A 68,469-nucleotide genomic window follows, 5' to 3' on the forward strand; every position below is an offset into this window, starting at 1 on the left:
GCCGTTAAGATAGCATTGGCATGTACACCAGAGACAGCCGTTAGGCGGCCAATGATAAGTGATGTTATCGGTGAACTGAGAGGATGTGTAGAGCTTGAGTCATCGTGTCGCAGGAGAACTTCAAGAATAGAATACCACACATCAAGCCCCAGAACTACTTCAATGAATATGGAGAAGGAACCAGGATTTGATCCTTCACCAAGGTAGTCAGCTTCAACAGTTTTCGCATGCATGTCGGAAGCCATTATAGGACAGTCAAGATTTGCCAAGGTTCTCAAATCAATTAGATACTTGAGCAAGCCTTTTATTTCATTCTTAAATTTTATGTACTTCTGCTCACTCAACATTGAATGTGGCCCGTGATTCTCTTATGCCTTCGGTCTACTCTTCTTTGGTTTTATGAGGTAGACTAGCCTGTAATTCTCCATTATTGGGTGTAATTCTGCAACTTGATGCTATTTATTTTCCTGTTTTCTTTTAAACCAGTTTGATAAAATGCTCCATCTAGATAGCTACTATAAGGGAGGGCATTGTTGTGGTGGATATAGTTGTGGCTGTAGTTTTGAGGGATGAGGACAGCCTTTTATTGACAATCAAACAGCCCATAGAATTTGAATATTTCCCAATTATAATTCAAACAAATCAATCAAACACCCCCATACAGCAAACGTCAATTCCTGAAATTACAATTAGGAAAAATCAATTAAAAAATTTCCAATTTTTTCTATCTAGCAAAGCCTTAATTTTGCTCTCAAATCCACATGAAAGGGTGAGGAATTAAATACAATTTATTAAATAAAATTTTTTTAAGACCCTTTTATTGAGAAATTTTTTAAAGTCTAATTGTTTAGATTACCCACTATATTTTTGGATATTATCTACCAACAAAATTTGGGTTTTTTTTTTTTTTTTCTTATGGATAATATTTACTCTCTCTTTCTAGAAATTGATGCAAACTTTTGGAAAATGGCGCCAAAATTCTATAAATAATTACCCCATCAATAACCAAGATAAATATGCAATTTTAACTCTAACGAACCTATAGTCTTATATTAAATGGGACTTGCAATTAGGTTTGAACCCCTTACTCATATATAAGTTTGGCTCTCTTTGATTTTCATTCTCATCAGAACTTTTGAGGGGAGATAGCTAGAGGTCCCCTGGTTTCTTAATATATATTCCTTCTTAATTCATTCAAGAGATGGCTTTTCAATCATTCACTGCTATTCTTAACATTCAAAATAAAAAAGTTTGGTTGCTTAATTGAGTTTTCGATCTTTTAAAAACACCCAGGGGAAAAACATCATTTATCAACTTTTTCTTATTATTTTTTTGGTTTTCTTTCTTTCATTTTGGCCATTTTGATCGTTCACCTTGTTTTAGTGATTCTTAATTATTTAGAGTTTTTTATTTAATTTATACCATGCTTTAAAGTCTCTTTCCACAACTCTTTCTTGTCTCTTTCGGGTCATGTATTAAGAAGGTCAGATTTCTATTTCCTTGTGTTATTTAGTTTAATTATTTGATTTTCCTCTTTTTACACATATTTACTCAGAAAAAGGAGTACATTAGTCATGTTCATTGTTTTGCTAATTCTTAGTTCTTATGTTTTCTCCTCTTTTCTGTTTTTTTTTTTTTTTTGTGATTATTTAGTTTTCATGTAAGTTTTTTCTTTTTTGACTGCTCTCTCTATTCTCTAAGAGCTTCACTAGAATGACCATCCATCCTCAAAGATGGATGGTGGAGATGAACCATAGTTTCAATTGAACTTCATCTAATCACTAATGCAATGGTTGATCTACACCATTTTTTTTTTGACCAATGTTAATACTTTTATTAATACTATGAAAACAAAATTACATCATCAGAGATGAAAAGAGAAAAAAAAGGCACCCCCCTTAGCCAAGCTGTCCGCCACCGAGTTTGCTTCGCACTAAACATGAGTGAAGGAGACCGTAATAATTGAAGACAAATCCATAATCCTTAGCCAGAGCGGTCTTAACTGCCAAAGAATGGGTTCCTTATTATACGACTTCACAATCCCCTTCCATCCAATATGTATGGCTATAATTTCTCTCTCTAAAAATTTTCAATCCTTGATAAAGCGCACTTAATTCAGCAAAATTTGTCGTTGCACACCCTATCAGCTCAATATAGAAAAAAGAGTATTATCATTACAGTCTCTCAATATGAGTAGTATCTCTCCTCCTACCTCCCCCAAGCCATACTTCCGATCTAACTCATATTTAGCAAAGAGGACTTGGAACCATAACTTTTAAGTGAAGACTCCTCCACCAACATTTACACAAATGAGCTTGATCAACCATTCTAATGCTTCTAATATCCAGACCCCTTCCTTCATGGGTGTACACACCCTATCTCATCTCAAAAAATTGAACTTCCGCTGATTATTTTTGGAGCCACACAGGAAGTCCCTCATCATTTTCTCAATCTTTTTGGCAACCGAGGCAAGCATATTAATAAGCAACATCTGATAGACCAGAAGATTTGCCAAGCAAGATCTTAGAAGCGTCATCCTTCCCCCAAGAAATAAATACTTGGGTTTCCACATATCGAATTTACATTGAATTCTCTTAATCACATTATGCCAAAAATCTTGTAATAATCCTAAAATTAAAAAAAAAAAGAGAGAAAATAAACTTTTAATAAGAGATGGTCCACATGAGCATGATGGTCCTTAGGGACCATCACTATTTTCAAAAGCTTTTGGTTTAAGCTTTTCCTCATCTTTACCACGTCCTTTAGTTGATGTGGGGTTTAACATTTCAGGAGTAATATAATTGTTACACCTCATGTATGAGGTGTAACTTAATAAAATAATATAATAAATTGTTTTAAGAATTTAAATAGAAGAGGTGAGGACTCCCACCCTAAAAAATTTTGAGATCTTCCTCTCTCTAGTCGAAACGCAGTGAGCTCTTTCTGTCTCTAGCCGAATTTTTATCAGAAGCTCTCTCTCAAATATTTTAGGTAAGTGGCCTCATTGTCTCAAAAAATAATCCATTCTTTTTAAAAATAAAATGAAATAATTACTTCTGCTTATTATCATGAATTTTAGGCGCGATAAATTTTATGCGCAAGCAACCTCATTATTTCCAAGAATAATCTTTTTAGTAAAAATGGTGACATTTTATCTATTGTAAAATATTTTAAATGCTGTAAATTCTTAGAAATAATTTTTTTTTTTTTTCTTGTCCATTGTTAGAAAATTTTAGATACTGTAAAATTATTAAAAAAAAATATGATATTTATGCTTTTAGTAAAATTGTGAGATTTCTTTCTACTGTTTTCGAATATTTAGACATTGTAAATTTCATGTGCAAATGACTGCCTTATTATTTGAAAACTGATATTTTTGCATTTGATTATAGCATTGTCTGTGAAATGTTCATTTGCGAATTGACATCCCATAAATTGTGATAATTATGTATTCGTGAATTTCTATAAGAGTTTTTCTATCTATATTAGATTGGCAATTATGCTAGAACGTCTTTACGAACTGCTACCTTTTTTCATTTGAGCCCAAAATATTTGACTGGTTATTTTAGAAATGTTATTGAAAGTGATTGTTATTAATGATTTCAGTAAAATTCATATTAATAATTTCAGTGATATGTTGAGTACATGATATTGCTGCTTTCGAATGTTTAAAGAGATTTAGAAATACTTTAAGTATGCAAGTGAACTCATCCGGTTCGCTGGTGAGGTATAAGTGGACCTATCTGGGACGTCGGTAGACATTAAGGGGACTCATCCGGTACGCCGATGAGGTATAAGTGGATCTGCAGAGATTAAGTGAACCTATCTGGGACGTCGATAGGGATTAAGTGGGCCCATCAGGACACTGATGGGGTATATAGGTGATGTACTTGGGACACCAGTAGGGTAATTTGTGAAATCCTTTGAATTATGCATTGTCGTTAAAATGTTATACACATTTCAATTATTCGAATTGTACTTAATTATGCATTTTTTTTTAAAGTGAAATTGTTAATGCATTTATGTTAATAGATCTCCTTTTTGAAAATATTGATATCTTTCAATCATGATTATTTTTAGGATTATGATAATCACTTACTGAGTAGCCAAACTCATCAAATTATGGTAAACATTTTTTCAGGATAACTGCGGTTTCGTTTTGAGTGCTCGTCAGAATCAACTTTGGAAGATATAGTTGTTGTGCTTAAACTTTCTTTTGTTACTTTGTAAGAATTCGCCACTGTAAATTTGTCCTATCCATGAGATGTATATATGTTTTGACTGTCACATCTCAAGAATATCAGTATTGCCAATTCTTGGGGCGTGACAATTATGGTATCAGAGCAATAGGTTTAAGATTCTTAGAAAATTTAAAAAGAATGTATTTAAAATCATATTTATTGCGTGTACAGATCGGGACGAAGTCAAGATCCAGAATAGCTGAAGCTAATATGGAAGGAATTCACAAAGCTTTGGAAAATATAGTTGCTCTAATGCAACATCAAATGGAAAACAACAATCCACCCAAGTAGTCAGTTAAGGGAAATGGTGAGAGTAATATCAAACAATTTAAGAAATTGAACCCACCTTCTTTTAAGGGTGTTGTAAACCCACTGGAAGGCGAGGGATGGATTATGCAATTGGAGAAAATATTCAAGGTAATGGAATGTCCTGCTGATAGGAAGGTGGCCTTGACAGTTTTTATGTTAGAAGGTGAAGCACAACATTGGTGGCAAATGGCAAAAGGAGTATTGGTCAAAGAAAATAAACCATTGACTTGAGAAGTATTTATAGAGGCATTTAATGAAAAGTATTTCCCAGATTTTGTTCGAGACCAAAAAAAAATGGAATTTCTAGATTTAATCCAAGGAAACCGGACAGTAGCATAATACGAGGCCAAGTTTATTGAATTGGCCAGGTTTGCACCACAAATGATTAACAATGAGGCAAGAAAGGTGAATAAATTTGAAAGGGGTCTCAGACCAGCTATTAGAAGCAGAATATCAATCTTAAAATTGAGAACTTATGCTGAAATAGTGGATCGAGCCCAAATTGTCGAAAAAGATTTTGAAGATTACCAAAAGACGAAAAATCAGAAAAGTCAGGTTAGACTCACACCATCTAATCGACATCGGTTTGAAAGGACAAACAAGCCACGGCTCTTGCCACTTCAAAACCCAATAGAACCATGTAAAAAATGTGGGAAAAACCATGGATCGAGCCCTTATTATTGGAATACCGGAGCCTATTTTAAATGTAAAAAATTGGGGCACCAGATTAGATAATGTTCTAGCTTACAGATGCAACAGCTTCCAAAGCAGGGAGAGATAGCTCCAAAGCCTCAGATGAAGGGAAGAGTATTTGCTATCACCCAGCAAGATGCCCAGGCCTCAAAATTAGTGATCCAAGGTACTATTATTATCTTCCAAAAAGTAGCTCGTGTTTTGATTGATCTTGGATCTACTCATTCATTTGTGTCACCATACTTTGCATGCCACTTAAAGGTAGAACCAGAACAATTAGAATACATACTAGAGGTAACCACACCGATGGGAAATTCAAGTGACACCAATAAAGTGTACAAATCTTGTGTAATAAAGATAGAAGAAAAGGAACTGTTGGTTGATTTAATACTCCTAGAAATTCAAGATTTTGATGTAATCTTAGGCATGGATTGGCTTTCTGCATATCATGCAAGTATTGATTATTACAAGAAAATGGTTACCTTTAGTATTTCGAATCAACCAGTATTTTACTTCAATGGTATCAAAGAAGACTCCCCATCATATTTAATCTCCTGTATTTGAGCTAATCGCCTCCTTCGAAAAGGGTGTCAAGGCCTTCTTACCGATGTCAAAGAAGATAGGAACGAAGAAATAAATTTGGGTACCACTCCGGTTATCCGAGAATTTCCCGACGTTTTCCCAGAAGAATTGCCAGGATTACCGCCTGATAGGGAAATTGAATTCTCTATTGAATTATTGCTAGGGGTAGCCCCAATTTCTAATGCACTTTACAGAATGGCACTTGCAGAACTTAAAGAACTTAAACAACAATTGGAATAATTATTAGATAAAGGTTTTATCAGGCCCAATATGTCACCTTGGGGTACTCCGGTATTATTTGTTAAAAAGAAAGAAGAGACCAAGAGATTGTGTATCGATTATAGACAGTTGAACCAAGTGACAGTGAAAAATAAGTATCCATTACCTAGAATTGATGATTTATTTGATCAATTACAAGGATTACAAGTGTTTTCAAAACTTGATCCTAGATTTGGATACCATCAGCTTAAGATTAAAAGTGAAGATGTTCCCAAGACAGCTTTCAAAACAAGGTATGGCCATTATGAATTTTTAGTCATGCCTTTTGGATTAACCAATGCAACGGCTGCATTTATGGATTTGATGAATCGGGTCTTTAAGCCTTTTTTGGATAAATTTATTGTGGTATCCATCGATGATATTTTAATTTATTCCAATAATCAGAAGGAACATGAGCAGCATGTAAGAATGGTACTGCAAATATTAAGAGAAAAGAAATTGTATGCCAAACTTAGTAAATATGAATTTTGGCTTGAACAACTGACATTTTTTGGACACGTCATATCAAAAGAAGGTCTATCAATTGATCCTTCAAACGTTGAAGCCTTTGTTAATTGAAAACAACCAAGTAATGTGACTGAAGTTCGAAGTTTTTTGGGATTGGCAGGATATTATAGAAAATTTGTAGAAGGATTTTCTCGAATCGCAACCCCATTGACTCGATTGACACAGAAAAATGTCAAATTTGAGTAGACAAGTGAATGTGAGGAGAGTTTTCAATTACTAAAAGTTCAATTAATTTCAGCACCTATTTTAACTATTTTTGAGGGGAGTGGGGGATTTGTGATTTATAGTGATGCTTCACATAAAGGCTTGGACAGTGTATTAATGCAATATGGAAAGGTAGTGTCATATGCATCCAGACAGTTGAAAGAATATGACAAAAAATATATAATTCATGACTTGGAACTGGCTGCAATAGTATTCACTTTGAAAATGTGGAGGCATTATCTATATGGTGAGCAATTCGCAATATACACAGATCATAAGAGCTTGAAATACCTCTTCTCTCAGAAGGATTTAAATACGCGGCAGATAAGATGGATGAATTTCTTAAAAGATTATGATTGTACAATCCATTATCATTCAGGAAAAGCTAACATTGTGACCGACGCTCTAAGTAGAAAATCTGTAGGAGTCTTAGCTCATCTAATGATTCAAGAAATGAGATTGTTAGAGGAAATAGTGGATTGGCATCCGGCTCCGTCCATTAATGGTGTGGTAAGTATGATTGCCAACATTAAGGCAGAACCCCAATTAATCCAACAGATTCGATTGGCACAAAAGAAAGACCCTCAGCTTATAACAATTGTAGAAGAGGTGAAGTTGGGAAAAAGAGACGACTTCTCTATATGTAGTGAGGATTTGCTAAGATTCAAAGGTCGGATTTCTGTCCCGAATGATGAAAGTGTGAAGAAATTATACGATACATCCCGGAAGTATTAAAACGTATCAGGACCTGAAGAAAACCTTTTGGTGGAATAATATGAAAAAAGAGGTAGCACTATTTGTGTCTAAGTGCCTAACATGCCAGCAAGTAAAAGCTGAGCATCAAAGGCCCGCTGGGTTATTGCAGCCTTTACCCGTGCTAGAGTGGAAGTGGGAGCGCATCTCTATGGATTTTGTCTCTGGTTTGCCTAGAAGAAATTCAGGACATGATAGCATTTGGGTCATTGTGGACAGGCTGACCAAAGCTGCCCACTTTCTGCCGATTTGCACGACGTACACTTTGGATCGACTGGCCCAGTTGTACATTAAGGAAATACTGCGGTTGCATGGAGTTCCGGTCAATATTATATCGGACAGGGATACTCGGTTTACTTCTAAATTTTGGGCTAGGCTACAGTCAGCCATGGGGTCGAGACTCACCTTTAGCACTGCCTTTCATCCCCAAACTAATGGACAATCGGAGAGGACCATCCAAACTTTGCCGGATATGCTGAGGGCCTGTGTCATTGACTTTACAGGAAGCTAGGATGACCATTTACCCCTGATTGAGTTTGCTTATAATAATAGTTTCCAAGCCAATATCCAGATGGCACCATATGAAGCCCTGTATGGAAGGAAATGCAGGTCACCCATCTGTTGGGACGAGGTTGGTGAAAAAAAGCATTTGGGGCCAGAAATTGTTCAAGTAACCACAGATAAGATAGCATTAATTCAAGAAAGGCTCAGGACAACTCAGAGTCGGCAAAAGAGTTATGCCGATAACCGAATGAGAGATCTTGAATTTAAGGAAGGTGATCGAGTTTTCCTAAAAATCTCACCAATAAAAGGCATTATGAGATTCAGCAATAAAGGAAAGCTGAGCCCACGTTACATCGGACCATTTGAAATCCTGGAAAGAATCGGAGGTGTCGCTTATAGACTTGCCTTACCACCCGAATTGGCAAACGTCCATAATGTCTTCCATGTATCATCACTACAAAAATATCAGCCCAACCCATCCTATATCTTGAAATATGAACCTTTACCGATCAAGAATGACCTATCCTTCATTGAGCAGCCAATTTTGATACTAGATAAAAGGGTACAAGTGTTGCGCAACAAGGAGATTCATTTGGTCCGTATATTATGGCAGTACCATTCAAAAGAGGAGTCGACTTGGGAACGAGAAGTCGATATCAGAGAAAAATATCCCTATCTTTTTTAGTAATCAGGTACACAAATTTAGAGGACTAAATTACTTCAAAAGGGGAAGAATGTAATAATCCTAAAATTTCCAAAAAAAAAAAAAAAAAAAAAAAAAAAAAAAAAAGAGAGAAAATAAACTTTTAATAAGAGATGGTCCACATGAGCATGATGGTCCTTAGGGACCATCACTATTTTCAAAAGCTTTTGGTTTAAGTTTTTCCTTACCTTTACCACGTCGTTTAGTTGACGTGGGGTTTTTAACAATTCAGGAGTAATATAATTATTATACCTCATGTATGAGGTGTAACTTAATAAAATAATATAATAAGGTGTTCTAAGAATTTAAATAGGAGAGGTGAGAACTCCTACCCTAGAAAATTTTGACATCTCTCTCTCTAGTCGAAACGCAGTGAGCTCTTTCTCTCTCTAGCCGAATTTTTATCGGAAGCTCCCTCTCAAATATTTTAGGTAAGTAGCCTCCTTGTCTCGAAAAATAATCCATTCTTTTTAAAAACAAAATGAAATAATTACTTCTGCTTATTATCATGAATTTTAGGCACGAAAAATTTTATACGCAAGCAACCTCATTATTTCCAAGAATAATCTTTTTAGTAAAAATCGTGGCATTTTATCCATTGTAAAATATTTTAAATGCTTTAAATTCTTAGAAATAAATTTATTTATTTTTCTTGTCCATTGTTAGAAAATTTTAGATATTGTAAAATTATTAAAAATAAATGTGATATTTCTGCTTTTAGTAAAATTGTGAGATTTCTTTCTACTGTTTTTTAATATTTAGACATTGTAAATTTCATGTGCAAATGGCTGCCTTATTTTTTGAAAACTGATATTTTTGCATTTGATTATAGCATTGTCTGTGAAATGTTCATTTGCGAATTGACATCCCATAAATTGTGATAATTCTGTATTTGTGAATTTCTATAAGAGTTTTTCTATCCATAGTAGATTGGCAATTATGCTAGAATATCTTTACGTACTGCTACCTTCTTCATTTGAGCCCAAAATATTTGACTGGTTATTTTAGAAATGTTATTGAAAGTGATTGTTATTAATGGTTTCAGTGAAATTCATATTAATAATTTCAGTGATATGTTGAGTACATGATATTGATGCTTTCGAATGTTTAAAGAGATTTAGAAAAACTTTAAGTATGCAAGTGGACTCATTCGGTTCGTCAATGAGGTATAAGTGGACCTATCTGGGACACCGGTAGGGATTAAGTGGACTCATCCGGTATGCCGGTGAGGTATAAGTGGACCTGCAGGGATTAAGTAGACCTATCTGGGACGTCGATTGGGATTAAGTGGACCCATCAGGACGCTGATGGGGTATATAGGAGACCTACTTGGGACGCCAGTAGGGTAATTTGTGAAATCCTTTGAATCATGCATTGCCGTTAAAATGTTATACGCATTTCAATTATTCGAATTATACTTAATTATGTATTTTTTTAAAAAGTGAAAATGTTAATGCATTTCTGTTAATAGATCGCCTTTTTAAAATATTGATATCTTTCAATCATGATTATTTTTAGGATTATGATGATCACTTACTGAGTAGCCAAACTCATCAAATTATGGTACACATTTTTTCAGGATAACTGCGGTTTCATTTTGAGTGCTCGTCAGGATCAACTTTGGAAGATACTGTAGTTGTGCTTAAACTTTCTTTTGTTACTTTCTAAGAATTTGCCACTGGAAAGAGCCCACTTTACAACCCATCATACTTGCCAAAGTCGCAGGCAATGCCTGAGGGCAATTAATACCAACAAGGGAGGATTTATGGAAGTCCACTTTAAAGCCAATTGTAACTTCACAGATTTCCAAAAATAAAGCAATATTCTTAATGTGTAGGGGATCCGCATCACAAAAAATAATAGTGTCATCAGCATATTGTAAATGAGAGACAACCATACTTGAATTTGCAATAGAAAACCCTGAAAAATGTTCCACCCTTTCCACTGTCCTCAACATCAAACTGAAACACTTAGCATAAATGGTAAAGAGGAAAGGCGAGAGGGTATCCCCTTTGCACAAGCCTCTATAAGCCTGAAAGAAGCCAATCGGGCAACCCTTGAAAATCACTGGAAAATGGCCAGACGAAAGGCAACCAAACATTTACTTCCTCCATCTATCACCAAACCCCATACACTTCATAATTTCTAGCAAAATCCCCTATTCCACACGATCATAGGCTTTTTTCATGTCCAGTTTAAGCAAAATACCAGCCTTCTTATTCAGGACCCTCGAGTGAATACACTGTTGTGCAATGAGAACACTGTCCGTAATTTGACGATCCTTAATAAAGTTAGATTGGGTGATCGAGATCAGAGCAGGTAGTATACTCTTCAAACGTTCTGCCTACACGTTTGTAATATTTTTGTAAAGGCTGGTTAAAGTAGACTGATAGGGTGAATATCTAACAAATTAGAAATCAAATATTTCTTTGGAATTAGGGCTAGAAAGGTCGAGTTTACCCCTTTGAAAATCTCACCTCGAACCAAGAAAGCCTTAACAATTTCCAGCAACTTACCATTCACCAAATCCCAAAATTTATGAAAGAAACAAAGAGGGAAACCATCCGGACCTGGAGCTTTATCCCTTGGCATAGTGAAAATTGTCTTTTGCAATTCTTCCATAGAAATATCTCTTTCCAAGAAATTTTTTACTTCATCCGAGAGAACTTTGAAAGGCACTCTATTAAAGGATGGTGAAAGAGTGTCCTCTTTGGAGAAAGTCTTCTTAAAGTGGTCAATAACGACCCCTTGCATAGCAACCGTATCATCAGAGGTAATATCAGGAATAGACAGACCCGAAATGTCATTTTGTCTTTTTTTAGCACTGGCAATAGCATGGAAAAACTCGGTATTAAGATCTCCCTCCTTAAGCCACTTCAATCTAGACCTTTGTCTCCAATATATTTCCTTTGATCTCCTCAGATCCTCCAAATCTTTAATCTTGACACCCCTCTCTAGTACCAATTGCTCTGATAAAACACCATTAGTTTAAACATTAGAATCTAGCAATTGAATCGCAGCAAGTACACCATCTATTTTTGCCTTAATATCGAACTTATGCACTCTCTTTCAGTCAATCAACTTATGTTTAACATTCAAAAGTATTTTGTGTAACGAAAAATCCATGGTACCCTCCACTATAGTATTGGTCCACGTTCCTTTAATCAACTCGACAATATATTTCTCCATTAGCCACCTAACATCCAACCTAAAAGGTCTTGGCCCACCATTTAAGCAACCAGTAGTCAATAATAAAGGGTAATAGTCCGAGGATACCCTGGGAAGAGCTTTGACCCAGGCAATGGGGAACACTTCCAACCATTTCGACGCAACAAAAAATCTATCTAATTTAGACATAGCTAAATTAGTTATGCTATTATTGGATCAAGTAAATTTGGAGCCAATGATAGGGAGATCAACCAAAAAATTATATTCAATAAACCTATTGAACATCCGCATCGAAGATTTGATAGGAGTACTAGCAAGACATTCATCAGGCCATCGGATCCAATTGAAGTCCCCACCAATAACTACAGGATAAGAACATAATTGAATTACCGAATGTAAATCATTTAGGAAAATTTCTTTTCAGACCGGCACACAAGGCCCATAAAAATTCAAAAGACCCCAAGAAAAACCACTGTTCGGGCCAGTAAAACCCAAAAGCAAAAAGTTGTTATCGACAACAACTTCAAAATTAATAGGAACCAAAGGATCCCATAGGACCCATAAGTCCCCTGAACTACCAGTAGTATCAATATCATAAAAAGCGATTGCACCATAACCCCACACCTCCTGAGCCCCAGAGACAGTGGGGCTTGGAAGCTTAGTTTCTTGCAACAATAAAACAATCGGATTAAATTTAGAAACCAAAAACCTGACATCCCTTTTTCTATTCGGATGTCCCAACCCCCTAACATCCCAAGCAGCACATCATCATTGAAAACCTCCTCTTTTGACAATAATGAAGAAGAATCCATCATCTTGTCATTCTGCTCACCAAACACCACCGCGTGTCCTTGTGAACCTAGCACTGTTACTTTTCCCCATGCGTGAAGCCTAGCAAAGGATTGCACCCCTTTCCTCGTCTCGCTGACTTTTTTCCGTCTCTAATAGGCGTGTCCAAAACATTGGGAACATCCCAAAAATCTTTAGGAAGCCTTCCACTGATCATATCTCTCGTAACCGCTCTTCGTGTTTTCCGACGCTCCTTAATCTCTTTCATTACCTCACAAAGAGGCACATTTTCCATTCCCATATCCTTTACTAGCTTACAAACCATAGAGGGCTCAGCCTCTGCCTCTCTTCTACCTTGGCACCATCTACCGACTTGCAAGGAGTAGTTGACAATGAAGGATGGCAACCAACCCTTCCACCTTCTTGAACTTCAGATGAGACGAACTTCATCATCCCCTTAGAACTTTCAACATGAGCAAATTTCGGCGGCCAGAGAGAAAACCATCCGGAGGGCAGATAACATCTAACACTACCATAAGAAGTGGCACAGGAGTGTCTACTTCTTCATCACCAGCTAGCCCAAGTGCTGTCAGCATGGGAACCTGTGGAGCTTCAATGGTAGGAGAAACTGTTGGTCCTTCAACATAATCAAGAATCATGATCTCGCAAGGGTCAATCATCAGCGAATCAAACCTGGACTTAGAAGCACTGAACTCTTTCAATGATGCCCTACGAGCCGGAAGAGGATACATACTCCTTCTCAGCCAAAAGAGTAGCAAACCACACGAAAAGCGTTGGATCTGAGAACCAACAGCAGCCGTTTGTAATAGACGAAGATATTATAAAACCACAAGGTACCACCACGATGTAGAATCCTTCCTATTTTGAATCAAGAAAGAAGAGATGGACATGGAAGGTTTCCACACGGTCTGGTCAATCAAATGTAGGGATGCCACATTTACTGAGAGATCATTCTGGAAGATTCGGGTACTCAGCGGGTCTTCCTTGGGACACGGAGCCGCCATCTCTCCCTTTTTAACATCTTCCTTGGAAAACGGTAACACTAACTCACCCAAATTTTCACTGTACCTGGGGGTATTGGGTGCACCCGCTAGACTACTAACTCTACCGATAACGTAGGGAGAAGTTTTATCCGCATGGGGAGAGATAAGTTCATCCATGACAATTGCCGAAGAAGATGGCACTCGTGCAAGGAATTTGCTGAAAAAACCTGTCGTCGAATTAAGGTACGCCCAATCGGGATCCACCGCTTGGTGATCTTGGGAAGTTTAGAATTTTTTAAATTTCTGGCATTACGCTTAACTTTTCTTTGTTGATCTACACCATTAGTCACTAAGGATCAACGGAGGAGAACCCACCCATACGAGTAATACCATACGCACCCCATGTTGATAGAGATGGGAAAAAAAACTCAAAGAGAATAATATTTCATAATCATATATGGCAAATATGAAAATACTTTTTTGTGTTATCAAGAAAGAAGAACTTACCAAAAAAAAAAACCACGAAAAAGAAGAATTAGTAAAACCTTTATATATACTAGTTCATTGGCATTACGCCTAACTTTTCTCTGTTGATCTACACCATTAGTCATTAAAGATCAATGGAGGAGAACCCACCCGTACGAGTAATACCATAAGCACCCCATGTTGATAGAGAGCGGAAAAAAAACACAAAGAGAATAATATTTCATAAATTATATAGGCAAAATATGCAAATACTTTTTTGTGTTATCAAGAAAGAAGAACTTACCAAAAAAAAAACACAAAAAAGAAGCATTAGTAAAACCTTTATAAAGACAAGAGATATTAAGGGGATGTTCCATGTTTTGAAGCTTTCATATTTTTTTGGATTAGGGTAGAGCTAGACTAAGATTCAAATTTCACTATACAAAGTGTATCAAGAGACAACGATAAACAAAAAAAAAAGAAGTGTATCAACTATCAAGAATATGATCCATATATTTATAATCGTCGGATTAGAAATAAGAACAATTCGATGTAGGAAAAATCGAACTGGAACATTTAACTGGATATGGGGCTGGAAGTGGTTCAACCGGCCTAACCAGACAAGTCCCTGATAGTGTTCGCAAAATCAAACCGGAACGGTTTACGGACATGGGCCCGGAAGGGGTTTAACAAGCCTAACCTGTAAACCAGCCGATTCAACCGTTCTAATCAGTCAAGTGTCGAGTGGTCAAAAAAATTTTGAATAAATAAAAAAAGTCTAATAAAATAGAGAAGCATATAAAGAATGATTAAAACAACACAAATTCAAATGAAGTTGAAAATTAACAAAAAAAATGGAATTTAATGAATTGATTTGTACCTAGGGGTATTTTTTAAATTTTTTGAAAAAGATAAGAAAATATAAAAGTGAGTATTAATGACCAAAAAAAATTTTAATCGTTACCATAATGTAAAGAATATTAAAAAATTTATTACAAACCAAATTTCTTATTTTTGGGAATTTGTATATTTTTTTATTTTTAAATACCGGTTGATCACCAAAACTGCCCAAAACTAAAACCGGCCAGTGGCCGGTTCCGATCTAACGGGTGGTTAGCACTTAGATCAACCGGTTTTTCCAACAGTGATCCCAAGCGATCAAAAAAGTATTAAGAAAATAAAAACAATACAAAAAGTTAATAAAATGTGAAAAATATATTTAAAGCATGACTGAAAAAAGCACATCCAAATGAAGTTGAAAATTAATGGGAAAAAATGGATTTTAAAGAACTTATGTGCCCAATGATATTTTTGAAAGTTTTAAAAAATATGGGAAATTGTGAAAATTAAGTGGCCAAAACGATTTCCAATCTTAGCCAAAAAGATGAAAAATATTAAAAAATGTATTACAAATGAAATTACTTATTTTTAGGACTTTATATAATTTTTTAAAACAAATTTACAAACAAAATTTCTTATTTTTAGGATTTTATATAATTTTTTTAAAATACCTGGTTAGTTTACCAAAACCGATCGAAACCAGAACCGGTCGTGCGATCTAACCAGGCGGTTACGATTTTGAGCGGCTTGATTTTTCCTACACTAAAACAATCTGAATAGGACGAGAAAAGCAGTATGTATAAAGAAGTATTCATTTTAAATCATTGCCTATTCTTAGTTAGGGATCCTATTTCTTTTTCATTCCAAGTAATGATTTCGTTGATTGGGGAGTTCATTGCTTTCCTTTCTTGTCTGGTATTGCATTTTGTTTTCCATTCGTGTAATGCCACCACAAATAATGTTTCTTTGACACATGCCAGGTGTACTGTTATAGCCCTGTGAATTAAGAGAATCCTTTCATGCCCCTTTCAAGCTTTAGACTCATTGAGAGTAGTAGCATTTCCCCCAACAAAATATGGGCAATATAAGTAAGGAAAAAGCTTATAAAATGTTGCAACCTTCAAATGTGGAATTAAAGGTGCACCTCCAAAATCTTTTGGAAAAGGTTATTTAATGTTAAAAAACTCTCTAATTGATCATCTCTATATCAAGATGTATGAATATGAAGACACAAAAAAGATTTTGAGTCCTAAAAATAGTGCATCTAGCAATACATTATCTAGACCGTCCATTTTCAATGTTTATAAATCTACTTGATTTTAATCATTTTTTGGAGTTTAAAATTTTATAATTAAGAATGAAAAATAGATTTATAGAAAATCTTAATAATTTTTTACACCAAAATTACACGTTGTGACAAAATTTGGAAGGTTTCTGCCGTATACAAACCACGCCTAGTAAGTAATTTACTGGACTTCAGCAGCAAATTGGTGATGCACTCTGACGGTTGATTTTGCATCCATCAAATCATGAGAAGATAGGGACAATTATTTTACGTGATTTCAATCAGGTTATGGATAAGTAACTATATACTTAACTCTTGTTATCTCTTTATCCCTAACCTTACTAAGCATTACACTTTTCGACTCATCTGTTTATATTCTCTCTTTATAGGGAGCAACACGAAGGTGTTGGAATTGAATTCATTGTGCTGGAATTGAATGATCTTATACTTTCTTTCTCTAGGGCTAGAGAGTAACATTAAGGTGTTCACATTCACCCTCATCTCAGCCCAGCTGCTTCAACTTTAACCATCAGAACTTTCTTTAGGATTTATATTTCCTCTCTAATTACATGAAGGTGTTTGAATTAACACTCATCTCAGCCCTAGGAATGTGTTTGAATTGGCCCTCATCTCAGCCGTAGGGGAGTAAGATGAAGGTGTTTGAATTGACACTCATCTCAACCCTAGGAAAGTGTTTGAATTGACCTTCATCTCAGCCCTAGGGAGTGAGATGAAGGTGTTTGAACTTTCTTTAGGAGTTATACTTTCTCTATGGGAAGAAGAACATTGGTTGAACTTTCTTTAGGATTTATACTTTGTGTTTGAATTGACCATCATCATGCCCAGTTGCTTCAAATTCAACCATCAGAGCTGCATTGGTTGAACTTGGGATTTATACTTTCTCTATTTATACTTTGAACTTTCTTTAGGATTTATACTTTCTCTAGGGAATAACATGAAGGTGTTTGAATTATGTTGGGCTCACCTAATTAGAGCTATCTCCCAGATGCGCACAACGGAATGGCAATATATGGGACACAATAATATGCCAAAATTGATGTGTGTGTGTATGAGTGGAAAAAACATTCAAATAAAGCAAATAAATTACTAGCACCGAGATTTTATATGGTTCACCTTTTCAGGCCACGTTCATGGGAGAAATAGACGAATTCACTATTAATTCAACAGTTAAAATAGTCTTCCAAGAAATAAATTTTCTTGGGCTCACTACTTTCTTCTAGAGACTTCTATCTCTAAGTTTTCTTCTCTGAGGTTCTTTTCTCTCTCAAATGCTTTGTTTCTTCTAGAAACTTTCTTTGTCTTTAAAAGAAAACGTTCTCTCTTTTTCTCTTTTTCTTCTCCTCTCTCTTTTCTCTCTCAACAAAGAAAATGTTTAAGAAGATGATCACTGGCCCTCTTCATTTTCTTCCTCTCTAAGAAAAAAGGTAACTCCGTCTTTTCTTCTTCTCTCTCTCTCTCTGAGAATGATAAATTTCTCTCTCCTCTTCTTCTTCTCTAAGAGAATGATAACTCTCTCGATTCGAGAAGGATAATTTTTTCTCTCTTCTTCTTCTTCTCTGTAAAAAAAGTTTCATGTATCTCTGAAACACCAAGAAGAGTTTGCTCAAAGAAATGACCCAAGAGAGGTGCGCCCCAAATAAATGGGCCAAGAGAAGTGGCTTTGGTAAAAATCCCAAGAGCAAACACAACCCACCCACGTGAGGGCATTTTATGGTATACCATCTCTTTTTAAAATAAATAGAGATAGAATCTTTGACCACCTTATTTATCATTATCTTTTCTCATGTAGCGACCGCATAAGGATATCACTTTAGAGACAAGCCTTCAACCTCTTGTTGGGTGTACTTTAGTCTTATACAAAGACTAGATATATCCCAATGAACACCTGATAAAGATTGGAATACGAATGATCACTAGATAAATTATCAATATACTCTACTTTTAGATAAATTATCAATATACTCTACTTTGAAAGTATATTGCTTAGTCCCCATATAAAACTAAGTACGTTCTAAACAAACGTTTGATTTAGGACATATCATGAAGACGGTAAAGAACAGATGGTTAGAAATAAGCACGACTCTTAATGGCGTCGCTCAAACGTACCCTTGACGATATTTGTGATGGCTTAAGCTATCACCATATCAATCGGCAGTCTCAAGCTGCCCAAGGACGGCTTAACCCATCACCATCAATTGACAGTATCAAACTGCCAAGGGATGGCTTAAGCCATCACCATATCAATCGGCAGTCTCAAGCTACCCAAGGACGGCTTAACCCATCACCATCTCGGCAGTATCAAACTGCCAAGGGATGGCTTAACCCATCACTATATCAATCGGCAGTCTCAGGTTGTCCAAGGATAGCATAACCCATCACCATATCAATCAGCAGTCTCAAGCTACCCGAGGATGGCTTAACAGATTACCATATCAATCAGCAGTCTCAAGTTGCTCAGGAATGGTTTAACCCGTCACCATATCAATCGGCAGTCTCACGCTTCCCGGGGATGGTTTACCCATCATCATGTCAATCGACAGTCTCAAGCTGCCTAGGGATGGCTTAACTCATCACCATATCAATCAGTAGTCTCAAGCTGCCTAGGGATGACTTAACCTATCACCATATCAATTGGCAACCTAATGCTGTCAAGATATGACTTAACCCATTATCATCATCGCCCGACAATTAAGGCCTTAAAAGCCTTACACATTGTGCAACATTTGGCTATCGAAGGAAATTGCTTCCTCACTACAAGGAGTTCTCTCATCAAATTAGCACTATTGGATTCATGACTCATTGCTTTATCACCTTTAAAAAGTGCAATATGGAGTAAGTTGAACAACAGAAGGGGTTGCAACCTACAGTCAACATTGACGAATCCCTGATTTCACTCCCGCGAGATCATGAGATTTGAATGTTCAAGACTAGCACCAGCGATTATATCTGCGCGAACGACCCAACAATGAGATTAACATCATGAAAAGATAAGCAAAAGAGGTAAACATCATTATGAAGATGAGGATTACACCCTGCAGATTATGTGATTCAAGTGAAAGGATAGATCCAAGATGGAGATGAAGGGTGAAGAGTGAAAGATGGGAAATGCGTGGTTGTCCATTGAAAAAGCATAACTTAACATTATAAAAAGTGGAACGCTCAATTATAGAGGGATCGCATATTTTTGATAGACACAATTCAATAGAGATAAGTGTTGTTGCGGGGTTTTACCTCAAGAAGAAGTAAGAGTGGAAAAGAGAGTGAGATATTCAAGACACAAAGAGAGAGATAATTGTCTCCCACGATTCACTTGCCATTCTCTTAAGAAAACCAGACCCCGAAGGATAATATCACTGTGTACATCCCTATGTATATGGGTCAATATTCCCTTGAAGTTATCTTTTCTATTTTGATATGTGCCCTTGATGTAATCTTTTCTATTTTGATGTCTGTGTATTTTCTTCCTTAGAAACAAATGTATAGGTTTTAAGGCCATAATTAGAAGTTTTCGGCTTATTTTTTCCTTTCTTCAGTCGATATAAATTGTAACAAGGGATTAAACTACTAGAATTGTTTAGTGTCCGATATAATATAAAGTCTTTGTTTCTGATATGAAGTGCAGGGGTGAATTTACCTCGAATGTGATATCCTCTGGTTTTTTATTTGGAGTATGTTTGTTCAAAACATTCCCATTTAAGCATCCACATTTCGAAACGTCCACCTCCTCATATTTTTACCTTTGCTTGGGCCAATGGGATAAGACCATTATGGAAAGAATATTTCATAACCTCCTAAAACATGGCTCATCTCTATCCCATTTTTAAGTTGAAGATAAGAGGAAATACTACTCAAATTACGTGTGACTTCCAATATTTCATGGGATTATGACTTAGTCAACAAGTCATATTTTTCTCTTTCCAAAATTACCTTTCTATCAAAGACAATTTCCATTGGTGTCCCTCCCTCATGGGATGGGATGCTCAATAATCTCCCCTCCAATCTCAGGAAGAAGGTTTTCCTTCGCAAATCAACCAGATGCTCAAATGGTACACATGCTAGGTAAGCTTCTACACGACTCTTGCTTATCTTTGACTAAGGTCTCCGTCATCATATCTGACATACTCTTGTCGGTATGGACTTTCCTTGGTTACAACAATTTCTCATTTTTCTGCAGCTTGAACTGTCATACAACAACTCTCCTTGCAAAAGTAATCAAGTACCTCGAGATTGACTTGTTAGACTCTAGTTCTCCAGCGATGTCTTTATTTGTGCACCTATGTAACATAGATTTTCCTCCCCCAAAGCACAAATGCGCTTTGGATGTTCCTTTGAGATACCTGAATATCCAATTGCTTGTTGTCTTGTGTTTCTTGCCAAGATTAGCAATGAATATTCTCACCATGCTTCTGTTGTGTGTGCTTCCTACGACCAACCCATAGGGATCTTTCTGTATGTCTTCCTTCTTCCTCTTGGTTGAAGGGACCTACCTGGCACTTAACTCTAGTAACTTCTTGCCATTTGAAAACTTTACCAAGTCATAGGTGTGCTTCTTATGCAAGGATTTGTCTCATCTTGCATAGCTTTAACCCACACCCCTTTGTGTTTGTCAGTCTGAACTTTCTGGTAGATTTCTGGTCTATCCCTCTCAATATATAAGACAAACTCTAGTGCAGGGTAATTGGTAGAGGGTTTATGTTCCCTAGATGACTTTCTCAGTTCAACTATTGGGGACATTTGGACCTATCCTCTTATTTCACTTCTCCTCCGTCTTTATTTACCACAGTGGGAGGAACAATGACCGGTTATGAATCATTGAAGATTCGTGGCTTTGCTGACTTCTTCACATATTCAATAGTAACATGTTCATGAAAGACCACATCCATACCCTTGATCGCCTTTCTGTACTCAGGATCCCACAACGTACAACTGAACTCTTCATCTGGGTACCCTAAAATGATGTATGGCTTCTCATTCAACTTGGATCTTTGTTCTTTAGGTACGTGCACCAATACCTTGAATACCATCAAGTGTGAATAAGAAATAGTCTTTTCGATCCAAAAACTCTCTAGGATCTGACCATCCACAGAAACAACGATGATCGATTTATTAGATAGCGTGTTGTGAGAACTACTTTACCTCAATACGGTTTGGTGGTAGATAACAAGTTCCTAACTCTGAGATATTTTAGCAGCTTGGTATGTCCATTTCCACCTTAGGGTGGAAATCTTGAAAGATCTAAAATATTTGATCTTTCGATTTTACCCATACTTTTTATGAAACATCATCGATGAAGGTGACGAGTTATGACGCGCCACCAAACGACTTGACCTCCATGGGACCACACACATCTGAATCCATCAGATCCATGATTTCCTTAGAGCCCTTATCATAGAAAGAGACTCTATGTTGTTTGTTTAGTAAACAGTAGTCACATGGGGTTAAAGATGCATACATCTCCCTTACCCACAATCTTTGAGGAACTGTTGTTTTCTATCTTTACAGAGCTAAAATCTTCCACTCTGTAAGAAGCAAAATAATGCCTTTATGGAGTAACATGAAACAATGCTCTGGTATCCAATACTCAGTCCGAGATGTATGATGCAATATTAATGCACCCTTCACCATAATTTTCGACCATACCAACATTTGTAGCCACTGCAGTGGTTCCCTGCCAACATTCCTAGTATTATCCTCATTTTAGTCATTCTTAAGCTTTCGACAATCTTTCTTGATGTGCCTTCCTTGCCACAATGAAAGCATGTTATCCTTTTTTCGTCTTCGAATGGTTTTGGTCCACATTCATGGACCTTCATCGATTTGTGACAAGCGCTTGCGAGTTCGTCGACACATGGTGGAGCACATTTTCTTCCAACCATTGTCGGATAGTTCCGAGAGCCTTTCGGTTCAGTCTCTTCCACTCATTGTTTGTCATACCTTCGAGAGCTTGTGTTCTACCCCTTCAATGGATGTGTACAAGTTCCTACAGTATAGTAGATCTTCTATCTTTGCCTTCCAAATGATCCAGTTATTCTCGTTGAGCGATACCATCCTACTCTCGGTACTGGAATCCATCTTAAATTCACATACACTATCTTTCAAACCCCAAGCTATCCATCGTCACTATCTCCCGTCAGTTAAGCTATCCCCCATCAATTAAGCTATCCCCGTCGGTTTAGCTATCCTTTATCGGTTAAGGAAGTTTTTCGATGATGTTGTACTCATAAATAGTAGTTTGACATAAACCACCTCTTTCGATATTTTAACAGTTTCAATTTGGACACGATCTCATACAAATCAGACTTTTAGTCCGCTCTGTATCAGAATCGCATGTAAACACTTATTCGTCTCTTAGCATAAACATTGGATGTAAATGAAAAAGTTGCTTACGAGCACTTGGAGTTTTCCTTAACCTATATTTTAATAAAAAGTTGTTGATTTGTATCCGATTTTGAGTGTATTTGTTGCCTGATAGGGTGCTCTCTAGTTTTGCTTGATTGGAGTTATATCTTTCTTTCAAAATTTTCTAAATATTTATTTAGCTAAAATATGTGCATGTACACTATTCCATGCATGACAGAGCATCAACCACCGGGCAGTGTTTCATGGATCCGACACAAGTCTTGGTATCTACAAATATCAAAGGTGTCTAAGACTTTGTTTTGGGAAATTAATACTACTAGACACATATGTATAATTATTGTATAAATAAATTATTTGTTTACCTATATATAATATGATATTCCTTTTTATGTTACAAATGCATGGTGAGGTGGTAGAGCAAAGGGCTAAGCTGACTTGCATTTGAACCTTGTAATGACCAAAGGGTAGGGGCTCATGGTGAGGTCTCTGACTCTACTCTCACGGAAGGGTAGGGACCCAAATCCCCACTGACTTTACCATTTTTGACTTCGTTCGAACCTTGCAATGACCCCTTTCACACATTTTACTAATTTTCTATAAAATTATGTGTTTTCCAATATCAACATATGATGACATGCAGTACCAACCAAAAGACAATGTCTCGATAACCCTACAATAGGCTTTTCTTTGCAATGTGATTGTATGTCTTTGGGGTTTGTCAATTTAATGCTAAAAACTTAATGGTTTTCATGAAGGAAATCGAATCGGATGGTATCCGCTAAGCATGAACATGAATGCTAAATTGATGGCTAACTCTTTTTTTTTTGTACAAAAAGCATCTTCCGGTAGTAGATTTCATACTTACTCCCAGGGCAAAATCCCTTGTGAGAGGAATTTTTTAGAAGGATGTTGTTTCTATGAGTCCATGTAGAAAATAGTTACCTCTAAAATATCTATTTTTTAAATGGTATTTTGGACCTAATTTTTAAAGACATGCAATCTCTAACATGGAGATAATGAATATGAAAAAATAAATAAATTTTGAAAATTAAAAATAATAATTCTATTAAAAAAACATTTAGACTGATTAGTTTCAATTGTTTTTAGATGGACCACCTGTTTGCATCCATCTTTAAGATGGATGCTTTAGACCTTGGGGACCGCAAATGTAGAAATACAGTCCCCGCCGTGTGAAACAATTTTCCATTTTAAAAGTAAGATATTCGTAAAAAAAAAAAAAAGCAAAGAGAGAGTTTTGAGTTCCAAAAAAATCTATGTGATGGACTTCCTGTACTGTAGGGACCGGGTTTTTTCTGAATAATTTTATGGTGCAAATTCAACTTCATCTTTTTTCATTAAAGAAAAGTATCCCATACTTGAGATCTTGTATGGCTGAAAATTAGTCTCATATTTTATATTTTATTTAAAGAAGATACTTATCTAATTACGCTTCAATCTAAACCATTGATTTAGGCGTCCACATCATGTGGACGTAATACCAACCCTTCACTAATAGCTTGAATGAGTAGATAGCTTCTTCATAATTACGGGTCCAAAACTGTTTGCATACTTGAGCAAATTATACATTTTGCTCTCATAAAAGCTAGTGTTGGTAATCAGGTCGGGTCGACCCGTGGACTCTGCACGACAACCCTACTTGCAAGCGGATATGAATTGAGCTTCTGGATGCAACGGTTCAAGTCTAGGTCCAAAAGCGTGGACCCAAAACTTAGGCTTGGCCCAACCCGGCCTACTATATTCTATACTTAATAATATATAAAAAATGAAATTTTATATTTCATCTAGCTTTTTATTTTTGATATTTTCATCCATTTTTTATGAAATTAGAGAGAGACAAAAAAATGAGGGGGCAGAATAAGAGGTGAGGTCGGCGGGTCAATACGTAACCCGGCAAGTCCAAGTCAGCCAACTAAAAAAGGCTTTGGGGAAAATAGGACAGTGACCCTAAGCTTTCAAAACCAAACCCCAACCAGCGGTCCCACATCAATGACAATTTGAGTAAAATAGGAAAGTGCCCTCATGACAATATTTATTCCAAGAGTGCCATTGGTCAATTAAAATGTATAGACAAACTGCCATCCATCGATTTTATTACACCTTTTTTTTTTTTTTAGGACCAATTTATATGAGTCCATGTAGAAATGAGGTGCCTCTTAAAAATCTATTTTTGAGATGGATGTTTTTACTTAATTTTTAAGGACATGTAATCTCTAACATGGAGATCATGAATATGAAAAAATAAATAAATTTTGAAAATTAAAAACAATAATTCTATTAAGAAAATATTTGGACTGTTAGTTTCAATTATTTTTAGATGGACCACCTATTTGCATCCATCTTTAAGATGGATGCTTTATACCTTTGAACCGCATATGTAGAAATGCGATCCAGCCGCATGAAACAATTTTTTTTGTTTCTTTTGGAACTTTGTGTTTATTAAATGACACTTAAAATCACACATTTTGAAATTTAAGAGACAAGAATAATTGTGACTTCTACATACAAAAGATAAATGGTCTCTTTGTAAATAATCTCTAGATTTAAAAGAAAAAATTAGGCGATCTGATGGGACCAAATTGGATATCTGGTCCCATAAATCAGACACCAAATTTTGGGGTTTTCTTCGTCTCTAAAGCTCTTGAATAAATGCCTCAAATTAAAGTAACTTCTAAGGCTGAATTTAGACCGGTAATTTGATGTCAAATCTGGGGAGTCGTGTGCCAGCACTTATTTTATTTAGATCACAAAATTTTGATGTCAATTTGAAAATTTTGGCATCATGAAAATTCCCCAACATACTGTGGCTATCGGACCACATGCCACAAGTGGAGATGGGAAAAAGACTCAGTTTAGCTCTCAATATCTAGAGAAACTAGGTGCGATTGATAAAAAATATAAAGGAAAAACCTCATATAAGGCATCCACCTTATACTATAAAAGTGAGGCATACCTCAAGAAAATACTAAAAAAGATTGTTCTAATGTTGAAAAGGCGTTAAATTGATCATTTCTACTTCAAGATTTATGAACAAAAAGCAATAAAAAAGTAGTGCATCTTGGATCATATTATATTTGTCATATCGGTGTTCCGAAATTACCCCCAATAGGCTATTTTCATCGTTAAGAGTATTTTTTAGTCATTGTGAAAGGCACTTTAAAATGGGGCACTATAAGCTATTTTGGAGAGTGCTTGTGAAGGATAGCTCTTGATGAGGTTGAGATTGGGGGTTTCGTACCCTATTTTGGGTGGTTTCATTGTGATTTTCTATTATAGATAGAGCCCTAAAGTTAAGGGAAGTTTTGGTGGTTCTTTTGTGTAGTCAAAAGAAAAATTTATGGTGTTTTACTAATTGCAAGGTAACCATTGTATTTACCCCATTTTGTAATTCTTTTATAATAATAAAATCATTTATTCCCGGTTGTCCATAGATGTAGCCCAAATAGGCTAAATCACGCATGTTTGTATGTTGATAGTGTTTAGATTATGATTTGTAATTTGTTGTGGTTTTGAGTTTTTTCGATTTCGCATCTTTTGGTTTCATATTATTTTTCTTGAAAATTTATTGTAACAAATATATTCTGAGGTTTGTTGGAGTATTAAAATTGATTTAAAAGTGCTAAGTGAGTGAGTTGGATGTGGGGATTAGTTGTAGTGAGGGATTCACGCAAACAGGGGCAATCGAGAAAGTCAACTTCCAACGCTCAAAGCTCAGAGGAAGTGTGTAATAACTTGAGAAAATAACTAGTTACTAATTTGAAGTAGAGAAGTTTGATGGAAAGATAATTTTAAATTTTAAAAAATAAAAATTTAAGATATATTGATGCAACAAGGTCAATATAAAGCGTCAAAAGGAAAGTCAAAGAAAGTGAATAATATAAAGGAAGATGATTGTGAAGAATTTGATAGGAAGATGATTGTGAAGAATTTGATAGGAAGACGCTTGCCAATATTTTCTTGTGTTTATCAAATAAAATACTATTTAATATAGTGGGAGAAATGACGGTAGAGGACACATGACCAATGTTAGGAAACTTGTTCTAAACCATATCCCCACAAGTAGAATTTTTTTTAAAAAAAAAATTGTATTCCTTGAGGATGAAAAACAAGATGAAAGGGTCGAAGTGCTTAAATGAATTCAACAACATAAATTTGTAAACTCAAGTATATTGGGGTGAAGATAAATAAAAAAGATAAGGCGGTCATATTGATTTAATCATTACCGGAGTCTTATGATAATTATTTTATTGCCTTGAATTGTAAGAATGAGGGATCCCTCAAAATAGATTCATTTTGTAATGCTTTCTTTGCTGGTGAACTTCGAAGACGGATAGTTTGATGGTTCAAGAAGGGATGTGCTTGTAGGAAGAGGTCCGTCAAATAAAAAGGGTGGTTTACCAAGAAGTTCCTCAAGTGGTACGGCTAATCTCCGATCAAAGTCAAGATCTTACGACAAAAAGTGATTGTTGATTTTGTGGCAAGCCCAACCACATAAATAAATATTATTTGGAGAAAAGGGTAAATTCCTCAAAGGGTTTAGGTTTGGGAATGAAATGGCAAGGTGAAGCCAAGAATAAGGTTCACTTGGTAAAAGAATGAACATTCAGCTATTAAAGATGAGGTGTTGATGGTAGGATGCAATCTTACGTACTAACACAGTTGGATTCGTAATACTGGTGTCTGCCCAAATAGATAAAGGTTTGATGCATATAAGCCATGTGAGAGGGTATGTTAGAATTAATGGGAAACAACTTAATGAGTAACACAATTGGACTAGGTTGGATCTGCATAAGGATGCATGCTGGAGTGGTTTAAACTTTTGAAAATGTGAAGCATGTGTCATGATTAAAAAATACCTTTGTTCGCTTTCTTCTCTAAATATGGAAGGTTACAAGTTTACTAGGAAAGCTGGAACACTCAAAGTTTGAAAAGAGGTTTTAGTTATGATGAAGTGTGTTTGGGAAGGAAATGTGTAAATTGTTAGGAAATACAATTGCCAAAGTAAATTTGGTTGAAGAGAAAGATAAAACTCAAAATAGGGAATGTGATTTGACAATGAAATATCTTAACGGTGAAAGCAAGGTCTTGGCAAGGAAGTCGATGAAGAGGTTGCATCCGCAAAATTTAGAGCCCTAAAGTTAATCTTAGATGGGATTTTACCCTAAGAAGTAAATAGGCACTATACTCCTGCAGGAGTACAATATCTTTAAGCTTTGTTTTGTAGATGAGGATTTTTTTGACAAATCATGGTGGGCTTTTAAGAGGAATGGCAACATCGTAATTTATCTTCATCTTTGGGTAGTTTTGTCTCCAAGGCCTTTGGTATATTCTATAAACCAAACCAAATGAAGTTTCATGCAGATGGGTAGCAGAGCTGTGATGGCGCAAAAGTGAGAGGAGTTTTAGAAATCATGGAAAACTGATGAAGAAATCATAGTGCAGGAAACAGATCTCGCCGATCAACCAAGTGAGTGAACTCAATATCCTCATGTTTTTAATTTTATATATATTTGCAATTTATACCTCTCTCTATCTTTTATTTATTTATATATATATATATATATATATATATATATATATATATAACCCACGAACATCCATCTTAAAGATGGACATTCTGTAATGTCCACCAGATATAAAGAACATCTGGATGGAGTAAAAAATTCCAAAAAATTACATTTTCAATTCCAAAAAACCTTGTTTTATTTTTCATATTCATGACCACCTTGACTTAGATCATGAATTCTAAAAAATTTAGATAAAAAAATCCATCTTTGAGATGGGTTTTAGAGAGGGGAACATGTGTAATACAAGACGGCTGACTCATAGGAACCCCATTCAAATTTTGAGTCCTCTATGGATTTTTGTTCTTTTCCGGAGCGGAATTTTATTTTTTAAAAATAACTGCAAAACCCATTATTTTATATCTCATCCCTAAAATCACTTTCTTATTCTTGATATTATCTTCTTTTTCTTCTTCTTCTTCTTCTTCTTCTTCTTTAACGATCTAAAGTTTCTCAACTCAATTTTTTTCCTAGTGATATATGAGAGTGAAACTATGCAGTTTAGCACCTTACTAGTTTTAGAAATAAAAAGATATAGCTGGGCAGTAGCTGATAATTGCCTTGCAATAACTGGGTGTAATTTGTTTTCTAATTATGGGAATAGTTTATAAAGAACCTAGGCTCTAAACAATCAAATTACAGCCTACCTCAAAACTTTCACTAGAAGTGGTGGTTTTGATGTCCAAGTATCATAAAAAGTGATCATCTAGACATCAAGATGTATGGACATGAGAAAAATATGGTTTTCAAGTTTTGGAAATAAATATCATAAAAATTGATCAACTGGACATCAAGATGCATGAACATGAGAAAACTATGGATTTCAAGTTTTGGAAATAGTACATCTTGTAATGCATTTTTGGACCTTCAGTTTTCAAGACTTTCATAGATATGCTCGATCTATACTATTTCTGAAGCTTTAAATTTTATAACTAAATATGAGAATATGATTTAAGGCTATCGCAAAACTTTACAGTATTGAAACCATATTTCTCGACACCATTTGAAGGTAGGCTCTAATTTGATTGTTTAGAGCATCGGCTCTATACAAACCGCACCCTATTATTGCTCTTCCGTAAAGAGGTTGTAGGTAGGCACATAAGCAATTTATTGAACTCGAGAAATTTTTATGGGTGCGGTTTGTATAGAGCCAAGGATTTAACAATCAAAGTGAAGCTCACCTTCAAATAGTATCGAGAAATTTTATATGGGTATGGTTAGTACTTATTTTTTTACATCTAAATTCTGCAACTGGAATATTATCCAAGTATTATTTACCTTTGAATGAGGGTAAGTCATAGAGATTCTTTTTATTTTTATTTTTTTATTATTTGCTTTTGTATTTTTTAGGTATTCTATTGAAGGTAAGTCATTGTTTTATTTATTTTTTGCATTACCTATATATTTTTTTAGGTGTTCTTTCCGATTTTTTATGTGTCATTCATGATGCTTGTATAGTATTTTTAAATTTTAATCAAATATTACTGATGTATTTATTAGTAAAATAATAAATATTATATAAATTTGCATATAATTGCCTTTTTGAATTATTGTAATGCCTTATTTTGTGTCTTATATTTATATTTTGTTAGGTGTTCTCCTCGATTTCTATGTATGTTCATCTTTTTTAAGTGTCATGATTATTGTATAGTATTTTTAAATTTTAAACAAATATTACTAATGTAATTAATAGTAATATAATAAATTTTACATAAATTTGGTTATAATTGCCTTTTTGAATTATTGTAATGCCTTATTTTGTGTCTAATGTTTTATATCTATGACAGTATACTGATATTGATATAGTTTTTATTGAATTTTTTATTGATTAAGAAAGCAATTGATTTTGTGTGCTTAATTGTGTGATATGTTAAATTGTTTGATCCTCGGATCTCAAATGCCTTGCGTGGTACTTACTTTTATAAATCTCTGTGAGAAAATAATATCTAAATTTTGCAATTGCAATATTATTCAGGTATTAGGTATTATTTACCTTTGAATGTAGGTGAACAACCTTCATATTGAAGATAAGTCATAGTGATTCCTTTTATTTTTATTTTTCCATTATTTCTGTTTGTATATTTTAGGTATTCATATTAAAAGTAAATCGTAGTAAGGTTTTTTTATTTACTTTTTGCATTACCTCTATATTTGTTTTAGGTGTTCTTCCTGATTTTTTATGTAGGTTAATATTTTTTAAGTGTTATTCATGATGATTGTATATTATTTTTAACTTTTAATCAAATATTAGTAATGTATTTAATAGTAAAATAATAAACATTATATAAATTTACATACAATTTTCCTTTTGAATTATTGTAATGCCTTATTTTGTTTATAGTAATATTTAGCATTCCTAATTATTACAACAAAATAAAATCATAGATTATAAAACTTAAAAATTAAGTTATTTAATTATTTCATATTTAAGCCTTGAATATTTAATAAGAATTTTATTTTTGATGCCAAAGCTGTTATGACTTATTAATATCTTAAATACCACAAAAATAATTGTAGTCATATTTTTATGTTTATGTGACATATTATGGAAACTAAAATTCTTTCTATTTTCTTTATTTTTAATTTTTTTTATTTTCTTTATTTTCTTTATTTTTTATTTTTTATATTTTTAAATTTTTCAAATACTATATTGATAAGTAAATAATGTATTTACTAATATAAGTAAAAATATATTCAATTATATTATGAAATAATCTCATTGGAAATGCAGAACATGCGATTTTCTATATTTAATATCATGTGCAATGCACGTGCATAACACTAGTCAATCAAACTTGGTGAGAATCACCAAGTTCTATTAGGGACCTTGATCATCTTGTGAGTAGAATCCAGTATAGGAAAAATCGGGTGGTTCAAATCCTAACCGTTCGGTTAGAACTGGCCGGTTCCATTTCCGGCCAGTTTTGGGGAACCAGCCAAGTGTTTTAAAAAAAAAAATCAAAACAAACTTATATATAAACCCAAAAAATAAGGGATTATGTTTGTAATGTATTTTTTTAATATTTTTCATCATTTTGACAAAGATTGGAAATTGTTTTTGTCATTAATATTTACTTGACATTTTCCCATTTTTTTAAAAAAATTTCACAAATACCCCTAAACACAAATTAGATTCTTTAAAATCCATTTTTTTCATTAATTTTAAACTTCATTTGGATGTGTTTTGTTTAATCATGCTTTAAATATAATTTTCATATTTTATTAGATTTTTTCTTTTCTTTTTTTACGATCTAAGACTTACCCGGTTAGACTGGTTGAACCGACCAATTTACCAGTTAGTATTGAATAACTGCTTCCGGCCCTATCAAAGAAACCATTATCCCACACGGATGACCTAAACTCCTCCCTTTAGAGGTCTTTTATTGCGTAAATGCCTCTCCCTTAGAAGTCTTTTACTGGGTAAATGCCTATCACTGAAAGTCACTTGCCCTACATCCTTATTCGAGATAGGGTCTACCACTTAACTGTAGCTTAATAATATAGGAAGTGGTTTCTATAAGGTTGCAAGTTGCAACTTTAAACAATCCAATCAAGGCGCACCTCCAAATTTTGTCATAATTTTTTTTTAAGATTATCTGAAAATCTATTTTTTAATCTAATCATAAAATTTTAAAGTTCAAAAATGGTCAAAATCAAATAGGTCTATAAATATGTGAAAATATTGAAAAAGACAGTCTAGATAATATGCTGCAAGATACACTATTTTGGAACTCAAAATCTTTTTTATTTTCATATTCATACACATTGAGGTTGAGATGAACAATTGGAGGGTTTTTCAACATAAAACAACAATCACTTTGAGTTAAAAAGATTTGATGCTTTACATAAGGATTTCCTCAGGTAAATCACGATATAAGAGTATTTTTAGGACTCAAATTTTAGAAATGTATTATTTTCAACCTAGCAACCAACTTCAAAAATTAAAAAGTTTAGCCTGAAAAAATAACATCACAAAATTGATAGTAGATCTCCAAAATTTGGGACAGCTAGATCTGAGTTTAAAAAATTCCAAATCCAATTCATTAGGTGGATCCCGAACTTTGCAATCCAAAAAATCTTCTTAGTTTTTCACGTGAGGGAGTAAGTGGATGGTATATGCAACTACAAGCCTTGTATAAACCGCACTCAAATACACAATTAAATTATTTTACCATAAAGAATTGTGTATATTCAATTTTCCAACAAGCTCCAAAATATAATAAAACATAATGGATTGGGCTGGTGGCCAGTACCTTTCCTTTTTTAAAAAAAATAACGGGTTTAAACTACAGTATAACCAAATAATGGGGGAAATAGAGTTTAAATTGGAAAATAAAATTTAAGAAAGGGGAAATAAATGAAAATGTAAATAATAAAAAATATATAATTTTTTAAAAAACAAAAGAATGTTTAAATAGTAATTTTTGTATCTTTTAGAATACTGGTGTTATTCTTATTTGTATAAATATCTTTTCAGTTTCCCTTAAGAATAAATTGCGAAGAGTTTGATTTAATACTCTTGATGCACTCCCTTCTCGTAATTTAAAAATGACTGAGTGCAACTTAAGAGAGTTTGATTTTCACTAAGGGGCTGTTTGGATACCTAAAAATCTATTATGATGTGGCGGATTTTTAAAAATGCATCGTTTGAGTACTCAGGGCGTAGGAAATGGAATTTTTTTGGCCCTTTACCCAAATTTTTCATTAATAAGAAAAAGAAGAAGACATTACTTTACAGCCCTATAATAGGGCAATTGCACCAAATCATGTCATAATCAAAGAGAAAAAAAGTCTTACAGACGACGGCACCAAATTGTTGCACCTGCAAAAGCCGATACTTTCTTAGCTAGAGCATAAGCTACCTAATTACTAATTACCATCGAAAATAATGGATTACCATAGCAATAATAATAGTTCTCTACCTAATTACTTATCTTATCATTTCTTTACCACTTGAATATAGAAAATTATCTTTATAAATGAATGGAGTTTATGCGAGATGACCCTCAATCTCTGCCAAAGATCCAGTCTGAGTGTCTACAACTATAGCACATACGGCACGAGTAATTTTGCTATTTCAAAGTTGCCATAAGTGGGCCAAAATAATAAACCAGAACTTCCCATTTTTGTGTTTTTCTAAAGCTAAATATTCTTTAGGAAATATGACAGGACCACCTCTTACCTTAGGCCTCATTTTCAAAGTCCTTTCTTTCAATAAAAACAATTGCAAAATCACTAGTATACTATATACCAAATATATGCTTGACACATGATATATAAAACTGTGCAGGTCTTTCAATACTACTTTCAAGAAGAGATGGAGAGGCCAACGCTTATTTTGTCTATGCATCTCCTGGGATTGCTATGCTTCACATATGTAGTTTGCGGCCATCATGGTAAGTATAGTAGAAGCACCATTTTCTGAAGTCAATCTCTAATATGGATGCCTAATGCATGAGGAGATGTACATGTTTTGGTGAGTCGGCTGACTCACAAAAACTGTGTCCAGAAATAAAAACACTAGAAAATAATTAAAAAAATTAACATCATATTCTAAATCAACTTTAATGTTAGGGTGACGTAAAATATCAACTACTACTCCTATGTTCTAGATAGTTAGGTCTAAGAATAAGAGTTTAGAAACATTAGGAAGGGAAACAAAATTGATATGATTTTTCAAAACATTAAATTCTGTCAATAAAAAATAAAAATAAGTCATTAAATATTTTTGCACTGTGAAACTTTTAAGTGAAATTGGCCATCTTTATTAACAATGATTGAAGAGATAGCATATGGTACTCTATTTCCTATTTTGGTAAAAGGAACTATCTAAAATTCTTGAGAATTTAATAGTTCATTATAAGAAATTTGATAATTTCCAATTCATTATATGAAATTTGAAAATTTGTCTGCCATTGTATTCAATACGATATGATTACAGTCTAGCTTCAACTACACAAATGTTTGCTGGCCAGAAACCTGGAATTAGCACATTGGCCATTTCTTCCTCTGCTATCTCAACCTTAAGCTTTGAAAGCTTCTTTATTTCATATCAGTAATCACTATCCATCTTACCTGCAGCCAGTTTAGATCCTCCATTTTATGCTTTACTCAGATTTCAGTTCTTGCTCTGCATGTGCTCTGAGGATTTAGACCAGAGCATAAAATAAGCCCTGGGGTTTGTAATAGCAGAGGAAGATGCATTTCCTATACAAAGATGGCTAAGAAATGAAATAACTTTCGAGTGCTTTGAATCTTAGGAGATTACTCCTCTATTTTAATGGTCATGGAGCTGAACTTTCCATATTAAGCTTTGCAATTCAGTATGAATCTCAAGTTCTGCTAGGATTAAGTTAGGGGTGAATAAAGAAGAAACAAAGATTTGCATTGTCTTTTTTAAGAGAGGCAATTTGGTCCCTTGGCCCTCCAAAATAATGATGTGAGTCTCCATCTACACAAGCATGTGGGGAACAAGTTTTAAATGAAGGGAGGTCTTACACTGACTTTTGCTGATTTGAGTACTATAAAAAGACAGGTGGAGACTGCATGTAAAAACACATTTTTGTGTTTGTTTACTATTATGACTTAACAACTATAACAATTAGGGATATGAACTATAGGGGCAGAAATATTCTTGATGTCAGTACCATACTCCTTAAAATAACACAGTACCAAGTAGGTGGACTCTTTTATATCACTCCAAGGAACTATTTCAGTCTGTCCTCACTTTACACACCTAAAAGCTGCCATATCTCCATGAACAACGATTAAATCGTAAGTAAAATTTCTACCAATGCATGTAACTCTTCTTTCATAGCCTGTGGTCCGCACTGTACACCTACTACTTCTTATAAGACTTTCACCTCATGAAAAGAATGATCCAATTCAAGAAAAACTACTTCAACCACCTGGTTTTGCATAACTAGCAAAATGAACTATAGGAGCTATAACATGGGATAGAATATTTCAAAAAAAAAAAAAACACTATAACGTGGGGTATGTATCATGAAAATAGGTGGAAGATGATCCCCATTCGCATTGTAGAAAGCCTATGATATAGTTGTGTGAAAAGGAAATATATTACTGAAAAAGTGTACCATCAGTATTAAATATAAAAGATAAATTATGTAGCGAGGAGGCATCAACCATATGTGAATCATCACAAGTCATACGTATCGATGCATTAGTGCTAATCACCCTGCCTATAAAATCAACACTATCTTGCACTAGAAGACAGAGATTAGGGGGTAAACCTCATTACAAGATGCAGGTGCAATGTAAGAGAAATGTTTTTCGACTTGTTTAGCAAAGAACTCAAAACTTTCTTAGCTATGACTAAACTGCTCTCTTGAGCTATATAGCAACGGTTTAAAGATGCAACATCTTTTAAAGATGTGACGTTTTAACATGTCATTGACACCTTATTCTAAATGTCACACATTGTTTTTCAACCATGTGAATCATAGATATTCAACATATATGGCTGGATTTGTGGGCCACGTGCATGCTTGTGCGCTATTGTGGTAGAATTATTCCACTAGTTTATATTATAGAGAAACAGAAAACTATTCCGTATGGAGATGTTAATAACTAGGCTGAAAGTATTTGACAAGATGATGAATTTGGTTCAGAATCCATATATCTAGATTGTGGGTATCTGGGAGATGAGTATCAGGATCCAAGCACAACCATCCATTATACTTCTGATGCGAAGTACATCGATACCGGTGAACCTATGACCGTCGATAACCCTTCCTCGTCAACTCAGTATCAGTCACTTCGAGCATTTAAACAAGGAAAAAGGAACTGTTACAACGTAACTGATTTGTCACCTAACAGTACATATTTGATCCGAGCATGGTTTATGCATGGAAACTATGATTCCAGCTTCCGGCTTCCAAAATTTGATCTTTACTTAGGGGTGGATCGTTGGTTCACTGTGACCCTCCAAACTTTCCAAGATCAAGTATGGACAGAGACAATGAGCACAATCGTGACAGACTATGTGGCAGTATGTCTCGTTAATACAGATCTTGGAACGCCATTCATATCTGCATTGGACCTTCGCCCATTGGCAAGCTCCATGTACCCTGTTGTCAATGCATCGCGTTCTTTAACCACCTTGGTGAGGAAGGATATAGGGAGCTTATCTCACACAGCCCTCAGGTTAGTAGTGACTTTCTTGAACCTTGCATTTCCCTTCTACTTTTTTGCTCTCTAGTTCTTGTAACCCACAAACACCAAATTTCTCTCTCTCTCTCTCTCTCTCTCTCTCTCTCTCTCAACACAACACACACAAATGGGCCAGATTTCATATAAAATTCAGTGATAATTTCATTGCAAGTTGATAATTATGTGTTGTTTCTTTGATAAATGATTTAATGTGATCCAGAGTTCTTTTCTGGCAAATCAAAGGAAGTAAATTCTAACATAAAATGCCGATCTCCATTTTCAATGCCTATTGTATAGGTACAAGTTGGACCCATACGACCGAGTATGGGAGCCCTACACCTCCATAGACTGGGTCGCTGTCAACTTTTCTTCATTCCTTGTTGACTCCAACGATGAGTACCAACCACCAGCAGTTGTCATGGAGACAGCAGCACGGCCCTCAGATCCAAATGGCAGCATCAGCATTAGCTGGGACCCGCCGACATGGGACCCTGACTCTCCCTTCTTCTTTTGCTTCTACTTTTTTGAAAGCGCTCCTGGCTTGCGAATTGTGGTTGTGAAACTCAATGGAAAAGAGTGGGACACAGTGAACACAACAATTAAGAAGAGGCTGTGCACGAAGGAGCCTGAGAGGCGGTTTAGCCAATATCAGGTCACTTTCAGCGCACCAAGTGCATCAAGCTTCCCTCCCATTCTCAATGGGTATGAGGTATACGTGGCCAATGAACGCTCTCAATTAGCAACTGATGCTGGAGATGGTATGTAGCCATGCCCAGGCCATAATGCACAAGAGAGAGAGAGAGAGAGAGCTCTTTTCTTATTCATTTGTTTTCAATTGTAAATACTTGATGGTCGAGAGGAGAGTAGAGTTACATTAGAGCTACTGAGTCAAATTCCCTCAAAAATTTGGTATGAAATTCAAACCAAATTCCATCCATTAAACAAGGTTTAACAGCCAGCATGTCAGTTTACATTTTGGCAATCCACCTCATTTTGAAAGTCCTAAAATGTGAAGCATAGCCAACTCTTTACCCCATTCTTTCAATTCTACTGCCTTTCAGTTGCAGCACTTATGGATATCAAAGATAAACTCAGACTGACGAACAGGAGTTGGGCTGGAGACCCATGCCTTCCAGGAGACTACCCATGGGATGCCTTGACCTGCAATGAAGCACCAAACCGTCGAATTATTACACTGTATGTAGCCAAATAGCCATGTTTATCACCATATGCTTTCCTTGATTTCCACATTGGCACTTGCCAAAAAGACAATGAAAAGAAACTCAAATTTGCAAAAGGAAAATAAAAGCATGAAACTAAAGGGTTTTGTTTGTAGGGATATCTCGGGCAGCGGATTGAATGGAGAAATACCGGCTTCTATAGCCAACCTCAATGAGCTCACGTCACTGTAAGTACTTCATATAGTCACATAGATGCACCTCAACATGCACACAAGTACTATTCTCTCACTTCTTTCCTTTTCGAAGGAAGCCAGTCTAAGCACCTTCACAATAGATCAGCTCACATTGTTTTTGGGTAGTTTAAACTCAAAACCATCAAGGTTGAGAGGACAACCAACTTCCATGGAGAAATGGGCCTGAATCCAACATAAAGCCACAAGATCATAATATATTAGAAAGAACATACAAGCTTTACGGCCTAGAGAAAACAAGCATCCTCACTCCTCCATCTAAAGCACTAAAATTTCACTCCAGTCAATTGTGGAGAACTGAACTCAAACATGGGGAAGTTATATATTCGAGCTGGCAAATAAAATTTTCAACATTTTCCCTTTCATTCCAATCAATATGGATCTTAAGCTTGATGGCTCTGTTTTCTAACAGTAAAAACCAAACAGTATTGCTTCAATGTTGGACTGATAACATAGATCTGAAACTAGCCCAAGATGTGATTCACTCTTGGCTCCACCAAAGCCTTCTTTTACATGTATGTGAGTTTATTTCTGTCTTTACATGAGCATCAATGAATTTGGAGGTCACCTTTTCCCTAACAAATGCATTTTCCAAGTCAATGTGTTTCATCTGTTGATGGATAACTGAGTTAAATGCTTGTATGGCTACATGGCTCTCACAAACTATCCTGAATAAATAATTCACATTGATGGCTAGATTCCCCAACAGTAGTTTCAACCATACCATTCATATGCTGTATATACATACTTTGTTATGAAAATACACTTAATCTATAGCATGAGTGTAGCCTTGCCAAGGTCACCTCAACATATCTCAACATGGTCAACATGCAGCATAGTGCTCTAACCTGTGATGCCCTGTTCCAGCGTCCCTTCCCTCATTGAAATAACATTATCCCATATTGAGCCTATCCTTAGCTAGCCCTACATATTAGGTTTGCAAATTTATGTTGGAATAACGTTATCCCATATTCTCTTTGAACCTATCCTTAGCTAACCCTACACCTCGGGTCTGCAAATTTATGTCCATATAATTAGATGGAAGTAATTGCAATCCTGGCTATTGCGCTTCCATGAGACCTTTTATGGATTCTCTCTAAGTTAATTCTTGAAGTGATCGTCATACCCAAGGACAAGCAGTGGCCCATACAAGGAGAAAATTTCTTTTCATAATCTTTCCGCCACTTAGTCCCATGACTATATCCAAGTAAAGGAGAGCTCCTTCGCCTAATTACATCACATGATATCTATTACCAAGCAATTATGTAAGTTAATTTATTGGTCTGAGACTACATCATAGAACTTGAGGACCATTCTCAAGTTCTTGATAAGGGTAGAAATGTGTGACAAACGATCAATATATTATCTGCCAGATGGAGTTGAGAGGCAGTAATGCCAATCATAGCTACCAAAGAGCCCTGAAGTGTACCCAAATTGGCTACACTGACGATCAAACAAGAAAGGAAAAAGTGGATTTCCTTACTAAAGAAGCGAGCTGGGATTCATAGACCTTATAAGATGTCATGGATGGATAACTCTATCATCCATCTCCTTTACGAGTTCCAAACCTCATACAAGTGATCAAAGGGTCCAAAACCCGTCAGTTGTAGAATTTAACCAAGATTTGACCTCTTAAACAATCCTTAGCCCTCCAATATCTTTCTCTTCTTCACTTAGACACTTTGTTAATGGGATACAAAGAATCCTGGAACCTCCCTTAACCTCAAACCAATAATACCATCCAAGATCTTTTACACTACCCCCAAAATTAATAGGCCAAGTCTATGCCCCTTCCACCTTAGGTAATGGGATGATGAAACATTTGGTCATCACCTTCTTGATTTGAGAGTTCTTGTAAAATTCATAGAAGACCTCCAAGAGACCCCCTTCACTAGTCATACAATTCAGAAAAGAAAGCCACCTCAGGGAATCCTATCTCTGTGCCCATCATAAAAACTCATGTTGTACGATCCTCCTCAGGACTTGCCCTTTTCTTCTCTACATGCAAAATTGTATCAGAATAAAGATACTAAGAAATTACAACTTAACAGGGGGAAACCTCCAAGGTTTACAGCTGAAAAATGAATAATGTCATTAAAAATAACACATAGCACCAAAATCAATAAAATGTTTTTATCAATCAATGTGTAACCAATACAATATATATATTACGAATATGTTAGGAATATCTTCCCTATTAAACAAAGTACATGAAGCCAGACAGGAGATAAAGTAGCTAAGATGGAGGCAAGTACAAATACCATATTGTGCTTGAAAAAGCTGGGCCAGCCTCAGGGACTGTAGTAAAAATAAAAAGGAGAGGGAGAATGTAGCATAACACGATATCAAAGTCTAGGACCACACAAAATATTGGAACGAGGGTGTGTGGGATTAGAAATTCTAGAAGTAAACTGGGTAAGCCAGGAAAAGGAAATGGCCGAGCGCCAGTAATTGAAGGGCCATAGAGAGTGAAGAGGAGCAAAACACGAACAACAACACCTCCAATTCTAAAGCAGTTACTGAGTTACATGACCATCAAGAGGCATGAATCACGGGGCTGGAGTTGGACTGAAAGTTGTTCCTCCTTTGCTAATGGTTGTTCACTTAAGTTCATTACCAGTATAGATTATTTATGCAACAGCTACTTCAACATTGATTTTTCCATCCGTGTTACAAACAGTACTCAGCTAGACTAGGAGAATAACTCATTTTTAATTTACCATGAATGCCATGTAATATTGTTTTATGTTATTTCTCATCAACAGATTTTAGACATCTTTACCAAGAAAAAACATTTTACCTTACCGAAAGGGTATGTAATCTTCTTGAGCACAAAAATATCTATCCACAGAACCTGTAGGATGCTTCATAGAGAACTTCTATAAAAGTTCACTTAACTTTTTTATTCCTACAAAAACTATTTTGACCTTAATAAGCCTACCCATGCTATCGGAGTGTTTGGCCAAATGGTTGTTCTTTTGTTGGAATATAATATCACTTCTTTTCCCCAACGTGCTGTCAAAGGACAGGCTCTAGCCGATTTCTTGGTTGCACGTTCGATTCTGTAAGGGTTTCCATTAGATGAAGAAGTACTAAGTGCAGTAGAAGAGTGTCCCAATTGGAAAACATATTTCAACAGTGCCTCTCAGGCCAAGGGAACCCGTATCGGTATCCTTTTTGTTAATCCCGAGTAAGGACTCCCCCTTTACTCCTTTTCTTTGAAGAGGAAATGCTCAGGAAATCAAGCCAAGTATAAAGCTCTTATCCTTGGGTTATGAATGGCCCGTGCACTCAGGATTGACATGCTTTTGATATTTGGGGACTCACAATTAGTAAGCTGCCAAATTGACGGAAGTTACCAAGGGAAGAAAAAGAAGTTGCTCCACTATCACCAACAAGCTATGAGTCTGATACATAATTTGAAGACTCTATCCCTCACCCTTTACCATGAAGCCCGAATAGGCAAGCCGATGCATTGGGCAAACTGGGAGCATCAATAACTCTCACTTCTTCCAAAATGCTGCAAGTTTGGGTCCAAGAAAAGAAGATGCTCGTTCTATCAGTGGAAGCATATCAATTGCCGGAGCTCACAATACCAAATACCCCATCAATGATCAATCCTAAGATGCATCGGCCACCATTGTACGACATGTCTCTTGCTCTCAGGCAGATTCACCTGACTGGAGACAACCTTATATAAACTTTATACAATATAGGATCCCCCCACATGAGAAAAATGAAAGAGACTCCATTTGGAGGAAAGCAACAAGATTCACCCTTTTGGACAGGGTTCTCTATCAAAGAAACTTTGACGTTTGAACTAAGAAAATAATCTCGACACTATATTACCATCTTAATTCACATATTTAAAAAACTCCAACTATATGCCTACGCTAATCCTCAGCAGTCCAAAGCCATGCAATGCATTAATTTTTCAAATAAAGGCATGGATTGTTGTATTATAAAACGCAATGGACTCTTTTGATGTTTTTGTGAATAGGGAACATTATGGCATTCCACAAAAAGAAGGTTATTTAACTGATTTTCAAAGAAATTCTGGCTATATTCATGATATTTGAAACTATAGTATTTTACATAATCAAACAGGAAATTATATTCTCAAATGTTTTATTGCTATTATTGATACAGGAACCTATCAAACAATCAGCTGACAGGTCCCATACCAGAAAGTTTTGCTCATCTGACCAAACTAAAGTCATTGTAAGTATAAATCCAATCTTTCAAGAGTGCAATAAAGGGGAAATGAAAAGAAATATGATTTTCATGGACATGCATATGGTTTGTTTATAGGGATTTGTCAAAAAACAATCTAACTGGGCTGGTTCCAAGCACATTAATAGATAAAAACGACAGTGGTGTACTTCTATTAAGGTTAGCATTGATATACTGACATTTTTATTTTACTCTTTGAGAGAATCACTTATAACTGACTTCTTGTTCGTTTGTTAACTTAACGTGCGCAGCATTTTCCAAAATCCCAGCCTTCTGAGACCCAACTCCTCTGAACCAACTCCAAAGAAGAACAAGAAGAACGTGTTAATTGTGGTGATATCTGTTAGTGCAACAATCGTCTTGCTCTTTGCCTTTGCATTTGTTCTGATAATGACGACAAGGAAAATAAATGGTAAGCTTCAGTTCACTTACCAACATCTAGTATATCTACTATACTTACGCATCTAGTATATACTCTTTCTTTCAATTATGCCACTCCGAAGTCCCAAATAACCCAAGAACACCAAAACAATTTTTACACAAAACAATTTTTACACAAAATAACCTATGCTCAAGTTTTACACAAAACAATAACACGTATTCCCAAAGCATGCTTCAAATTGGTCAAGACACGTAAATATGAGCTCTTAAGATTAACGGATTCTTCTTTTTTGTTATTTACTAGTACCTCAAAAGTATGAGAAAAATGGAGAAGTTTTCTACTTGGAAAATATTTCTTGTGTTTCATACTATTTTCATGTGTACACTAAAAGTTTTTGTACCATTGTATGTTTATGAGCATTCTGTGTTGGGGAAGAAGCATTGGTTTTACAAATAAGTTATAATCCAAAAGACAACCCTGTGGAGGTTATAGGGCTGCAAAAGTTATTATTAAAATAGATAAGGATTGTGATAGAGAAGGAAGGGTTGTTATTATGAGGTTGGGAGTACATTGTTGTTTTGATTCAACAATTCACTAGAGAGAAAATAGATTTATCTACTTGCAATAACCAACTACCATCTAGGTAGAAAAATAAACCCTGGGAAACTCGTTTATTTGCTCAATACTAAAAGCCCCTAGGCATTCTAGCAAAAAGGTAACTCCACCTTAACTGAAACCAACCCATCAATTATGATTTCTCAAGTGTTGACTGTACCCTTATCTCTTGAAAACAAACCATGGTTGTCCATGAGACGAGCCAACCCGATAAGTCCCACCTTAAATTCCTATTTCATTGGTTGGTATACTTGCCCTTGCTCTTGAGAAAGGTTCTTGAGACAGCGATCTCAAGTCCCAGGTTCCCTAGAAACCTGAGATGCGTGCTGCCAGATCATCTAGATCCGGAGGGTGAGATAAAGGCAGCTAACAGAGGTGGCACTGATATCACTGCTTGAACATAAGCAATGGCATAGCTTATGTACAAATATAATTATTTTCGCCTTTTGATAAGCAACATTTTTCTTTCAGAGGTGCATATTTCATTCTATTGGTTATAGTAATGTATAACAAATCTTATGCTCATCTTTACATCGTTCAAAAGTGAAATCAGAGCATAGCATCCTCATCGATCGTGTATGGTTTGGGATTCAACAAGAACACATCTTTGGGGAAGTAAACAAGAAGTAATTCAAATTGATATGTCTCTGGAATACCCAGTTGTCTCCTCCAAAAGAATCAAGTAACCTTTGAAGAAAATGTTTCCTTTTGTGGTTCAACAATTTTCTCCACACTGACTAGACAGTTTCTCAAAAATAAAAAGAATGACAAAACAGGCATCATATATCATAGTTGGGTCTATTTCCGATAGTAAGAATTTAAGCAGTAAGCCCAGGGCTAAAATTTCAAAGAAACAATCCCCATCTATGGGGCAACAAACCCACCACAATTGCTTATGAAGTCAAATCAATGAAATTTGGTATAACACACGACAAAATACAATTGATTATCTTAGAAGAAATCAGCCAGTAAAAGGAACTAATTTTTCAAGATCAAAAGCCAATGTATCTGCCCTAACTTCTCAGACCTTTGTTCTTGATGACCCCAAGACAAGGTTCCAGGTTTTTTTTAGCCTTTGTGACTGCTGCATCCATGTCTATGCACAAACTTATTTCCTAGTAAATTAAAGGTACTGTTATTTCCCAGATGTATTAATTTTTGTCTCCTATATTGAAAATAATATTGATTTGGTATCTTAATAACCTGTACTGGGATCATTTCTAAAAACCGTGAGAATTTAGAAACAGCTGAGGAAACAGACTAGGAGTAGAGACTAAATAGACCATGACAAAGAATATGCCTGAATAGCTAACGCAGAATTTCTAAAATAATAGAAAAGTCAAGTGGAAATATCTATCTTATTGATTTGTCCCACAGATTGTTTTGCTCTTCACTAATTGCACCAGGAACAAGAATGAGAAAAAGAAAAACTTCATCAAATTCAGATGGTGCTCAAACATTTACACACTCTGAGATTGTTAAAATAACCAATGACTATGAAAAGATCATTGGTAAGGGAGGATATGGGCCTGTCTTCTATGGGCGCCTGGATGATGGCCGTGAAGTTGCTGTCAAGATTTTGTCCAAAGAATCACATCAAGGAGCCAAAGAATTCTCTAATGAGGTTTGTATGAGAAAAGAAACTAAATCTAGTTTTACATTCACATATTCTTACTTGTAATCAGGATAAATATTTGGACTTTGGGATAATGCTTTGATGATGATGACGAAGAAAAAGGATAAATATTTGGACTTTGGAAATACAGGTCAAACTGTTGATGAGAGTTCATCACAAGTATTTGGCCTCCTTGATAGGATTCTCTGAGGAAGGCAAAGAGAAGATTCTTGTCTATGAATATATGTCTAAAGGAAATCTGAATTCGATCCTGTCAGGTATGACCTTTGAATTGCTTTCTTTCACTTGTATCCTATTGTAAGTTCTGTCTTTTTTTCTGTTTTTTTCTTAAAGCTTTATAGGACTACTAGCAGTGATCCCCTTTTACAACTCCATTATTCTACAGGACAAGTGTATTATTAGGAGATACTGTCATTTTCATTTTTATTCTTGTTATGTATGCTGTAAATAGAACCACTAAGGCAAACATTAAATCATAACAAAGATAACTCTATCCATGAGTAGCAATACAGCTTGTGCAGAAAGTCACAATGCTCATAAAGCATTGATTTGTTGACATGAATTAGAGTGTGTTGGATATTTTAATTAAAATACAACATACAAATAGAAGAATTACAATAATACTAATTAGAATTATTAACAATGTCAACCACAAGAAAAGAACATAACAATAAAGAGTGACAAGGTACGTATCCCCAACATAACAATATCTAACTATGATGCACCTAAAGCAATCTAATGAATTCCTAATTAGCCATGTTTACCTACCACCCAAAAAAAAAGAAAGAAAAAATATCCATTCTAGTGAGATCACTACTGCTCTCAATGGATAGTTCTCTTGTGAGATCATCAGCCAATTGGCCCTTAGGCTTTATCTATGGGAGACACCCCTGGATTGCTTACTGAAGGTTAAGGGTTTGACCCTTGAAGTCAGGCCCAGAATAACAAACGAAGCTAACCTACACATTGTTTTTTGAAACTCAGTATGTACTAAAGCTTACTAAGGTCCTTTGTATAGCATCATAATATATTTCGACTTAGCTACTATCTATGTGCATGTTTACATATATATGGCACATTGTTCCCTGATTTGATCAATGAGATATACATCTATACTTTTTACCCAATCATTGTGCCTGAATGCTCTTTTCCTCTTTTCATTATTTTCCTCTTTTCTTTCTTAAATTTAACATGTTATCAGAGCAGACCTAGAAATCCTATGATGTCAATTTTTTTTGCAACCCTAGAATCAAGATTTTCCTTTCTTCTTGGGATTTAAATTGAGATATATCAGCAAGCCCATATTTTTCAAGTAATATCATTTCATTATTTTACTGGGTAAGTTCATCCCAGATTCTTTGTCTTTCATGCAAAACAGGAAGAAAAGGAAACCCCAGACCTCATTCTCTCAAAATTTTTTTACCCCATTCCAGAAAACCAATTATATTCCATATCCTTCTTGTCCAAAAGAACCAAAAAAAAAGGAAAATTTTTAGAGCTTTGAAAACTAGTAAAGCAATACATCAAGAAAAGATAGAGTTTTGAGTTAGAGAGAGAGAGAGAGAGAGAGAGGAAAAAAAAGTTAGAAATCAAGCACAATATTTCCCTTGGAAGCAGTCAACTTGAGCACCCAAGATTGATGATCACTATAATTAGATGGGACAAACTACTTAGAATGGTCTCAATCTGCCATAATGTTCATAGGAAGATGGAGAAAATTGGTTACATCACAAGGAAGGTGAAGAACCACCATCCATGACGAATGGGAAAGTGAGTATCTGAATTTGACTGTGATGGCATGACTTCTTTATTCCATTCCGCCAAGCATCAATAAGGGATTGTTTCGCCTCAATCATGGCCTAATGAATGTACCCATGGCGGGCTTTGCATCTCTATGCACTAATCGAAGCACTTTCACCAAAGGGTGAGAGATTTGCAAGCAATAGTAGCATTGGGTCCAAAAGGAAGTATTAAAAACAATGTTCTCTGCTTTTCTCCCAACTTGATGCCTTCACCACCAATTTCCAGTCTACTTCTCTAAAGTGAACATGCTCCTTAGGCCATCATTTTGCTTACATAGGCATTGAAGAGTGAGAAATGTAGTGGCAAATCTAGTGACTCCTGCTCTCACTCTCTCTCTCTTTTGTAAACTCTCTCACTATAGTATGTTATAGATTAAATTAATGAATAGACTTAGCTTTGGTGATTGCCCCATTAACCATAGATGTCTTCCCTATTTCCTCAAGCCCGAGATCAGCATAATGAGATGCAAGGAGTCCAAAACATTTGCCTCATCTTCAAAGTCAAGAGATGCCTAGTTGCAAAGGAATTACCATTGTAGGTGATAATAAGTACCACATTATCTACAATTTCATCCATCCATCCACACAAATAAGTTGCATCATGTGATTTGTATGATGCATAAATCGATTTCACAAAAGGAGTACCTAAAGGAGTCCGAGACTTTCCATTGGACCACCACTACACATGATGGTCACCCCATACTTCTCCCACCCTTCTTCTTGAGAAGTCAAAATATATTTCACATCCTTTATGCATCCTTCAAAATTGGCTTCATGAGCTCATGAAATGAAGGGGGTTTGGGCCTTGGGCCAAACTGCCCAATTGCCCCCAACCATAACCTTGAAGCTATCATGGCACTTGCTATTGAAAGGAATACCAACTAGATAAAACCACTTGGCAACGTATTTCTAAACCTTATGCCTCCCTTCTTTCTTGTATCTATTCTCAAGTGTGGTTTGTTTTGTTTTCTTCCTCATGTCTTCGACCATAACTCCGGGGTTAAGGGAACAAAAAGATTCGATTGGTCCTATAGGGAGAGGCTTTATATGAATTTCCACTAATATTTATAACCCTCTCCCTTATAATTCTACGCCCACTTCCAACGTTGGAATGCATCTTCTACATCATCATCACACATATGAATTTCAACTAAAACTCTTTTTATTTCATTTTTTTTCTATTTTCTTTTTAAGTATATTCAAATACACCCTAATCTCACTTCTAATCTCATCCATTGCTTGACGGCATGCTCTCACATTCCTGATAATTTTGACAAGATGTTCTTTTTGCCAGTATATGTTTTCTCACATTCCTGTTAATTCACCCAGTATAGGTTTTCTGACATAGCATAAAAAAAAACACAATTTTGATCCTTTGCATAGGTAAATCTTGAATATTTCCATGTCGGATCTTTGTTGCTTGATGTAGCCGGCCTTAAATAATTGGGAAAAAGTTATGATGATGATGATCTTTATTGCTTGATGAAGAAGACATTGTTTTTAAAAGGAAAGTAATAGTTGATAGAACTTACAAAAAATGATTAAAAAGGAAATGAATAGTTGATGGAACTTACCAAAAATGATGATCCAAAATTCAAAACTTTTGATTCCAAACCCTAAATCAAAAGAAATTTCGGTTTCTTGGATTCAATCTCCTAGGCCCTAAATCCTTCGAATACTTGTTGAATTTTTACCATAAACCATCAAAATGAACCCTCAAAAAAATATCAATCAATTGACCAAAGATTCAAGAACAAATCCTGACTTCTTTTCAAAAAAATTTGGAAACACAAATATTTTTTTAATCTATTTTTCTTTTTTGTTTTTATTTGAATCCCCTTTAAACCATGGAAACATGGTTCTAAGGGTTTTTAGGGAGATCATATACCCCCCAAACCGTTTGGACCCCATTTCCCTCCTAGGTGGGGTGACTTTTTGCCCAAGCTCGTGGGCAAAATTTCCTCCCACAAGACATGGGCACATATGCGAGTATCACCAAATGTGTGATGCGGCCCATATGTGATCGATGAGCCACATATGAGGCCGCATCACGAAAACCCACCTATACGGGTGTGAGAGATACGCCCATGCCTACACGACACATTATGCCTTGTCTCTAAGTAAAACCTTTTGCAACCAACCTTGTGTTGTATTTTTCAATATGCCATCTGCCTTGTATTTCATGGTAAACACCCACTTGCATCCCACCACCTTCTTTCCCTTTGGAAGTTTAGCGATCTCCCAAGTGTTATTGCTAGAACTTGCATTTTCCCCCACGTCGCAGCATTCCACTGAGGTTGTGTTAAAGCCTCACACTGGATGGAATATTAACAGTAGATACAGATTATAGGAAAACACAATAGGAAGGTGACATGACATTATAAGAAACAAAGTTATGGCATTTTGTGTACATGATCTCTTGCCTTACATAATACAATCAGTAAGTCAATATCTGACACAGGGAATGGATTAGAAGGTCAAGAAATACTAGGATGAGAAGGATCATTACCTGATTCCATATCGACACCTGAGTCATAATCGTTTTGGACTTCATGTTGTACCAACTTCTTCCTTCTAATATTAGTCTTCAACTCCTTTTCCTTGATTGCAATTGGTATGTTCCCATTTTCAATTTTAGGCATCTCATAAACTCCAAAAAATAAAGGGAACTGGAGTTGGAGTAGATAAAGGTAGTGGAACTAAGATTTCTCACTTCTTGACAACCGTGCTCTCCTTGAAGAGAGCATTTCTATCCAGGAGGAGAGAAATATGAAATAGACTCAAAAAACTTAACAGCTCTATAGTTGTGTTTGGATGTTATTTTCCTCTCTTTCTTCTCAAACTTGACAGATCTATAGTTGTGTTTTATTTCAAAGGTTATTTACATATAGTACTCTTGAGATCATCTCTCAAGTGATCCATGATCTGTTGTAACATTGGATCAGACGATATGTGGAAGGCACTTCTATTGTCACAGAAGAATATAGGTATAACTCATATGCAACGATCGATGCACGCTTAAACAAGTAGACAAGTTAGCTTGAATGTAATGGCCCAAAATCAATGTTGGATGCGATTGTGGTTCTCTACTTCATGATAAATTTGTGTAACTATTTTGAACTTTTGATGTTATTACATTACACATAAAAATAATACCGTGTTGCATTGCTAACCATTTTATTTGAATGAAAAAGTTATTAAAAATAGAATCAATTATTACATAAACATATCACACATACATCTTTCAAGTTATTAAATAATATCATAAACTATACACATATAAATACGTCACAAATATACATACATATGCACACGCATGTATTACATACAAATATAAATGCATCATACGTACAAACATAAATGTTCCTTTAGCTAACTGACTTCCTTTAGCTACCTAGAGCTAGAGCTAGAGCTAACTAGCTTTCCTGAAGCTACCTAGCTTTCCTGAAGCTACCTAGAGCTAGAGCTAGAGCTACCTAGCTTTCCTGAAGCTACCTAGAGCTAGAGCTAGAGCTACCTATCTTTCCTGTAGCTACCATAGCCTATCTTCCCTTTAGCTACCTACACTAGCTAATCGTAGCTACGTAGAGCATATATACTTATATATGTGTATATGTTCATACATAAACTTAGCTATGTTGTAGTGCCTTTTACGGATCAATGTTCAGAAACAATAGTGGGTGTGACCATGGTTCTCTGCTTTGAAGCTTTTGCATCCTCTTACATAGTCATCTAGGGTTCACCCTCTTCCATTCAACAAATGCACTGCATACCTCTTGCACAATCACTAAGATCAAAGTATCAAGCCACCTAACCCAATTTCATTGTTGACTAGAACACCTATTTCTTGCATTCTTTCTTAAAACTACTTTTACCTATTTATTATCACTTTTTGTTACAGAAAATATGAAATAATTTAAACCATATCTCACAAAATTATCTCATAGTCTCAAAATGGACTCCTCAAATTTTCAAATTGTTAAGGATAGAATGACAGTTTTTGCTTGGAAAAGAGTCAGAGAAATCTTGCAATGATTAGAAAATTTAAAATAAAAAAAAAAAAAGAATGCTAGCCATGGCAAGAAAGTTATGAAGTATGGCACTATGGATGCATTATATAAATTGGAAAAAAAAAAAAAGATATAATCAAATCATAGGGGAATAACACAACAAACAATCGTTTAAAAGTATTGTGTTTCTGGAAGGAAATAAATTACTTCCATTCATAATCCAGATTCCGGTAGCTTTAAACAAACCATTCTGTTGAATTATAATACTACAATAATTGGGAGTACCTATTATTGCCATTGGTAATCCACAGATTGGTAGAAGAAAATTAAAAACTTTTTCAGTTTCCTGACTGCTGGATTCATTCCACCTATATGTAGTTTTGGGGTCATGTAATTCTCTTAGGACTCTCAATGATATTACGGTCATGTATCCAGCAAAATAAAACCAGTTTTTATTGTAGTTTTCAGCAGTTCTCGATAGCAGAACTCTAAAGCATATAGACTGATACTCTCCAAAACATATAGAGAGAGACAAAGGCTGATACTTACTTCAGTGCAAACTAAAAAACCAGTTGAGGCACCTTGTTTCAAATATCATTTCCTATGTACATCACAAAGACAGTTCTGCAATCAAAACAAATGCCTTCTATTGAGCCACTCATATTTTCCACTATCAAAATAATGATGTAGATTTGAAACATCTGCATTTCACATTGAAGCATCAGCTTCAATTATAATAAAGTGTATATAGCACTGTGATGAAAAGATACTCTGAATTGTGTGCCACTTCATGCAGACAAGAGTAGCAGCTCAAAAGTATTGAACTGGGAACAACGAATTCAAATTGCTCTGAGTGCTGCACAAGGTATGCACGAAAATTTAGCATCAATTGTTTTCCTTCTTTTCTTGATTTCAAGTACTTAGCAAGTACTTTGGTTTGTAGGATTGGAGTACCTACATTATGGATGCAAACCACCAATTGTTCACAGAGATGTAAAGACATCCAACATCCTTTTAAATGAGAAATTGGAAGCCAAATTAGCAGATTTTGGGTTGTCCAGATTCGGGCCAACTGAAGGAGATACTCACATATCAACTACTGTTATGGGCACACCGGGATATGTGGATCCTGAGTATGTAGTGAACTAAAGGAGGAACTCTCAATAATACAACGATCTCACTGCATCAATTGTTTCTTGATTCTATTTATTTGACTTCTATTTCTAGCTTCCATGTATTCCTCCCCCCCTTCTCCACCTTTTTTTTATCCTTCAAATTTCAACCCAAGAAGAGGAATTGTAGCATGTCCTTTAATTTTCCTGCCAGTCAACAAGTTTTGGCTTCTCTATTCTCTCAACCAACCAAAAGGACACATTCTATGCCCGTTTTTCACTCATCAACTTCATCTGTCCTAATAAAGATATGCCCAGGCTTCTCTATGGAAGCTCCATTAAACTCTAGCCACCCTTGCTGCTTTTTATGAGGGTGAAAATATTCATTTATCCAATATAGAAGGAAAAAATAACCTGAAACGTTTTAATCTATTTCTTTCACCTTCTGTAATCAAAGAAAACCATGCTTCAAAGTACACTATATTTTCATTTATCTCATCCATTCCATCTAGATGCTATAGGGTCATGTGCTTACCTAAATTTCAAGTAACTCTATTCAATTATATGAAAAGGGGACAGGGAACAGAAACTACGGACACATAGAAACCTTATTTACCATTTTTTAGATAATTTTTATAATTGTTTAGAAGACCTGAAGCTTTTTCCCAGAATATCTGAAACCAAGGAGAGCTTTTCTTCACCAATTTTGCTTTCCTACATGAGCAATATAAAGTTTCCAGTGGGTTGTCTGGGTGATGGTTCGGTTTTCCCTTTCATTCCCTATCATTTCTATGATGCAAACATAAGGCCAATCAACAACGGCTGACAAAAAAAATGATGTATACGAGATCAATATTTTGCAAGGACTCTTCTGATATTACTTGAACTTAAAATGGTAGATTTTTATTGTTCAACATGCGAAATACTAGTTAAGCTAACTCCATTAAAATTGCAGGTATTACATTACCAACAAGCTAAATGTGAAGAGTGATGTTTATAGCTTTGGGATAGTTCTTTTAGAAATTATCTCAGGTCAGCCGGCAATAATTGAGGAAGAAGCAATTCATATAGTACAGTGGGTAACTCCCAAGGTTGTAAGAGGGGAAATTGACAGTGTGATCGATCCAAAGTTGCAAGGCGACTATGACATTAATTCTGCATGGAAAGCTGCAGAGATAGCACTGGCATGTACACCACAGTCCGCCATAAAGAGGGCCACCATGAGTGATGTTATCGGGGAACTGAGGGGATGCATCCAGTTGGAGCGTTCCCGTCTCAAAAGGAGAAGCTCAAGAAAGGAATCCTTCACATCAATCAGCTTGGAATCGGAAATCCTGTTTGATCCTTCAGCAAGGTAGTGAGCATGGCAGTTTCAGGCATAAGACCACTGTAGTTATATGGAGCATATGCCAGAGTTCTCACTTAAATCAATGAAACTAGGCAATTTTTTCATCACTATTTTTCTCTTGTTGTTGTTCCCAATTATGAGAAGGGACAACCAATATATGTATCTTGGACACCTCATTTGCAAGGTCAAGGTAGGACTTATCATATATTTGATGAGGAAAGACGCATATAGTTTGAAATTTTTGCAATGAAGTAGAGAGATAACAATATGCTTGTCTTTTGCATTCCTTTATTTCTTATTGCCTTTTTTTTTCTAGGCTACCAAATATTTTATCTACTCAAAACAATGAGACAACCAGAGGCTCTAACTTGAATTAGTTAACCAGAAATCCCAATCACAACCAATGACTAAAAAGAGATGCTCTATGAGTTCGAACGGCATGCAAGCCACAAGCCTTTGACCAAATAACAATTACTTAGCTCACATTATGATCCATATTTTTAATTAACATTTCAACATGCCCTCTAACGAGATAAACGGAAGACAATCATAAGTAGCTCATTTGTGTACGAATCAGAATGCGAACCATATGAGATTGTCTAAATCAGGAAATTTTGGAGAAGCATTATACTTCATAACAATGTGAGTAAACGAAGCAAAATGTGTGATGGAAGATAAAAAAGAATTGGTTGTTCTTCACAAGATTGAATAATATTAGTTATTTATGAAGAACTTCAAGAAAGGTAAATATTTTGATCTAAGAAATGGCAAGAGGTAAGCGATTAGCAGTTTCTCTTCAATCTTAAAGCAGGTAGGAATTGCGATCACTAACCGGATGAATGTTTTGAAGAGAGTTGAAGTGGTGGGTCATGGGTTGAGACAATCAAGCATCATGTGAATCAATCATTGCTTGCACAAGGATGAGATGGAGAAGTCTCGAGAGTTTTTGGAACAACTTAGAGTATAGCATGTTGAGGTAGACGTAATAGAATAGTGTCATGGCTAAATATCATATACAATTTCAACAAGAACCCAGAGCAGAGTCAGGTGGGGCAAAGTTTTGAAACCCAAAGGTAGTTTAATCTAGGCTCGACGCTTTAAAAGCATTTTATGAAGAAGACTTCTAGGTTTCTCAAATATTTTTAAAAAACTCAGCTAAGTAGCCAATCTGAGACACTCAAGTGAGTTTTAAAGTCCATTGCTAAGTTATTAAACACGGATATATATTAGAAAACCTTCAATACGACTCTCACTCAAGATGAACGATGGGATCCAACAAAAACATAAAACATGAAACTTGAAACTTTCATGCCTCAAAGATATATTGAAACAAAGTTTCCTAGAGGATGGGATCTTTTTATTAGTCGATCTTCAAAGAAAGGATTCACAACGTGGATTATCTTCAAGAGTTCCACACCAATACTGACATTTGTCTTCTTAGGCTTCGGCTTAGTGGTAAGCATATCGGGTTGGGTGAAGGAGGTCAAGAATTGAAAACCTTGAAGTTTGTCTTGAAAAGCCCAAAGGCCCCAAACAAAAAGACTTGCCCTTTTCCCTTGAAGTTTGCCCCAAAAATCCCAAACAAGCTGACCAAGGCTCTTTTAAGAAGGGCCTTTAGGCTTGGATGGTCAAGGTGGCAGGGTGCCACAGTCTGACGTCTACAGTTCCATTCCTACTATTGTACTATTGAAAAAAATTAATAAGAATGACATTGACCAACATAAGCTAATTATGCAAGCAAGATGCAATATTGATGGACCATATATCCTTGCACTATAATCATTCAAGGGGATTATGGGGAAGAATATCCGATCTATTCTAAATAGTAATGCGTCATCATCATCACAACCTTTTCCCAATTATTTGGGGTCAGATGCACGAATCCTAGTCTAGTAGTCTGCACTATTAAAGGCCATACCCTCAGTGAGAAAAGAAGTCCTCATATCTTTTCGAACTACTTCCAACCACGTCCTTTTGAGCCTACCCCTTGCCCTTTTTAATCATTCAACTTGAACTAACTCGCACCTCCTAACAGGTACCGTATTGGGTCGGTGCCACACATGGCCAACCCACCACTTAAGTCTACTCTCTCTCATCTTATCGCTGATTGGTGCCACACCTAAATTTTCCTGAAAGGATTCATTTCAAATTGTATCCCTGCTTGTCTTGCCCCTCATCCATCTCAACATCCTGATCTCCGCTACAATCATTTGTATAATACTTTTTGCATGTCCAACATTTCACCCCATAGAGCAAAGCTAGTCTCACAATTGTCCTGTAGAACTTGCTCTTCAGTTTTGTTGGTATGCGATGATCACATAAAATTCTAGTTGCACATCTCCACTTCGCCCACCCAGCTCTAATTTTGTGTGCGCCATCTTCCTCAATCTCTTTATTTTCCTAGATTATTTCAAAATAATAATGGGTAATGATTAATTTTTGAGAGACTGCATGATTTGCTTATTGTTTGGACTTTGGAATAAATAAAGACAGGCACAAAGCGACAAACATATTCCCTTCTTTGATAAGAGGTTTGGAAAGAGAAGGCCCCACTTTCTAAAGCAGTAAATTCATTTCTGGATTCTCAGAAATGTGGAGGTTACATTTTAGGTAATATTTGATATGATTGTGCTTGCTTTGGCCATTTGTGGGGAAGTAAAATAATGAGAAGAGCCCAAAAGGATGAGGATTATTTACCATTACAATTAAGTGGACATAAGAACCATATGTTAAACACCATATGAATAATTCTGAGCTCACTGTTATTGCGATTAGATTTATAAATGGATGTTATATTCCTTAATCAACAGCTGACTACTGAAAATTTATTGAACAAATGCTTATCACAAGTAACAATGACTTATTCCTTTATTTTCGATTCTAGTCATCTTGATCTAAGACAGTTAACAAGCTCATTGTTGGATATTGACCCAAAACTCATTGGTAGACAGTCTAGTTATAATTAATGCTGACTTAGGTTAGAGGGATTTTGAGACTTCATAAATCAGGTGCCTTCATATTAATGTTTTTCATGCCATTTTAATTGCTTTATTTTCATTAATGCAACTATCACTTCTCATGAATGGAAAAAGGATAAATGAGGGAAAAGTTAAAGTAAAATGTCACATTCCATTCTGCATAACTGAATAACACCTCCTCTTCCCAAATACCAGATTAAATAATCTCTATACTCCATAACTAAACCCAGTAATCAATTAAATAAATCGAGAGTATAAAAATAAATGCATACAAAATTTTAAAGGGAGGGAAACTATCACTGAGCAAGAATTTGAACAGAATCCATAAAACTATAAACCTGAAAATTACCAAATCAAATCAATAGAAGTAGAACTAAAGCTCCTTAAACTGATAATAACAGAGTGAACAAAGAAAGGCGAATAAATGGAAACCAAAAAGAGAGAAGAAACCTACTTATGGAAGAAAACTCCATACCAAATTCAACTTTCATCGAGTTTCTGATGAAATTCTCAATTCTTCGGCATCGTCCATCAAAACTCACACAAAATTCACGGACATTTACATGAAACCCGGCTTTTGCCTACTGAATTTCCTCCCAAACGCGACCAGTTTGGGCCATAGTTGGTTAATTCTGCCAATTAAAAAATAATAATAATAATTGGGTGAATTTCAGTCGGGGGCATCTTGCTGTTCAAATTTAAAACTTTAAGGTGGGAAGAGTAGATAAAAACGGATCGGATTGCTTGGTGTGTGAGAGAAAAAAATTTTGAACTTGAGCTTGGTCAATGAAATCAATGCAGCTAAATTTCATTGAATGCAGTTAAAAGGGAGATCTTTTAAGAGGAAAAACTAAAATATATATATATATAATGTTAGCCACCTTAAAATGTAAAACTAGGGTGCACCTATAGGATATTTGACAAAAAGTTATTTTGATGTGGACAAATATAGAGTGATTAAAAATGTTGTCTTGATGTTGGAAAAACATGTAAGTGATTATCTCGACATCGAGATGTATAGATACACAATAAATAAATAAATAAATAGTTTCAAGCCTTAAAAATAATACATCTTGCAACACGGTTCATTTTCAAGATTTTCATGCATTTGTTGCTTTATTTGTGACATCTAAAATTTTAGAAATACATATAAAACTAGAGTCTCGCACCATCCTAAGAATTTTCGACACTAAAATTACATCTCATGAACAAGATTGAAGGTGCACCTCAATTTGCTTGTTTAATATTTAGAGAAAATTACGTAGAAATCCGTTATAGTTTACATTATTACGGTTACACCAAATAGTTTCCGTTATTACAAAAAGTGTCCATTTTTTATCTTCCATAACGCCATTTTTAAACAAAGACAAGTTTGCCCTTTTTCGGATGTTCAACATCCGAAATTAGCTACAACTGGAACAATGTTTTTTCCTATTTTCAGATGTTCAACATCCAAATTTTTGGGATTTTCAGATGTTGAACATCCAAAAATTGCGCGACTGTAAATTTTAACTACAGCCAGTCTGTTTTCTTCGTATATTGAACATTGGTTCAATGTTCTTAATCTGTGAATTCTTTTGTGCGCCTATTTGATATCTCACTGGTAAAGATTAGAAAATAGTTCATAGATTTTGATTTTCAACAATGTACGTCTTGACCGACAACATTTCTCGGATTTTGAAGCCATTTTACAAAGTGAAGGTATGTAGGTCGATTTTTTATATTTAGATTAACACCTGATCTTTTGGTAGGGCTTATACTCAAGCGTAGTAGTTATTTCTTGTGAATTTAGTATATATTGAATTAATTTGTGACTCCATTGTTATTGAATTAGATTTTTAAAATTTGTGGGTTTTGAGAACTTGGAATTTTGTGGTCACTATAGAACTGCAAATGTTTTTTTAAATTTGGGGGTTTATACTCTTAATAGCACAAAATAATTGGGTCTATGCTTATTGGGTGTGTTTCTTGCAGATTGTGGTTTTGCTCGTGTTTTTTGTTATAATTTGGGGGTTTTGCTCCTGTTTATAAGTAGCATGATAGGTGACCATATCATTGGATTTAATCTGTTGCTTGTATTATAAATAGCATTGTTCTCTGTTATTGCTTGAAATTGTTTCTTGAAATTAAATTGATTTTTTTCTTTTTTGATGGAGTCGTTCGTCTATCTATAAATCAAATTATTCAGTTTTTTATTGAACTGCTTGGTTTTTTAATGGTTTGGTTACTGAGCTAACATGAATTCTTTGTTTTTGATGGGATGATTTAGTTGCTTATGAAAGTTGGATTCTTGTCTTTACAATGAAATGATTAGTTGCTTATCAATGTCGAATTCTGTTGAAATGATTTAGTTACTCATTAAAGTTGAATTATTTAGTTTTTAGACGAGGATGATTACTTGGAAGAGAACTATTGTGTTTTTATTTGTTTATCCATCTAGGGTTTGGTTATTGTTTAGCTGAGGTCCATTGAATTGGATTCAATGTAGTGTTTCATGTGGTATTGAATTTGTTACTGATAAAAGAAATAGGTGAGGATTGTGCATATCTGATTAATTATGGGGTCTGTGTACTGGTTCTTCAAGTAGAGATATTAAATTGGATTTAAGAGCTGGATAGGGGATTGCTTTTTCGCTTTAGCTAATTATGGAAGTTCTTTAGTGGTTTTTGAAGAATTCTTTGAATTCTTCTTAGTTACATGTTTGACTCAACGAATCAATTCTTTTTTTAGCCACCATGTTCACTGAATGATTTCGATTTTCAAGTATATGATCTTGAGTTGGACTAGCATAGCAATTTCATTTTAGCCCTATTCTTCTTTCATCAATGGATTATAGCATCGTTCTTCTTCATCAATAGCATGTGATTATTGTTTTTTTGATATCCTGTTAGGTTTTGCATATGTAACCTTATGATTAACATGGTGACTATATGGGATTTCAGTGAATATGAATCATCTACATCCTGATGAAGGATATCTAAGAGGTCCTCAAGACCCTTGTTTGCTGCAACTTCATCAAGAACATGTATCATATTTCATATAGGAAGGACATGCATGTGCATATATTCATCTGCCCATTCTATTAATTTATTATTTTTCAATAAATTGTAATTAGGTTCAAACACCCTATGAGAAGTACATGTATATGTATTGGGACTAATATGTTATCTATTTATTGTATTTCAGGAGACACAAGAAATTGTAATTGATGAGAAGACTTATCAATTAAATGAATGACATCTAACAGAAGAGCAAGTTGAATTAGTACACGCGTCTAGGTTGTGTGCGTTATCTATTATTCGGCCAGGCCGAATTGATCATCCTTTGGTCTCAGCCAATGTAGAGAGGGGGCTTTCTAAGACCGATACATTCCATTACAACATTCATATTGGTGAGATGACACCAGCGCTTTTCTATGCAAATGAGATATTAGGACTAGCTGTGGACGGCAAGTCAGTTACATGTCGTCTTATCAGTGACCTGTGACAGTATATAAAAGACAATTTGGGTATAGTCTCTGATGGTAACATGACAAGCCTGAGGCATACATGGTTGATGGAGAATTTTAGGGATTTACCACCTGATGCAACACTTGTTCAAGTTTATAGATATACTCGAGCATATCTGCCCTTCCTCATCAGTGTCACCATACTTGCTGATGCATCAGTTTCAACAGTGCCAACAAGGTACTTGCAGTTTTTTGAAGATATTGAGGGAACCAGCAGACATGCTTGGGTGCTACAGCCCTTGCATTCCTCTATCGCTCACTTGGAAAAGCTTGTACTTTCAAGCGAAGACATTTTAGTGATTCAACCACTCTCATACAGGTAACCTTTTTTTTTGGTATATGACATAAGCGTAATAGTTTAAACTGCTTTCCTAAAATATTTAATATTTATCATATCTTAATTTATTGCAGTGCTGGTTGTATGAGCATATTATGCATATGAGGGTCATACCACATAGTATCTCTCCAAATATGTCTAGGGCTAAAAGATGGGAGCTGCCGAAGAAATATCATGGCAATCCACATAACCTAATGCCTCCCATTTGACAATAATTTGATAACCTCCAAGCTAATGAGGTTAATGTGTAATTTGATATTGATTACTTTAAAATGTATTTAAGTATTTGTAATTATTTTTATTGATTGATTGTATATCATATAACATGTAATATGGAATCCCTATGTCAAGCCTGATGAGGTCATTTCAAATGATAGGCAGCAGGCATATAAAATTGCAATGTGCGTAACAATGCTCATATTTGACGATATTGTCGAGCCGTACATGTCTGATCGAGTACGCCGGCAATTTAGAGCTAAACAAGGCATTCTTAGAAATTTTTTGGTTGTTGGTAAGAGGGCTAGCAAACAAAGTGGATAGAGAGATTGGCGAACTGTGAATGCAGACAAAATCCAACACTGAGAAACTCGCCATGATCGCATGATGCTTGAATTTGAAGAAGAAACTGACAATGTGTTGCCCTTAGAGGAGTACAAGGCGTGGTACAACCTAGTGTCACATCCTCTAGTACATAATGTAGCTAATCCACCCAAAGACATATTGCAACCTCATAACCAAAAAGAAGAAGATGTGGTTCCTGCTCATGAACCACAATATATAATCAGACCTCAAGGTTATGAGGACCAGTTGGTATGTTTATATTGACCTACAAATTCTTATAGTCTTGTACTTCCCTATTAGCTCCATGAAATTGTTTAAATATATTAATTAGGTAATCTTGTTTGTGCAGGTTAGTGAGGTTGAGGCATCTACAATCATGTTAGCAGAGGCACTTACACTTAGACAGAAGTGGAATCCTGAATTGTATAATTGCGTTAACAACGCGTTTGAAACATTGTCTAAGTTCATGCCTGTAGATATGGATCACATAGAAGTCAGAATGAAAAATTTACAACATGAATATCATGACGAAGGTGTACCTGATGAGGCCGGACATGATGGAGTGGGTGAAAGTAGTTGGGCTGTAGAAGACATAGCTCCATCCACACAACCAGCAGTTGAGGAACGCAGAAGATATAACACACGAACGAAATAGTATCAGCCTAAGAGAAGGCGACCAGTGTAATGGGGTCTTAACCCTTCTAATTTTGTTCATGTGTTCATTTTAAATGTATTGGAATAGTTAATTTGTTCATTTTGAGTGATGTAATGTATTGGTCATTTTAACCCACCCAATTTGTTCATTTTGAGCGAGATAATGTATTGGTCATTTTGACCTACCCAATTTATTCAATGAATTTTGTTAAGCACGTTTTGGTTAAGTATTTCTGCTAAATTAATCTCTCTGCTACTTGCTTGAGTCTGGAGTCGATGATTTAAAAAAGTATGTTTAAGTGACCAATGAGACCAATTGATACTTCACATGTATTAGTGACCAGTGACATTGAGACCAAAACTTCATAATGAGTATCGAGACCAATTGATCCTTCACATGTATAAGTGATCAGTGACATTTTCGGATGTATAAACATCTAAAAATGTCAAGTTTTCAGATGTTGGACATCCAAAAATAATTTCGGATGTCCAAATCATTTCGGAAGTCCAACATCTGAAATTATAACATTTTCGGATGTTGTACATCCAAAAATGTCACTGCGAACATCCAGGGACTCCCTGGATGTTCACAGTGACATTTTTGGATATTAAACATCAGAAAATGTCAAGTTTTCGGTTGTTGGACATTCGGATGTACAACATCCCAAAATATCAAGTTTTCGTCATCCGAAATTATTTTTTGGATGTACAACATCCGAAAACTTGACATTTTCGGACTTTTAACATCAGAAAATGTCACTGTGTCCGAAATTATTAGCTTTTAGGATGTTGTACATCTGCAACAGTGTTCTTTACGTCACTGCTTTTAGTAGCATGCGATCACTTATATGTCATTGCTTTATCAACTTCTTGCTTTATCAACTTATTAGTAGCATGTCAACTATCAATTATGCTATTAACTCAAATTATGAAATGATGAAGCTGATGCACAATTGCAATTCAAGTAATCGTGTTGCTATGAATGCTCCGCATTTCTCATCTATATGCAACTTTTTTATTTTTGAATGAAGCTTTTACAAATTAATATAACCTATTTGCAATCTAAAATAGCTTTCAATAGGGGCTCCAAAGTAGCCATTTCAAGATTTATGACAACATAGAAGTACAACAAGTACAACAACACAATATTAAGAATATTAACATCAAGTAATTCACTTTAACAGTTCTCTACATGTCCTCCTATTATGACCCACTGCACCACATCGTTTGTACTTCAAAGTCCTGGTGATCAGATATTCCATCTCGGATATTCTTCATTGCTTTTTTGGGCTATCGGGAAGGCATGTAGTCCTTGGTGGCAACATTGTCCGATTGTAAATACCTATCAACTCAATATCATCCATGACAGGAGTGGAGTTTCAAATGCCCTTTTAAAGTATTCCACTATGAAATACCAAAGGCAGTACCCAGTGGGATCCAAATGCATGTGGTTAATGACCCCAAGGCATGGGCACACGGAATGCCACTAAGTTACCATTTTCTAGAACTGCATGTCCAGTGCGTTAAATCGACAGCGTGTCCATGGTGGATATAACTATGTGAAAAAATTGAGCCTTCATCTTTTGCAGGTCAAGTAATTCTTGGGCCTTCGATACTTGCATGCCGCTCCAAGTATTACCTAACTCCATCTTCTCTTCAAACCTGATCATCAACTGTACCCTTATTTCTTCACATTGTAATAATCGGCTTTTCTCGAGCAGATAAAATCCAAGCATTGAAAGACTCAGTTGTTTTTGAGGTAAGATGACTATATCTAAATCTTGAAAAATAGGCGTATGCCAAAAATTTGGGGGGAATATTATTATCCACTCATATGCTTCGGGTCGGCACACTGTACCAATGGTCACTTTACAAGTAGCCTTCCAAAACAACATCAGCAATACTTCAGTACTTAGTGACTTCTTCATAAAGCTATTGAAGTTCTCTCCCATATGTCGCATACATAATGATGGAAAACATGTGGGAAATCATTTTTCTACTGCTTCTGGCAGGCTTTTCTGTCGATCTGATATAATGGTTAAGGCACACAGATTAAGATACTCATTCAGTAGCTCACTCAATATACTTAAGAATAACTTTGATAGTTCTCCTTCTCAACCACTGCAAATGTCAATGGGAAGAGCCAATTATTTGCATCCAGATCGATGACGCACAATAATATGCATTGATACTTTCCTTTTAGAAATGTCCCGTCAATACCAATTAGTGGCTTGCGTCCATTAACAAAATCCACAATGCATGGGTGATAAGCAATAAAAAGTCATTTGAACCTGCCTTCATCTGTGTGGATGCGAACTTCTGTTCCCGAGTTGGTTCTTCGGATTTTCTCAATATACAGGGGGAGGTCATGGTATTGTTATTCGTGTGATCCATCTATCATCTATCTAGCAACATCTTTCCCCCGTCAAGCTTGCAAGTATGAAAGCCTGACCTCGTGATCACGTTGAACATCCTTTACAATGCCTTTTGCATTAATTTTTGGTTGGTCAAGAAGGTGGCCTTGAATCTTTTTTTCCACCCAAACACTACGAGCTAGTGGTTGATGGACCCTCCCAATTGGACTACTACATGTGTGCTCCTTAACCATAGACTTCACTTTAAAGTATGCAGTATGGCCAACTCGTAAGCACCGCACTTACCAGTGCATCCCTCGGCCTTGCAACTTGCCCACACCCGTCCTAATTCACTTTTGTCAAACTTTAAAATAAAATTATTGTGGATTGCAAAATTAACTAGATCATACCGACATTCATTAACATTTTCAAAAAATTGCCCAACATTCAATTGAACCTCGTTACCAACTCCTCTACATGGACTCTCTAGTGGTTCAATATCTTTCATATCACACTCTGGTACCAGCTCAGGGTTGGGCGCCACTTGATGTTTTGATCTTGCTCTGGTAAAGCGTTGCGTCGACTATTGACAAAAGATAGAGTGTAAGATGAAGCAACAATTTCTGCACATATAAGATTAAAATAAAGCAATTTACAGATGGAAAAATAAATTGCAGATATTCATATTCCTTGAAGATCGGCCCTAAACAATAGATTCCTGTTGTGGCTCCATTATAGCGACAATATATACTACAATTATCGAAGATTCCCCTCCCAACATAAAAGATATATCTATATCATCACTTACATGAATCAAATCAATCCCACTAGATAGACTTGTGTTGTGGCACATAATAGCTAATTTGCTTAGATCACACTTGGTTAAATTTCTAAAATGACTTTTTAGTTCCTCCAAGGAACTATTCCCATTATACTTGATGACCTTCAATTTTCCTCATTTATAAATAACATGTATGTCATCTGCATTCGTCTCAAATGACCTCCCCTATCGGAATACCAGTTGCTCTCCCTCAGTAGCCATTGTCAATACTATTGTATTAAATAAATAACAAAATTTCTGTTACAAAAAATCAATACAAAAAAAATACCAAAAATTGGGATATTTCTAACTACTTTAGGGTTCATAAAATCTGAGTATTACATAATAGATTGAAATAGTGTACTACTAAAATTGTGACTAATAAACATTAAACAAAAGAAAACAACAAATACTCACATAAACACAAAATAAACAACAAATTTTAATACAAACAAATACGTTTAACAATTATTTAGCCAAAACAAAGAATACAATGTATCAACATGATACAAACAACAAATAATTATATAAAACAAACAACTTCATCAATATAAAACAAATTTCATTTATTAATAAAAAATACACAACAAATATTAACAACAAAATATAATATTCTATAAAAAGATCGATAATAAACATCAATTAATCAACAGCAGAAGGCAAGAGTAAAAACGGTACCAATCACGTCCAAATAGTAAGTCAATATCTTCAACTTTGTAAATTACTGTATTAGCGGACATTAAAGGGCGTATGATGTGTTTTCCCCAACTTTATAAAAAGAAAATAAATAATTTTCCTCCAATAAGCGAGAAAACTTGGTGCGAAAAATTTCGGATGTTCAACATTTGAAAATCCCAAAAATTTGGATGTTGTACATCCGAAAATGAGAAAATACACTGCTGGAGCTGCAAATATTTTCAAATATTCAACATCCGAAAATCTTAGAAATTTAGATGTTGAACATCCAAAAAGGGGCAAACTTGTGTTTTTTAAAAAACAACGTTATAGAAGATAAAAAACAGACACTTCTGCAATAACGGAAACTATTTGATGTAACCATAATAACGCAAACTATAGCAGATTCTTACGTAATTTCCTCTAATATTTAGTTAACTTTTTAATATTTTACTCATGTTTAGATTTAACTTTAAAATACGCTACAAAACAAACATGATTTCGAGTTGGAATAGTAGATAACACGTAAACTGTTAAATAGTTGAAAAGTAAGGTGTATTTTGATAAGGGAAAGATTTACATGTTCCCCCTACAACATAGAAGTTCTATCCTCCTCCTTATCCAACCGTCCATTTTTTAATGGAGGGCTAAGATTGCCCCAATCACAATGTCACGTCTCTACACTATTTTATTTTAAATTTTTTTCTATAAATTGTTTTGACACCAAATTTTGGACGTCCAATCCTCTATTAAACTTGCACTAACAAAAAATATAAAAAAATATTTTTGATAAAATAAAATGGCCAAAATAACCCTGAAAGTTTCAAGGGGTATTTTGGTCATTATTTTTATCGAAAATTATTGTTAATTTTTTTTATAGGTGCGTCCCAATGTGAGGATGGCATGTACTAAATTTCATATTTAGAAAATTTGTATTGAAAAAATTAAAAATAAAATACTTTGAGATGTCGGATCTAAGATCAAACGGTGAGCGACTCCCTTGATAAAAAATGGACGACTGGATGGTAGGGAGAAGGATAGAACTTCTATGTTATAGGGGAAACATAGAAAGCTTTCCCTTTTGATAAATCTTCCTTGTTAAAATTTGGCTTATCCCTTACGTAAGATATGGCTTTTGACTTGGAGGAGATAGCGGCATGTTTGGTGCATTCGTTAGTAAGTCTTTGCTTAAAACACGTTTTTTTTTTAAAACATCTTAAAAACAATCACCTTTTTTTAATAGAACCGATATAAACCTATATTTTATTAATTTTCAAAAAAAAAATTCAAAAAAATACTTCTTCTCTATTACTTTATTTTTTCATTAACTTATTATTATTGAATTTTGATCTAAAGATAAGTACATTAACAATGTAAGTAAATTAAGAATCTTGATTTAACAAAAAAAAATTTCACCAATGAGTTCCCTTAAAAAAAGTGTAAAAAAAATACAAGCAATATATTTCTAAAAAAAAAGTAATTAAAATAAACGTACATTTTAAAATAATAGGCAGAATTAGAAGACGAGTAACCTAATGAAAAATCTTTTTTGTTTTTTTCTTTATACCTATGGCGTCCTTATAAAGAGTAAAAGAGAGATTCAATGATACTAAATATTTGGGTAGCTAGGAATTCAATGCAAGATTCAAATTTTCTTAAGCATTTTGTTTTTTTTTTTATGCATAGAGAAGTTTGATTAATTTCATATTATATTTTTTATTTTTTTATTTTAGTGATATATACCACATAATATTTTGGATGGACCACTATTTTACATATTTGGATCTTTGTGTTTTCTTTTAATTAGATGCAATCCTATATTGAAGATGTTTTTTGTCTTTTTGCTTTAAAAAATATGCATATGCCTTAGTTCACAGGCCCTATTTGTTAATTAGTTGTCGTGTTTGGTATTGTTATTGTTGTTTTATTTTGTGCTCCAAAATAATCTAAGTATTACTCTAATGACACTATTAAGGCTATAAAATTATAACTTAATGGCTTTAGTATATCTATATAATAGCTGCAAATCATCTTATATTGTGTCATCTTTACATATCCGATATTTTCCTACGTTTTTTTGAACCAAATCTGAAATATTCACAATTCTATAGCTTACCTTATGTTTTGACTATCCGTATTTTTTTACCCAATTTTTGCCTCCGACTTTTTGAATACAACAGATAGGTTACCAATGTTTTTGTCTATCAATATTTTATTATTCCCCGACTTGCTTACTATGGTTCGGAGTACGACGGAAAGTGGGGTCTCACTTGTTAGATACTCCAAATAAGTGGTCCGTGCTCTACTCAATATGAATGTCAGAGCACCTACCAACATGAATATTTAGAGTTTAGATAGCATGAACAACTTCAAAGAGAGAGATCCTAAATTTTAGGTTTTACTAATTTGAAAATATCATGAATTTGAAACCTTTTTTTTTCCTGAAAATTAAATAGTGCTTTGGAAAAAATTTTCCCCACTACCCATTTTATATTGGTGGAGGCACCATTTTTTTTATGTCCATCTCAGCGTTTGATGCACAAGAAAACTCACATGAATAGGTGAGTTGGCCGACTCGCCATGATTGGATCCATTAATTTTTCACTCCTAAAGTGAATCCTTTTTTTCTCGTTTTCTTTTTATTTACAAAATGCCTCTCTTCAAACCCCGAAGTGAAAAAGAAATTCAAATGTCTTTTCCTTAAAGCTTCAAGATCTGACGTTAATAATTTTTTTACCAATTCAAATATTGAAAGTCCAAAGTGATAACAAAAGTTTTAATTTTGGATCTTCAAGCATTAAAAGTTTTAAATGTAGATCTTCAAGGACCAAACTTAGGATCTAGATATCATTCCATAACTTTAAGGTTTAGAGTAAGGAAATTTTTCATGACTTTGGTCGAAAGTTGTTATTGCTTTGGATCTTCAATGTTCGAAGTGAAATAAATGAAAAGAAAAAAAAAATCCGAACGTAAAATACGAAATTTTAGGGAAAAAAAATATAATAACAAATATCTGTGGGGTTTGAGCATAAATTTCTCAAGAGAAAACCAAGGCCATGATCTTGAAATCTAATCCGCTCATGCTAGGCCTAAGGAACTATTCTTGTGAGGCATATTGAAAGCATCTTTTCTTTTTATTTTTTTTAATAGAGAATGATCTCTTAAATGTAATAGGAAAGAAACTCAAGAAGTCACATTGTACTGCCCCTCAACCCTAATCACCCGGCCTTAACCCATCCATTATTTGATCAAAATTTTCGCAGGGGTAAAAGTTATAAAGTTAATGTTATGACCAATTTCAAGCCAAATTAGAAAGTATGGTTCGGCTTACATAGATTGATGCACTATTTACTATTCTTTTGAGTAGTCAAATGCAATGTTCAAAAGCAAGGCTCGTAATTGGGACTCATCAGGGTCTCGAGTTTGAGTCTATGAGCGACTTGGCGCGTATGTACAAGGTGTGATGCTAATTGGGCACGGATACCTTGCCCCCGCGGGATCCACCCCCTCTTTAACAAGACCTGCATGGGAGAATTTTTTCAATCTAAAAT

At 35.1% G+C, this 68,469-nt stretch overlaps 2 protein-coding genes and 1 long non-coding RNA gene across 10 annotated transcripts in view; 2 read left to right on the forward strand and 1 right to left on the reverse strand.

Annotated features, from left to right (window-relative positions):
• LOC18443518 (putative LRR receptor-like serine/threonine-protein kinase At1g51880) overlaps window positions 1–363 on the forward strand; it is a 5,709-nt gene extending 5,346 nt beyond the window's left edge. The window contains 1 exon segment of the mRNA XM_088867808.1: window positions 1–363. This exon segment is cut by the window's left edge and continues 214 nt beyond it. Within this exon segment, the coding sequence (XP_088723934.1) occupies window positions 1–207 (207 nt within the window). The 3' untranslated portion in view covers window positions 208–363.
• A 27,706-nt stretch (window positions 364–28,069) lies between these two features.
• On the forward strand, window positions 28,070–53,297 carry LOC18443520 (LRR receptor-like serine/threonine-protein kinase IOS1). Of its 5 annotated transcripts, none has more exons than XR_016055775.1 (14): window positions 28,070–28,192; window positions 33,580–33,685; window positions 35,921–36,455; window positions 36,759–37,219; window positions 37,523–37,658; window positions 37,798–37,869; window positions 42,043–42,114; window positions 42,205–42,285; window positions 42,378–42,538; window positions 44,501–44,747; window positions 44,890–45,016; window positions 51,368–51,436; window positions 51,515–51,704; window positions 52,639–53,297. XR_016055775.1 is itself a non-coding variant. In XM_088867220.1 (14 exons), exons 2-14 carry the CDS (start codon window positions 33,607–33,609, stop codon window positions 53,039–53,041), a joined length of 2,604 nt encoding a protein of 867 aa, XP_088723346.1. In that variant the 5' UTR covers window positions 28,070–28,192; window positions 33,580–33,606; the 3' UTR covers window positions 53,042–53,297. The 5 variants fall into 5 exon arrangements, 3 of the variants coding, with proteins under 3 accessions (XP_088723346.1, XP_088723347.1, XP_088723348.1); XM_088867220.1 differs by having other exon boundaries at window positions 44,530–44,747; XM_088867221.1 differs by lacking the exon at window positions 35,921–36,455 and having other exon boundaries at window positions 44,530–44,747.
• LOC110008038 (uncharacterized) lies at window positions 32,955–56,898 on the reverse strand. Of its 4 annotated transcripts, XR_016055785.1 has the most exons (3): window positions 56,464–56,806; window positions 48,703–48,876; window positions 32,955–33,111 (listed from the first exon to the last, which is right to left on the reverse strand). It is a non-coding gene; the product is annotated as an uncharacterized LOC110008038 (long non-coding RNA). The 4 variants fall into 4 exon arrangements; XR_016055782.1 differs by lacking the exon at window positions 48,703–48,876 and having other exon boundaries at window positions 56,485–56,898; XR_016055783.1 differs by lacking the exon at window positions 48,703–48,876 and having other exon boundaries at window positions 56,464–56,844.
• Between the last annotated feature and the right edge of the window lie 11,571 nt (window positions 56,899–68,469).

Source organism: Amborella trichopoda, chromosome 5 (genome assembly GCF_054954075.1).
Source record: "Amborella trichopoda isolate Santa Cruz 75 chromosome 5, AtrichopodaSantaCruz75HAP2 v2.0, whole genome shotgun sequence".
In the NCBI taxonomy this organism is placed as follows: Eukaryota; Viridiplantae; Streptophyta; class Magnoliopsida; order Amborellales; family Amborellaceae; genus Amborella; species Amborella trichopoda.

Coding starts and splice junctions, on each gene's coding strand:
- LOC18443520 (XM_088867220.1), top strand. CDS start 33,607: ATGGAGAGGCCAACGCTTATTTTGTCTATGCATCTCCTGGGATTGCTA. Junction 36,456..36,758: donor TTATCTCACACAGCCCTCAG/GTTAGTAGTGAC, acceptor CCTATTGTATAG/GTACAAGTTGGACCCATACG. Junction 51,705..52,638: donor CCGGGATATGTGGATCCTGA/GTATGTAGTGAA, acceptor TTAAAATTGCAG/GTATTACATTACCAACAAGC.